Source organism: Halichoerus grypus, chromosome 4 (genome assembly GCF_964656455.1).
Source record: "Halichoerus grypus chromosome 4, mHalGry1.hap1.1, whole genome shotgun sequence".
Classification (NCBI taxonomy): Eukaryota; Metazoa; Chordata; class Mammalia; order Carnivora; family Phocidae; genus Halichoerus; species Halichoerus grypus.
Window position 1 is genome coordinate 168,843,870 of NC_135715.1, and position 72,089 is coordinate 168,915,958.

Consider the following 72,089-nt stretch of genomic DNA (forward strand, 5'->3'; position numbering starts at 1 on the left):
CTTCCTGGGTGGATCAAGAAAACATCACCAACAGGTGCCACTTAAATTTGATCTTAAAATGGAATATGAGTTGGTTGCTACTTGATACTTGGCCCACTATCTTTCCTTCATTTGGTTGAGCTTTCATTCTACCTAAAGACTTTACTGACAGCTATCAGGCTTTGTAACTGTTAAAACACATATATTTCACTTAACAGAAATATATATCAGTCAGGGGAGCAATAGAGAGATGTGCTTTTAGTAATGGACCCTGAAAAATTGACACTACATTCACTCATTTGTTCAAAACATTGAGGAATATGCTGGAGCTATTACTAGTTCCTTGTCCCTGGAACAAAAGGCAAAGGGAGTCTTAAAATCGGTCAGAAGGGGTCAGGAGAGTATTAGAAAAAAGAGCAGACAGACTGTCTGATGAAGTCTTCAGCAGGTCTAGATGAGTCATGGTGCTCTGCCAGGACGTAAAAGCAAAGGATGCTTTTCCTTCTAAGACAGTATGACTCTTTCTCGCTTTCTTTCTTTCTTTCTTTCTTTCTTCTTTCTTTCTTTCTTTCTTTCTTTCTTTCTTTCTTTCTTTCTTTCTTTCTTTCTTTCTTTCTTTCTTTCTTTCTTCTTTCAATATATTTTATTTATTTGAGAGAGAGAGAGTGAGGGGAGGGGCAGAAGGAGAAGGAGAGAGAATCTCAAGCAGACTCCCCGCTGTGTGTGGAGCTCGATGTGGGACTTGATCCCATGACCCTGAGATCATGACCTGAGCGGAAATCAAGAATTGGAGACTTAGCCAACTGAGCCACCCAGGTGCCTCAAGTGTGACTCTTTTTTATAGTCAATTTTCAAAAAGTTAAATGCTTGTCTACTACAAAATGAACAAAACAGAAGCAGACTCAGATATAGGAAACAAACGGTTGGGGGGGTGGGTGATAGAGGGTGGGCAAAACAGGGGAATGTGATTAAGAGGTACAAACTTCCAGTTACAAAATAAATAAGTCATGGGGATGTAATGTACCACATAGGGAATATAGTCAATAATATTGTAATAACTTTTTATGGTGACAGATGGTAAGTAAACTTATCATGGAGATCATTTCATAATATACAAAAATATCGAATCATTATGATGTACACCTGAAACTAATAGGGTATTTTATATCAATTATATCTCAATTAAGAAAAAAAAAGTACTTGTGCCATTTGCTTGTATCTGTTGATATCTCTCAATCAATCACCATCACTCTGCTGAAAATTACCCGCATGGAAGTTTCCTATTACAACAATCAGCAAACTTACATAGAATTTATAGATGGAAACTCATCCTTTATTTAATATTATGTTTATTTACATAATACTCTGAATTTAAACACATAAATGGTCTAGTCAATTTGTTAGAGAAATATTTTACCTAGAAAAAAGGAGATATATGTATTTATAATTGTAATTATTAGTTTAAAATGTTCATGGTTAACATAATTAAACAGTAGAGTAAGACAGTCTTTAATAATCCAAGAATTGAATAATATATGCAAAATGCAGAATAGTGATTGATTTAGGGTGGAAGTGGCAAGGAAGGGGATGTGATTAGGGAGGAGGGGTTTTAATTATTACAAAGTTTTATTTCTCACGCTGGATTGAGGATATGTACGTGGATTTTGTAATAATATTTTTTATACTATTTTGAATATCTGAAAGGTTTCCCAATAACTGAAAAAATTTCTTATACTCTCCCTCTTTCCTTATTTCATTTTCCAGATGTTTTAGGAGTTAAAAAGAATATGGCATGGAGATAGTAAGTCACTTAAAAAAAAAAAAATTATTTGTTTATTTGTGAGGGAGAAAGAGTAGGGGGGAGAGGCAGAGGGAGAGAATCTTTAAGCAGACTCCCCATTGAGCACAGAGCCTGAGGCGGTGCGGCTAAATCCCACAACCCACAAGATCATGACCTGAGCTGAAACCAAGTTGAAGGCTTAACCGACTGAGCCACGCAGGCCCCCTGATAATAAGTCACTTTTTAAAAATATTGTTCCAATCATTCAATTTATGCTTTAACTGGATTCATTTGTTTCTTCATGTTTCAGCTACTTCTGAACCCATTTGATCAATTCTGATGTAAATATATTATTATTTTGTTGTTGCTATTGTTAACCATCAAGACAAGTATTTTGATATATTTTATAAATTAAAAGACATGTTGTGGAATTTTACTGATAATGTAGACAAAAGTACATTTTTACTCTCTAAAGGTAATTTTGGATGAAAGTAGTGATTTGAGGTTTAAAGGCCTGAATTTTCTAAATAACTGCAATAACTTTATTTTATGTTGCCATTATAGATCAAAACAGTGATATCACTAGTTCAAAAAGAGCATATAGTTTCTATTTTCATTGCACTGTTTTCATCTGTTCATCTGCTCTCCTCAGCTGAGAAGCCATATAATAGGTTATGGTTTCCTACAACAAAGAGATTACTTCAGTTAAATTTGTCCTGTGGGCTAAGATAAATGGGTCATGTTTTGAATATTTATGAAAAAACTATGCAGATAGTGATATTTTAAGTGTATTTTCTTGTATTAAATTGTGATTTATAATATCTTGTTATTAATATAAAAAAAAAAGCCCTGTGATTTCTACCTGTGTTTATTTGTTAGGTGCAACCTCACCTGCTCTTTTTACATTTTTTTGTACCCTCAAAGTATGCACCTTTCTAAGTTAGGACTTTTTGGGAAAGAAGGGTCAGAACTTGTCACGGAGCCATAAGACAGGTCAGATTTCAGCCCTTTCTCTGAGCTTATCTTGGTGCAAGGCATGCCCATTTGCATAGTGACCTTTGCAAAACCAAACAAAGAAGGTGACATGAGGGTCATTTCCTAAGCCCGGCTAATGAACTGATTATCCCCCAAAGCCTGGTAGTCTGAATAACAATGAAGAGTGGAAAGTTCACTTCAAATCCTTGGGGGCAAAATAAATCCCTGAAGTAGATTTTTAATAAACCGGTTGTATATTACAATGAGTATTTTGATTGTTTGTTACTGAACCTCCCAGTGCCAGGAGATCAAATTGTTTGCCACAGAAAGATATTGTCAAGCCTTCGGATGTACTTTAATTTTTAATTCTCTGTCCCTGAACTATTGCTCTTTAAAGAGTGCTTTCTTATTGGAGGAGGAGAGGGTGTGATAAAGATTTTTGCAGAACACTTCTAGTAAAGAAAGTTTGCAGGTGTTTTTCACTTGTTTATTTGTTTTCTAAGGCAAATTGGCATATAAATGAATTAAGAATATTTTTATTATTATTCTCCATGTATATGTTATTTATACGTATAATTTCTGCACAAGCATATGGCATAGTATTTCTAGAGAGGTATCATTATAGCTGGTTACCATGGAAATTATTTTGACAAAATTCCAGTAGGTATATCTTCCTCATCAGAGGAAATTCAATGATTTATACTTGGGACTTTTAGATTTTACTGACACACTCAGGTTTTAAACTTACCTATGCCTCCATGTTTGTTAAGGGTAAGGTCTGAACCAGAGATGGTGCATGCTGAAGAGGACATGATTTTACATTCTTGGTGACTTGACATTGATGTTAACTGATTGGCTAATGTTGAATAATGTTAATATTTGATTATTTTCAATTTATATTCTTGACAACTTTTTTTACCTTAATTCTTGATTCGGCTAGTTCATTTAAATATCAATCTGACCTAGTTACAAAGTTATCCATGAGTGTTTCACATAGTCCATGCCTATGTTCCAAAATCTTTCTCTGTGAGCTAACTAACTAATTAACTAGCTAACTAAATAGATAAAACATGAAAGGATTCACGGTTCCCAAGTATTACATCTGTTTAGAATTAAAGATGAGAGTGTAAAGGAAAGGAAAATAATCTTGCTGCATTGACAAAGCAGATTAACCTTCCTTTTAAAATTTCTGTTGGTACATAATCCCATATTTCCCTGAATTCCTCTTCGACAGCTCTCTGTGGCTCTTGGTTTATGTCCTTAATCAGCCTGCACCTTACATTTCAATGTACAATGAAATTCTTTCTGTAGTCCTCATCTTTTTTTACAATTTGCATTTTCTGGGCATTCTTATTTACTCTTGTCACTTCAACCGATTATATATATATATATATATATATATATATATATATATATATATACACACCACAACCCTGTCTCCCAAGTTGGGAACCAATACTTTTTGTTAGCTACTTCCAATTGATTGTTTCACACTCTGTACCCATCTGCTAAAATTATGGTTATTATCTTCTTTCTCAAAGTTTCTTCTTATATTCTTTTTCATGCTAAAGGAATTAATACTCAGCCAGTAGATTAGATGGAAAATTGCTTCTCCTTTTCCTTACCCACTCCTCTCAGGATCAAATAAATTATCAAGTACTATCTATTCAACCTGAGAAATACTTCCTGACTCCATATTCCATTCTGCATTCCAATAATCACTAAATTAATTTTCTTTCTCATTATTTCTGAATTTTATTGAGTGCTTTTCCTGTATCTATTGAGATAATCATATAGCATTATACATTTATTTTTTATAATTTGATAAATTGCATTAATCTATTATGATGTTGACATGTTTTTATATTCCTGAGTTAAATTGAACAAATACATATATAGGGAGAGATGGATTTGGTTTAGAATATTTTATTTGTTAAATCTGATTTTGGGGGGCGCCTGGGTGGCTCAGTTGGTTAAGCGACTGCCTTCGGCTCAGGTCATGATCCTGGAGTCCCGGGATCGAGTCCCGCATCGGGCTCCCTGCTCAGCAGGGAGTCTGCTTCTCCCTCTCCCGCTCCCCGCTCTTGTGCTCTTTCTCTCTCTCTCTCTCTCAAATAAATAAATAAAAATCTTTAAAAAAAAAAAAAAAAGCTGATTTTGGGGGATAGATTTTATTATTTAAAAATTTTTTTTAAAGGTTTTATTTATTTATTTGACACAGAGAGTGAGAGAGAGAGAGAGGGATCACAAGCAGTGGGAGCAGCAGAGGGAGAGGGAGAAGCAGGCTTCCTGCTGAGCAGGACCCTGGGATCATGACCTGAGCTGAAGGTAGATGCTTAACCGACTGAGTCACCCAGGTGCTCCTGGGGGACAGATTTTAAACTGTGGATGTAATTTGTTTTCATGGGTAGAACTTAATTCAGCATTTCTAATTCCTTTTGAGTAATAAATTATATTTTTCTAAGAAATTATGCACTTTGTTTATTTTTCAAATTTATTGGCAAAATGGTCTTTGAAGTTTTTTACTTTTGCTTTTATCTCTCCTTCATTGAATAAAACTTTGTTAGAGTTAAGGTCTTTTCCTAATTATTTTTTTCTCAGTTGATTGATATATACCACTTCAGATGCTCTTGGCCTGAAACATCCCTGGCGTCTTGGGCCAATTTTTTCAGTTGCTACAACAACCAGCTCTACATGGGAGTTTGACCAACTTCAACCTTACAGTGCCTTGGTGTTTGCACTTCCTGCCTCTTGTTCTAAGGTTGTCCTTTGTGCTGAGCTGTGGGACTTGATAGGACCACATTTGGTACTTATGAATATACAGCTGAGAAAGGAAGATGAAAGGGCTAAGCCAAAACCCAAGGGCTGTAGGAATCAGTAGATGCAGTTTATAAGGCTTCTGAGAAATGGTTTATGGAATCAATGAATTACTCTGCTCTGTGGCCAATTAAATAGGATAATCTCACCCATGTCTCCTCTTTGGTTGCCTCAGTCCCCTTGCCCCTCACTCTTGTACTCTGGGATCATATTCCTTAATAAAATGTAGAATAATTACCCATTGTCTTAGGGCCTGCTTTCAGGGTAGGACCAAACAGTTTTTACAAAGAACCAACTTCTGGCTTTGTTAAGCCTCTCTGTTGTACTATTATTTTGTGTGTAATAGTTACTTCTGTTCTTATATTTATTATTTTCTTCTTTCAACTTTCTTGAGTTTTATTCTCTTCTTTATTCTAATTTTTAAAACAGGAGAATTTGTTAATTTCAGTCTTTCTTTCTAACATAGGTGTTGTTGTAAATTTCCCTCCTTGTTATACACCACTCATTTATATTTCAAGAATTTTGGTATTTCGTATTTCATTGTTAAATTTGAAGCATTTTCTGACTTTCATTTTGAATACTTCTTTGTGTTATTAAAAAGTGTGTTTTGTTATTTCCAAATACATGCTGTGTTTTATTTTTAATTGTTTATTGTTTTCCAATTTATCATATCACGTCTACTATGTTGTATTTAATTTATCTTTAAGATACCGAGCTTTGCAGTTTGTTGAAGTTGTTTTATGGCATAGCATGTGACAGTTTTCAAATATATTCCACATGTGCTTGTGAAGATATCAGTTTTCTAATTGTTGGCTGCAGGTTACCACATATGTCCTTCAGATTAATGTTGTGTTGCTCAAATTTTCCATATCCTTATTAAGTTTATGTCCACCTCATCTCTCCATTACTGGGAAAAATATATTAAAATCTTCCATTATGATGATCAATTTCTATTATTTATGTACACACGGACATACATATGAGACAATGCTATTAGCTCTATCCATATTTATAGTTATATATCATTCTAGTCTGGACTTTTATCCTATTCTCTATTCTTAATTTTTTTTTTTACATTAAAGTCTCCTTTGTTTGACATTAATATAACAACTTTTTTACTTTGAAACATTTGCTTAGCAGATCTTTTTCTATTCTTTTATTTTCAAATTTTCTGTGCCTCATGTTTTTTTTCTCTTATAAACATCATTTAGCTGAAATTTAAGGAAAAATGACTAGGTAATATTTTTCTTTTAACTTGTGGATTTAGAGCAAACTATGACCTTTAAGCCAAGTGAGGCAGGCTGTTTATTTTTGTAAATAGAGTTATATTGGAATAGAGCCACACCCACTCATTTGTATTTTGCCAATTGCTGTGACAATGACATAATTTTATCATCATGACAGAGACCATATGGCCATCACAGCCTGAAATATTTGCTCTCTGTCCCTTGACAGAAAAAGTTAGCTGACCTATGGACTAGTGAATTCATATTTATAGTAACTGCTAATATTTTTGGAATTTGTGCTTTTTATTTGATTTGCCCATAATACAATTTTTCCTGCTTTCTTTTGTAATTAAAAACATTTTTCTATTTTTTTCTATTCTAATAAATTGGAAGTTATTACTTCTATTTCCGGTTTTTATTTGTCATACTTACTATTGTTCACACAAAAGCATAGTATTAGTCAATAGTTCAGGTTTTCTTCAGATCAATAAAATAATTTCAAAGTACTGAACTCTAATTACTTCTTTTATATATACTTGTTTCAAAATTGTAGTCCAATTTATATTTTTCACAAAAAATAGACAATAACATGTTTGTTCTATTTACTTATATTTATCTATATTTTTACTAATGTTTTGTTACTCATCCTTCTTGTGTCTCATGCCTTCATTCTAGATTCATTTTCTTTTTGATGTATGCCTTTGATCATTTCTTTTACTATTGATGCAGTGTTTTTAATATTTTTCTTTTTAAATTTTTGAATACTTTGTTCATATATATTTAGAAGCAAATTCTACATTAGTTTGATAACCATTTTATCTTATGCTTTTAAAAATATTCCTCCACTATCTTATGGTTTTCATTAGTGTCCTTCAGAAAACTGATACTTGATAATGATCTTTCTTTTGATGGCATCTTTCTCTTTTCTTTGGCTGAATTTAAGATTATATCTTTGTTGTGTTCTGCAATTCCACTAAAATATGTCTATGGGCAATTTGTTTTTAATTTTATGTTTCTGTGCTTCATAAATATGGGAACTTATGGCTTTTACCTTTTTAGAAAAAATATTCCCAACATTAAATATTCAAATATTATATTTCTTCCACTACACTCTCTCTTTTGAAACTTCAATTATATGTATGTGAGACCTTTACATTCGGGTGCTATTGACCCTTAGATTGGTACAGAGAATAAAATGTAACAGGAGGGTACTAGTTTCAGGTAATGTATGACTCTTAGCAGGTGAAATCATTTGCGATTTGGGAAACAAAATGGCATATGGCAAATGAAAGAGAATAAGCGCTGTCTGGCTAAAATCTGAACAATTTAGGGCCCTGAACTCCCTCAATTCCACCAGCTGAGAATAGCAAATACAGGGAAGAAGTCACTCCTTTTCTTTTTAAGATGCTGCCAAACCTGTGTAACACTTTGAAGACTGAAAACATTGGTGTCTGCAGGAATACGTTCTTAAATAAAACCAAGGTCATTGGAAGTGCTGATGGTGGTTCTGAGTTAGGTCACTTGCAAATGGAAGCTTGTGTTAATTTGTGAATACAAATAAGATATCCCTTCCTATAATCTTGACGAACCTAGAGTGGACAGTGAAGGAGGGCTAAGAAGGAAGTCTGTTACGGATTTAGGGATGAAGAATGACGGTAATTTGGATATTAAGGTATAAGAGTCTTCATATTTATCCAAACTCTATTAAGGCCAAGATACATTTGGATTATGTGTATAACATGCCTGATTTCCATTTCATTCCTGATGAAAAACATCTATTACACACAAAGCTTGGTTATAAAATAATGCTTTGGGTTCAACCTCAAAATATCCCCACAGCTATATTAAAAAACTGATTCAAAATGCTGCACTCTGTGTAAGGATCTGGCAGTGATATACTCAACCTTGACATCTGCAAGAGAAGCCTGAGATTCACTGAGCTGCCTGTTAAAGAATATGGGCATTCTCACTATTTTCTTTTATCCAAGAAAGACCAACTGCTGTTAAAGGAATGGAATGCTAGACAAGATGTATGTCAAACACCAAATTCTTGCTATTAGGGCCATGTAGAATTAGGTTAAAACTAGATTTTAATGTTGATTGAGAATAAAAATGAAGCCAAACTTTATCTAAGATAAACCAATCTAATACACAAAGTAATAAACATATTAAAGATCAATTTTGCTCATAATTTTTTTGACAAGATATTTCTATAGAACTAACGTTTAATTTTTATTGATACCCTAAGTAAGTCTAAAATGACACAATTATTCCACATGTGCCACATAAAGTAGGACACTATCTTACAAATAAAGTTCTGTAAAACTGACAATTATGTGCAAGTCCCCCATTTAATTATTGTACCTGTAAGTATTATTAATATAATATTAGCTTAGAAAGAAAATACAGGAGTTGAAGACTAGAATATTATCATATTTTTAATTTTTAAAATATAAAAAGATAAAATTATATACAGGGGCATAAAGTAATTTACTCACTCTAGTGTAACATTGAGAACTTGGCATTATTGACATTTTGGACTGGATAATTCCTTTTTGTTGGTGTGCTGGTTACTCTCCATATTCTAGGATGATTTGTGGCATCTCTGACCTCTACTTCTTAGATATGAGAACCACTGCTTCTCCATTTATGATAAAGTTGTCTCCAGATATTGTGAAATATTCCCTGGGGGAAAACTGCCCCTGGTTGAGAATAACTGCATTAGTTTTATGAGGCTTCTTCTACCTACTAATTCCCAACACCCCAGGAAAATACCTTAATTAATTCTTTGAGTGAACTTCTAGAGTTTCTGCATGTAAGCAGCTTTTTTTTTTCCATGAAAGTACATTGTTCTTATTTTTTTAACATATTTTTATTTAAATTCAATTAATTAACATATAATGTATTATTGGTTGTTTTTGTCACTTAAAGATTTCAAGGACATTATAAAAATTAGGGGATTGTCATAACTTTTACTCTTTTAATGAACATTAAAATTACTTCCAACTTTTTGTTGTAAGTTTTAACATAAATAATTTTATATATACATTGTGTTTTATGTATACATATAATAGCAAGATAAATTTGCAAAAGTGATGTTTCATTTGAAAGGGTATTTATATTTAAAATTTTGGTAGATATTGCCAAATTCCCCTGTAAATGTATCAATTCACACTCGTATCAAAATGTAGTTTCACAGAAAATAGTGTTTTAAGGTTGGTAAAGGTGGTAGTGGTGTTTTTGTCCTTACTGTTTTTCCTCTGTTTTGCTTTGACTTCTGGGAGGAAAAAGGCAGAAGGTATTGAATTATACTGCTGTCATATTCATACTGTAGTTCCTTTTATAAACTTTCTTCTTGGAAACCAACTGTAGTAAAAGTTCCTGAAACTTTAGTGAGGTAATTTGGAAAACAAAATTATCTTTAGGGAGACTGAAGAAAGTGATAAAGTCCAAAATGATAAGGTCACCGGTCTCTGGAGATGCTGATAAAATAGTCATATACTCTATTTATCCAGTGAGAAAAGACGATAATCCAACTGGTCCTGACTATTATTCACTACAAGGGCAGTTCAAGCCAAGAATTTCAGAGTCATAAACCTATTAAACATTTCGTAGGCTTTCCTAGGACAGCAGAAACTTTTGTGAAGAAGGAAAAAACATGCTTAATCATGGTTTCATTATACATATAGACATTGATAGGTGAAATTTGTGATAACTTTCACCTTTGGAAAATATCTAATGAGTCATGGCAGTATTAACCTCCATGGTAATTAAGATTACTTTTCATTTTTTCCTTACTGTTTTGAGTGCTGTTATTTATAAATGGGCCCAAATGATCAGCATCTTCCTACCTTGTGTGAGAAATCACTAATTATAAAAATTGCTCATAGAAATGCTTTTCCCCATATTCATTGTAACATAGGAAGACTATCATATGGGGGCACCAGTTTGAAACACAGTCTCTCCTTCCTTCTCATCATGAATTTTGTCTATTTCCCTGTTTCTTCCCTATTTCTATAACTTGCCCAAACTTTCAACAAAGAAAGTTATTGGAAGAACTAACTAAAGACTTAATTTTGTTCAGAAATTGTGAGCTCATCAAGTCTACTTACATGATGCTTATTAACATCTAATGCTTTCCTTATTAGAATAAAAGCTATTCACTTTGTATTACAATTAAAATATGATTACTATGGATGACCTGGAAGGTGTATAATACTGTGCTTACTGAATTCACAGAACCAGTCTTCATTTTCATGTCTGTAAAATTTCAATGCAATTATTTATAAGGGATTATGCTCTTTCAGATATCTTTCCCCAGCCAAGACAATATTAAAATCATCATGTAGTCAACAATAATGGCATATGAGAAACTCTAAAACTATGAACATGACTGAGTATCTTTTATGTCTATAAATCTGAAACTACTTAGAAGGTCTAAAATTTATGAGTACTTTAGGTATTATAAATTTTTATGAACTGTGACTTTTAAAACTAAAGTTTTATTCATGTTATGTGCATTTTTACACAGCTTACCTGACTAAAATCAACTTTCCATATGAATGCTGATGGCCAGAGAACAACTCATTTGATAATTATACATCCCGGAAGCTATCACTTTGATCTTAGTTCAAGACCAACTTGGGTTGATTAATGATCATTAATTATTAGACTTCCATGGAAGAGGGAAAAGAAAAGATATAGCAACCTAGGAAGGTCTTCTTCTATATGTTCCTTGATGATTATTCCTTTTAGTAGTTCTTTGAATCCAATCCCCTTTGGGAAAATATTGTTGGAATGCTTTCCTCCTCCAGGAAAGAAGGAACAAAGTTGAGTTAACCTGGTGAATTTAAAAGTTGACTTTTATTAAATAAACAAAATGATTTTTGTGTATTTTGCTTTAGGCATTATGGTGTATTTTGGCTAGATTCTATAGATTCTTTGTGGTTCATTTCTTCCCTTAGAAGACATAGCACTTCCCTGACCAGATTATGTTTAGACTTAATGTTAGTTTTTGATTTGGTGTCCAGAAGAGGAAGAAGATCTTGAGGGGGCTCATTTTGCCTAGTAAAGTAGATTTCTCTACATGATCTTCAAGCAATGCAAAGGAAGCACAAGTTTTTAATTAGGAAGAGAACACTTCCATAGGACCAGGTGTTCAGGGAAAACTGAGAATTCAAAATTTTTGAGTGCATAAACCCAGATGCCCCCATCTCATGTCTCTGGGTCCCACTCATTCACAATCAGGGTGCTCCTTCAGGATATAATCCTAACATAGCCAACTTGCTGGTGTTAAGAATTTTACTGTCTCTGGAGCTCTGCTATTCTTTATGCCTGTCCTAGGCCTGATCCTGAGTTTTTTCTGTCTTCTAGATGCCATATATGATGATCTATTCATATCTATCACATTTAGCCTTCTCAGTTTTTTATTTATTTCAAAAAGGTTGATTAATCAACCTCAGCCTTCCATTGTCTTTATCTAGTACACCCATTGCTGAGTAAGGAACATTTAATTTCATAGTTCTCATAATTATTACTTCCCTTAGATCTCTCTAATGCCTGAGATATTACACCTTCCAGTTATATTTCCTTTCACTGCTGTATTATACCAGTTAACCACAAGGGAAAGGTATAAGAATTGAACTGCTACCTTGTGCAAGGGGCTAATCTGTGCTCCACCTACTGCCAGTAATAGGGTCCTCAACCAGCCAGCAGGTGATTCAACTTCAAAGTCTTTCTTAGATTTTTCATTTTAGGATTACTCTTAGCACCAACTATCATAAGTTAGGTTTCCTGGGAAACAGAGTCTGAGATGGAGATTTGCACACAAGTGGTTTATTGAAGAGTGCTTTTAGGAATAACACTTGTAAGGAAGTGAGGGAAACAGGATTATGCAGAAAAATAAATTGAACTGTTAGTGTCAAGAGAACCTACTGATCACACTGGGAACTCTGAAGTTGAGATCTAACTCTCTCATCTCTCTCTCTCTCTCTTTCTCTCTCTCACTCTACCTCTCCCTCTCTCCCTTTCACACACACACACACACACACACACACACACACTTTCAAATAGATTTATATTCTTAAACTCACTCTCTTGTATAGAGAAAAAACATGGATTTGAGAGTCAGATTAATCTGTATTAGATGTCTGCCTCTGTCCAGATCTACTTTTTTCATTTGAAAACTGAAGTGACAATGTATCTCTCATGAGGTAATTGTCAGAAATTGATGACATAATGTAAAACATTTGCCTAGACTGTGATCTAGTATATAATGATTGGTCTTAAAAATACTAGTTTTTTCCCCCACCTTTTCTTCATTTTGCTTCTATTTTTCATACCTACAGGTTATTTCATGTTTATAGTTATTTCCATGCTAGTTTTAGATAAAGAATATATATTTGACTATCAAATTATATAACTTTTATTTGCAATATCAGCAGCAATTTGAATTGAGTTTTCTGAAGAATACCAGTCAATAGCTAAATGCATAATTATAATAGCACTTACGTATGATTTGATGAAAAGGCAATGAGGTATGCACTTTAAGTGAATAACAGAGGAGCAAATGATCACATCTAAAATGTACTGAAATTACTATACAGAATGACTATTGTTTTGTGCCTAGCTAACATTCCTAACTGATACTGATTTCTGAACATTTTTTCCTATGGCAAATCTATGTTTACAATTTGAAGGGACTGTCTCACAATCTCCTTCTTCCTCTCTACTGGCTCCACAAGAGCGGACATGTAATCCAGACACAGCCAATTAGATACTTCTTTCCAAAGTGATTGGTTGAAGGATGGTTCACAGCAAGACTCCCTGAGATTTATGATGTTAAACAAGAAAATATCTTTCACTCTTTGACTCACAAAGCAATAGAAATATAGGCTTGGGGCTGTCAACTACCATTTTTCCTGCCATGTAGAAAAAGTCTTCTCTGGAAGGAAACTTACATAAAGAGGAAAGCATTCATTCTGGAGATGAAAAAAGACCCAAAAAACAACATTCGAAATCCTGGATCCAGCTGGGTCCTAATTCAAATCCATCTTTGGACTTTTCAATTGCATGAGCTAAATGCTCCTCCTTTTAAAAAATTATTATAAGTTAGGTTCTATTTCAACCAAAAGGGCCACAATAAAACACATATAAAATCATTATTTCAGTATTATTGAACATTAACTATATTGGAGAATTGTATTTCTAATCATAAATACTCTGTGCTATATCCTCATTATCTAGAATTATGCCTATCATAGCATAGGCATTCACTAAGCATTAGTGGAATGAATTATGTTATTCACAAGCATAAAATTAGACTTCATGATGTGTAATACAATTAGGTTAAGGGAGGAGGAAGATATGTGTGCACATACATATATGTACATATAAAAGGTTAAGGGAGGAGAAAGATATGTGTGTGCATACATGTATACATATATGGATATGTATATATACCTGTGTGTGTGGTGTGTATGTACATATATTCACTGAGGACAAAGGCACAATGAAGTATAACCATTGTTCTTTAAAATTTCTGACCACTATCTACTTCTGGAAGTAATTTAAATTTTAAACAATGAAAAATGTTTCAAATATAATTGCTTACTTTATTTCTGGCTCTACCAATGTTTTTGACATATAAAAGTATCTTGAATCCTCATTTTATGAGGAATAGTTTCCACACTTTAAAAAAAAATCTATTTATTTATTTTAGAGAGAGAGAGAGAGAGCACATGCACTTGCAGGGGAAGGACACAGGGAGAGGGAGAGAAGCAGACTCCACCCTGAGATCGTGACCTAAGCTGAAATCAAGAGTCTGAGGCCCAAATGACTGAGCCACCCAGGTGCCCCTAGTTTCCACACTTTATCAGAATAGTTGTTTCTGATATTTTTGCCTGAATTATGTAATTAAGGTTAAATTAAAATATTTTCTATACTTCCATTAAGTGTGAATTTTTAATTCAGAAAAGTTGAAATAACTCTTAAAGATTTAAAGCCATGTAATACTTTGGAAGATAGTGAAAATTGCCATGGGGAATAAATAAGAAGTATGTTAGTTAATATCCTAAAGACATTATCAAGGCACTTAAAGAATAAAGATGGAAGTTATCTATATAGTATCTTAATACAGAAAAAGTTTAATTTTCTTTTGACAGGTATTATGTTCTATATTTGTAAAATGGAGATTTTTATCCACTTAAAACTGTTTTGTTAGTCAATTAATATAATTACATGTTGCAAGCATAAATTATTTCAGAAGCATCTTAATGCTTTTAAAGGCTAAATAAATGTTTTAAGAAACATTCGTATATGAGTCCCACTTGAAAAACTATTTGGTGTACTCACTCCAAAACAACATATGCTTTTAAATAACTTGTATATTGGGAAAAGCAATTGATAACTCTCCATGTCATTCAAAAAACTTTTAGGAAAACTGACAGTATTTGACAAGAGAGAAATCTTGTTACTCACAAACCTTGATCATGGAAGACTGAAATGGGAGCTACAAACTTAGTCTGGGAACTCATCCAACCTTGACAGGGTTCATAACCCTCCTATTTCTCTCTTGGTCATTCCTCTTCTCCTTTATTATCTGGCCTCCCCCAAAGATTTTAACTTTCAAATAATAAAGAATGATTGATATAATAGCATCTCAAATTTTCAGATCCATCTTAGATCCTCTCATTAATTCTTTTATGGCTTTAAGCAGAAACATAAATATTTTCTGAGCTTCAGATTCTATTCTACTTAAGTAGGAATTATGAACACTTTGAATGTGTTAGGGTAACCTACCTTGAGGTAATACTATCCAAATGCTATAATAATGACTTAAAACTTAGTTTTAAGTTACTGTAAGAATTAATGCTTATATTTTATTGAAAACTAACAATATGATCATTTGATAATACTGAAAGTGGAGCTTAATTCTTATGCATATATTAAATGTATTAATATAGTTCATTTGTTTCATTGTACTCAACATAGGTGAGACCGGGAAAAGAACATCCATCAAAGAAATAAAGTATTGACGTGATTAGGTGATTTAAGAATTGGATACTGGTTATTTCAACATCAGCAAGAGAAGATAAGGAGTTAAGAATTAGTTTTTTTTTTTTTTTCGGCTACTCCTCTTTATGTAATTACTTCTACTAATTAACTCATACTGATAACCCAATACAATTTCCTAGAAAGAAAAAAAAAAGTGTTTCCCGAAGTGGGAAATTTATCTTATTTTCACCTATGTTAGAGTTCAATGTGTGATATTTTTTTTCAGAAAACTAGAAGAACAAAATAAACTAATGGTATTTTACCCAAGAATTTTATCTTTCTCTACCCAAATGAAACATTTGAATCAATATTTATTTCAATGTATGATTCCACATTTCACTCAATAATTTATTATTACCCTTCAACTTTTTAGTTGAGATCATCCACCAAAAAATAGTAATTATATTCTACTTTTTTTCCATAGAAGCAATTGTTTCTAGTTGTTAATTATATCAAAATATCATTTTTGAATGCCCATAGCACTAATTAATAACAGAATAAATTTAATAAGAACTCATCTGTTTTACTCAGGTCCTACGTTATTTTGAGGATAACTAAAGCCATTATGCCTTTGGAAATAATGTATTTAGCTAAACAAGCCTTCATTTGATTCCAGAGTTGGACCAGTGAGTTTTAATATAGAAAGTTGCAATGTAACTCCTTTGGGAAATTTCTAATCATTGTCTTTAGATGTGATTACTAGGAAATTAATAACAAATTTTGCATCCTGAATAATGTAGACTAACTTTAAATTTCTGTTTGGGGTTGAAATATGTTAGCTATGAATTATTTATAGTAGACATAGTGAAGCAGCTTGAAAATTATACTTTGATTACCTGTGTGGAACATTATTTTGTTTTTATATTTACAATAACCATATATCTGGAGGTATGCAAGGATGACTTAAACCTCAAATAAGCTCACTGTCCCATTCTGATTATTCTGAAAATATTTATATCTCTTAGTTTAGGTCTTTATATATCTTTCTCCAAATCTCTACATAGTGTATCTAACCCTATCTTCCATGCTCAACTAAAAGTTACAATGAACAGTAGGTATTTGTTCTAAAAAAAAATATTTTACTGATATGTACTTCACTCTTTATTTTTGTTTCATTATGGTTGAACCTTCTCATTCTTCGATTCCTCTGTTGTCTAATCCCACTAACCTAGTTTACTTACTGGTTACCTTGTAGGCTTTGGAGTCTAATTCTGTTTCTTGACTTCTGATCTTATTATTCAAGCCTTATACCATGAATTCTTTGGTAATGATGTTCTCATTTGAAGTGACTCCAGGATATTGGTTATCAATGCTACATTGAAATACTAAGAAGGAAAAATTGATACTTAACTCCAGAACCATAATCTAGTTGTGTATATATATATATTAAAATATACTGGTGCATTTATATTTTATGATATTTTAATAAATTATATATAATAATTATTATATTATGTAAGTTTAGTCTTTTCAACTAAATTTTAGTTTTGTTTAAAAAGTCACTGGTATAAAAGTCTTATTTTGGTTTTATAATGAATAGGTTCTAGAACAGGAATTTATAACCAATATTTGCCTTGGTTATTCCCTTTTCTTCATTGGGAAACAAGTTAAGTGTATTTTTTAAATAAAGATCATCTAATGTGATGGGATAGCCTGAGAGCATGTGCAAACTTCAAGGAAGAGTTAAATCTCTAAAATTCCCACTTGTGGAGAATAATAAATTGGTATAACCTTCCTTGGATAATGTGGTAATCTACAATAAAGTTGCAACACATTTCCAGGGCTAGTACTAAGGTCGTACACTCCCTATACCTGCTTGGCTAACAGCTATTCTGATTGAAAATACCTCTGTCATGCAGGCTATTAATACTTTTGGATATCACCCCTATGATTCAAAAAAAATCCACTTCTTAATGTATCTTCTAATTAAATCTTATATATATATCACATACATAATATATAGTAAAAATATTAAAAATTTATTTTAAATACATGTATATATTTAAGAAGACATGTAAAAGGATGTTCATTGTAGTAATTCCTTTTTTTTAGTTTTTATTTAAATTTCACTTAGTTAACATACAGTGTAATATTAGTTTGAAGTATACAATATAGTGATCCTTTATAATATCAGAAATTGCAATTTAGGACACTTTACAAACATCTCTAGGCTTAAGAAGAAGAAATTTTGATGGGAGCAATTATGTTGCATAAATTTTGATTGGAAACCGGAACATTCAGCTACCATCTGCTGCTTCCAGGAGCTACTATAAATGGAGGCTGGAGGGCTGGTCCACTGCTTCAGGTAAGGCGCTATAGTAGTATTTCCACAATCTATCGTTCAGCCTTTATGTATTCAGCTTAGAACTCTGCGGTATCAACCCTTCCACAAGTGATTATGCGCTGAGGAATTGATTCAGTGGCTAATCTCACAAAGAAGGAGACAGATAAACCAGAAGGGCAATTTATACATTCACAATGACTGAGATATCTGGCAGGATAAACAGCACCTGTCATTTCCTTGGATTCTCCCTCCTGATGGGTAAATCAACATAGGGTGACCAAATCATAGATCAGAAGACTAATCTGTGTGCCTTGGACTAAAACAAGGGTCATATAGTTTAGCGATATTTCAACATATGACTCATAATTTGATTTTTTTTTTTTTTTTTTTTTTTTTTGCTTGAAAGATATTTTTGCCCAAATAACTGACACTGGTCCTAAAAATTTGCCACATATTCCCTTTTCAGAACTGTAGAAACATGCATATTCTACTATTTGGTTCTCTTCAAAAATGAAAATAATTACAAAATCATATAGATAACTTCCCTTCTTTTTTCACTGCTCAAAGTTACCTTGAATATGTTTTGATATATTTAAAAATATTCTTGTGTGTGTGTGTGTGTGTGTGTGTGTGTGTGTGTGTTTACACCTGGTCTCAGGATAAATCTTTGTCAACCTGGCTGTGCTTGGGAACAATTTATATGCCCATTTAAGATTCATTCAACAAACTCATATTGTCTGCCATGTTAGGCGTTGGCAGAGACAAAAATAACTAGTCCTGGCTTTCAAAAAGTGAATGACTCAAGGAAGAGAAGAGTAAGCACACAAACATTTCTAATTTCCAATCGTAATTGCTATAGCGATTAAAACATATCAGTAGAATCACAAGGGAAAAAACAAAACCATCTGAGACTTAGAAAAGAATTTCTAGAGAATGAAGAATTTAAGCTGCCCTGAAGAGGAAGTAGGCATTTGCAGGTTGACTATCAAAACGAATGTGCTTCGAGTAGAAGGTAAGCTCATGTGCTTGGAGTAGAAGGTAAGCTCATGTGCTTGGAGTAGAAGGTAAGCTAATGTGCTTGGAGTAGAAGGTAAGCTCATGTGCAAATGAACAGCCTCCCAATTTACAAGGCTCTAGTTTTCCTGATAAAATTTGGAAATATCTCATTATCAGTAACACTCCAATTCTAAACCTCTTAAGTGAACCTGTTTGTTGAAATGAGGAATGCCATCTTTCAGACTTACTCATTTTAATATCTGGGGATGATTTTTTCAGCTTTGTAACATAATTTTGAAGGTTTACTTTATTTGGAGTTTTAGTCTGTAGTGGAATCACTGTAACCAGAGCAGCTCATACAGGACTCTTATTGGCTAATTGGAAAGCTTGATACAATTTGAATTCCTACATTATTGCTCTATCAAAGCAAATTCTGTATCGTTGGTAACATTTGCCTTCAGGCTATGAGAGCTATAATAACCCATCATTGATTTATTTGGTGTTGAGTATGCATATTTTAAATTTTAATAAAAATGCCACATCTCTACTGTTTCAAAATCCTTCATAACTTGGGTCAGGGTATTACTAATTTTATGTTCCTAACACTTTGTTTAGCCATACTCAGCTTCTCCCTTCCCTTCCCCATTTGCCAACTTTTACAGCAAAGCATATATTATATCATCAGCCTTTTTCTCAAAGTGAAAATGCAACTTTTAGAAAATGTATTAATCCTTATGATGAAAAGACATCATACACCTGAATCCGTGGCATTGCGCTATGTTCTAAACATTACTAATATCAGACATTGATGAAAATAAGAATTACACTACGTTAGCAGGAAGAGCCTTTTTTAAACCAAATGTGGTTTTGTTCAGGTCAGAAAGTGGGAAACAACGTTAAGGGCTCAGGTCAGCATTCTTTGAGAAGTGTTTGTGATGAATATTTTGTAAAAAATGTTTTAAGAAGCTTTATGTCACATCAAAGAGTTTGGTTTAAGAACTGTATTTGTACTATCATTTATTCTACTTTTTATCTTCTACCATCAAAAAAAACATTCTTACCTGAGATAACTTTAACAATTCCAAGAATCTGGGGTAGCTAAGTGGTCAATTAACTTTCTAGACCATGGTAATACTATAACACATATTCCCTTACTCTTTTTGAGCCCCACCAAATGTCATCCTAATTTAATAGCTTAATACTGATTGAATCACACTTTTTACCCAGCTCCTGTTCCATATACTTTCATTCCTTTTTGCCAATCTTCTCCTCTCTGTGTTCATTCTTCCTCTACCTCAAAGACCCAGAAGAAATTTCATGTCCTTGATGCAACCTTCTGCAATCACTGAAGTGAATTTTTCTCTCCTGTATTCTATTATACAATTTTGTTAATCCTTTACTAAAACGCATGTCAAAATCTGATTTTTAGTGCAGCTAGTTGATTTTTAAAAAATCTCCCAGTAAATATGAATTCTGGAAGAGTTACTCCTTCTCACATCTCCCTTTGTTTAAAGCCTTGCACATAGTAAGCAGTAAATAAATACTTGAGAGGCAGTAAAATGAGATGGATAAAAACTCTGGTTTGGAATCCAGCCAGACCTAAGTTTCATTCTTAATCCTACTATTTACCAACAATTAAATATTGGCCAGTTTCTTAACCTCCTAATTTAGGGAGAAAATCATATTATTAGTATCAAAAGGCTGAGGGGAAACTTATTTACATGCCACTTTAAGAAACCTTGGGCTATCAATGGGAATCATCAACAATCTTATCCACTAAAGACCTGGGACCTATTGTGGGTTATTCTGGGTGAAATACTGCTCAATTATCTAGCCCTGGACATGAGAATTAAACCTTCTGAAGGAAAAAGGGATAATAAGAATGCTCCAGTCCCTTGAATCACAGATCCGTACCTCTGAAACAAATAATACATTATATGTTAAAAAAAAAAAAAAAAAAGAAGATAGTAGGAAGGGAAAAACGAAGGGGAAGAAATCAGAGGGGGAGACAAACCATGAGAGACTGTGGACTCTGAGAAACAACCTGAGGGTTCTAGAGGGGCGTGGGGGGATGGGTTAGCCTGGTGATGGGTATTAAAGAGGGCACGTATTGAATGGAGCACTGGGTGTTATATGCAAACAATGAATCATGGAACACTACATCAAAAACTAATGATGTCATGTATGGTGATTAACATAACATAATAATAATAAAAAAATGGATATCACACACACAAAAAAAAGAATGTTCCAGTCCCTGATTGGTAACCAGTGTTGGGAGAGACCCTGCCTAAGGACAGTGGTTCAGGGACAGAATGTCATAGAGCTAAAGCATAGTAAGAAGAACACATTCCAAGTTCCTGCACAAGGAGGCTTCTTTTCAAGATCCAGCCTTCCTTTGAGAGCTTCCAAGGAACTGAAGTTGTTAATGTAGAAAGAACCCCATACAACCAACATGGTAAGTGATAAAGGACAGAAAAGCCATAAATAGAGAAGCACGTGTCAGGGCAAAGGCATTGGGAAATGCAGGGACAGTAGTGAGTTCAGGAGAAACAACAACCACTAAATAAGAACATTATGAAAACATCCTTTGATCCTTTGTCCCTTTCATTCCCCACCTCCACTTCCTTTACCACACTAATAAGAATACACATAATAGGGGCGCCTGGGTGGCTCAGTCGTTAAGCGTCTGCCTTCAGCTCAGGTCATGATCCCGGGATCCTGGGATGGGGCCCCGCATCGGGCTCCCTTCTCCGCGGGAAGCCTGCTTCTCCCTCTCCCACTCCCCCTGCTTGTGTTCCCTCTCTCGCTGTGTCTCTCTCTGTCAAATAAATAAATAAAATCTTTAAAAAAAAAGAAGCAAGTCATGAAGTTCAGCCTGTCTGCAATAGGACCAAGGTTTAAAAAAAAAAAAAAAAAGAATACACATAATAACACTTATTGAGTACTCATCACACTGCAAACATGATTCTAGACACTTGACGAGGCACTTAATTCATATAATACTTGCAGTAATCCAATGAAATAGACGCTGTAATTACCCCCATTTTAAAGACGTAAAAACTGAGGCATATGGATGACAAATAACTTGCTAAAGGTCACACAGCCATTTAGTGACAGAGTTGAGATTCTAACCAAGTATAATCTCACTCACAACTAACATATTTATTCCACTTCAAGAAAAGATTGGATTGAGCTAAGAGTGGAGGGAAAAGAAGGTAGTTGAAGAGAAGAAGAACCTGTAGCCATTGTGTCTTGGAAAAGAGAAAAAGGACAACTTAATGACAACTTGGGTGGACGGGAAACAAGAGATAGTGGATTTCATCATGGATGTCTCTAGGATTAAATTAAGCTTCCTTTGTACCAATACCTTGATGCTATATAAAAACACCTTGTCCACTGAGATTTAGATGCTAGTTTGTTGGGAACATTATTTTTCTGAAATGTTAAGGTACATGAAATGGAAAGATAGTTCAAATATAAAAGCTATTTATTGTCCATCTGAGTTTGTGGACCAAGATTTCTTCATTTTCATTCATCCCAGAGAGCAATATAAGGCTCATTTAATAAATTAGCAAACTAAGTCACACAAAGGTTAAATGGCTTACCTAAGGCCCCTTAGTCCTGTTCTGTGATTTTTATTATATTTGTACAACATGATATGGGAAGGATTTCCAAAATTAATGCTTAGAGAGGCTGGGGTGCCTTTTAATACTTAATTTTTTTATATACTTAAAATTTTTAATTTAATATTTTCACCAGGTGATCAAAATTAGCACACATATTTGTCATAGAGTATTTGGAAAATGCTGAAAGGTAAAAAGAAAGGTTAACTATAATTTTTCTACTTAAACCTAAGCATTTTGAAATTATGTTGAATTTTCTTCCACTTTTATCATGTTTTTTGTATATATAGGAAGATAAGTGATTTATAATTTGTATATAACATTTTGAAAATTTGTTTTTTCATCATCAATAAATTGTGAGTGTGTTCTCATGACCGTAAATAATCTTTAGATATATACTTGTAGTATTGCATTGTATGAAGAAATTATATTTAATAAATCTCCTGTTCCTATACATTTAAGCTATTTCTATTTAGACTATTACAATAATCAAAACCCTGGGGCACCTGCGTGGCTCAGTCCATTGGACATCCAACTCTTGATTTCGGCTCAGGTCATGATCACTGGGTCCTGGGATGGAGCCCCGTGTCCAAGCTCAACAGGGAGTCTGCTTGAGATTCTCTCTCTCCCTCTGTCCTTTCCCTGCTGTGCACACACTCTCTTTCTCTCTCTCTCAAATAAATAAAAATAAATCTTAAAAAAAGAACAAACCCTAAATGTGCAACTTTTTTTGGTTGTTTATTTTAAAAAAAACTTAGAAGTTGAGTTATTGTGTTAAGGGTGTAACTTATGTAAGATTCTTGATAGAAATTAAACTGATCTCCAAAAAGGCTATGCTAATTTCCACTGAGTAGTTTTGTATGAATTTAAAAATATCTAAACAAGCAAGAGAAATCCTCTTATGGCCTCATTGAGAAATAGGTATTAGATTCACTATTAAATTTTTTGTTTTTATAGTTCTTACAAGTCATAACACAGCTAACAAACTAATTTGCATAGAGGTATTATATGGTTTGGTATTTAAGCAAAAATCTTGCTTTACTCTTTAGGTTTTAAACTTGTTTCTGCTCCTTGGAGAGCAAAATTGAGTTTTGTTTTATTTTTTCTGGTTATTACACTGAAACTCTGTATTTTCATCTTGCTAGCTGAAATGTCCTGATTTTAAAAATAAATTAGTAGCCCTTTATGGTTTCTGTAAGAAAATGCGGCAAAACAATTTAAGTTCTCTGCATTATACCAAACAAAATATATATTAGTTGTTTATTTATGACCATTTTCTTTACAAATATTTTGAGACATAGGATCTGAATTGAAAGAAGTAGGGAATGGTCAGAGACCTGCAAGTTTAATCTAGCATTTATCTTAGCATTAGGGATAAGCATTTATTTTTCCAAACAGCCACTATAATGATAAAGTTATGAAGTTAGGTAGTTTCAGTCCAGTGTTTCTATCTTAGATGATTTCAAGCTGTCCTTCTGTGGAATTTGGGGACTCTATCAGGAAAAGACATGCAGTGATCTGCTAATTATTTCTGAGGCTGACAATAGTGGGTCTGTTTTCTTCAACACTATTAGAGATAATGTGTGACTAAAGGAAAGGTGGGATTTCCCTGTTACAAGTTGACTTTTTAAAAAAAAGAAAGTAGAAAAACTTGTTTAGCTCCTAAAATGAATGAAAACAGCACATATAAACTTCTAGTCATACTTTCAAAATCAAAATCTGGTTTTGTTCTCAAAATTTCAAGGGAACTTGTTTTAAATCTCAACACAGAATTTGCAAATGTCTTACATCTTAGTAGGTGGTATGTTCATTTGGAGTTCAGGTTTTTGTGGTTATTTGTTGATTGTTGGTTTGTATTGCCTTGTTTTCTTTTCTCTTCAATTCTTTGTGTTAAAACTATTGTTAGATTTTTTTTTTTTTAAGAGATGGAGGGAAAGGTGGGGAGGGGGAAGAGGGAGAGGGAAAGAGAGAATCCTAAGCAGGATCCATACCCAACTTGGAGCCTAATGTGTGGCTTGATCTCAAAACCCTGTGATCATGACCTGAACCAAAATCAAGACTTGGAGGTTTTACTGAGTCACCCAGTCACCCAAGTTAGTTTTCAATGATCTGAATTGAAACACAACCAAATAATAAATCCACAAACTATAATAATATTCTTCTCAATTTTAACTATTGCTTAAGTAAAATATGAACACTGTGAATACAAAAGCTCTAAGAAGAAATAATTATTCTTCTTTAGCCATAAGCAAAATGAGATTTACTGTTCAAAATTTGCTTCAAAATACAAATGTGGTAAATGATAGAGATGGGATTGATTTCTATCTATGTATTGCAAGGTCTGAAGTCTTGACTACAACGACAGATACTATAAAAAAGCATTATAAAAATTGTTTTGTGAGCCAACAACACATGAGTTGCTCTGCTGAGTTTCCAAATGACAACACATGGAAAAAAATGAAAACAAAACCAAGAAAAGGTCAAGCACATGAGCTCCACAGTCTTTCCCAACAGAACGATCCATTTGCAAAAATTATTAGTGGGGATCTGGATTTGAAACAGGGCTGTTTTGAGTTACGATCAAATGTTCTTCCCCTGAGCCATACCTGTAGTCATAGTTCTAGTTTTTCTTTCTTCTTTTTCTTTCTTTCTTTCTTTCTTTCTTTCTTTCTTTCTTTCTTTCTTTCTTTCTTTCTTTCTTTCTTTCTTTCTTTTCTTTCTTTCTTTCTTTCTTTCTTTCTTTCTTTCTTTCTTTCTTTCTTTTTTCTTTCTTTCTTTCTCTTCCTTCCTTCCTTCCTTCCTTCCTTAATTTTTAACCTTTTGAATATAATAATGCCCTCAACATGCTAGAAATAAATCCATGGACTAAAAATAAGTGTGGATTTATATTTACATTAGCAATGTCACTGCATATAATTTACCTTCATTTAAAAAAATAAGTGATAATTTTAAGATGTTTCATGAAATCATGAAGAATCTATTGATTTTTAAAATTCAGATTTGCCTAAATTAATCAATCGAAGGCAAATACACTTATAAAAGGAAAATAAAAATTTACAAACCCTCAATAATGATATAGTGTTGAATTTCATACAGCACCCAAAAGTTCAGAAAAACTGTTGATCATTCTATAGAGGTATTTTATGTAGAAATATATTAATTCTAGACCAATGGAAGGGGCCACAAGCCAGGGAATACAGGTAGCTACTAGAAGCTGAAAAGTCAAGGCAATGCATTTTTCCCTCAGAGCTTCCAGAAAGAATCAGCACTACCGACACCTTGGCTTTTTAGCCCAGAGAAAGTGATATTGTTACTACAACCTCCAGAATCCTCAGAGAACAAATTTGTATTGTTCAAGCCATTAAATCATGGTAATTTATTACAACTCCAATAGGAACCTAATATAGTCTGATAAAATCATGTGTTGATAAAGATCTACATTTTTATTCTAAGGGAAGCAAAGTGAATCGATATTACCATTGTATAACTATTTTGTAAATTCAACCTGAATTTACAGCATAAGATCCAGGGATTCCAATTCTAAGTACTTACCCAGAGAAATCCTTAAACAAGTGAAGAAATATATATGTATGAAAAGCTTCAAAATTTATTGTTTGAGTAGTAAATGACAATGGATAGGTGAAATAGCCATAAATAGGAGAATGGATAAATAAATAATTGGTGCATTCAAATAATCCAACAATGAATAGCATTAGAAAGGAATGATAGCAGTTACTCACACCAAATTGGGTATGGCTTAGAAATACGTTAAGTGGGAAAAGCATCCCTCAGATAAATACATAGTGTCACACCACTTTTTATAAATTTCAAAGGCAAGACAAAAGAAAGATAATATTTTTTTAATCTGATATGGTGGTTTAATATGATGGTTCTCTAAGGAAAAACAAGAGAATATGAGCAGGCAGAAGCTCAGAGACAGCTTCAAATCTGACAATGTGATTACTCTTAAGGAGGATAGGGAATTCACAGATGTGATGGCTTTATTGAGGTGACAGCTTAGCTGCAGTCCCCAGTTACTCCGTCAAAAAGTAATCTAGGTGTTTTTGTGGAGGCGTTTTGCAGATATCGTTAAATCCCATAATCAGGTGACTTTAAGTAAGGGAAATTATTTTGGATAATCCGGGTGGACCAAAATGAATCTATTGGGAAGCTTTAAAACCAGCGTTGAGGTTTCCTGAGAAAGTATATATTCTACCCGTTCCTGTAGAGTTCTATTCTGCTCATTATTTTCCTTTCCCAACTGCCTCTCCTCTCCACTCCCTCTTTATATATGCTGTATTATTTTCTTATTCTATGATTCATATATAAAGATCATAATCATTTTTGGAGCAGAGCAAGAGATCAATCTTTAAGTATGTTTCATTTTTATTTTATTTACTTTTATTATTTAGATAACCAGATCATGCAAAAATGCATAGCAGTTCAAAATGAAGGGCTTCGTATCATTTTTAACAATTATTGATAAAGAGTAAAAGGATTAGGTCCTCTAAATAAATTAGAATAATCTCACACTTCTGAAAGAATATTTAAACTCATTATGTTTTAGATCCATAAAGCATTACACAGTATGCCCTGCATATAAGCTCTCATCCACAAAAAGTGGCTTTGATTTTAAAGCATTTATAATTCACAGGTGCCTGGCCAGTCCAATCTTACTGTCCATTTAAATAAAACAAAAAGATGACACAAATACCTCAACTGCAAACACACACACATGCACAGAATAAAATTTTAAAAGTGGGCTTTGTCTCAAGTCATTACACTGCACTTACATTTGCTGGGAGCTACTCTGGAGCCTCAGCCCTTACCCTTCGCCTGATTTCTGCCACCTGCTTTCGGGAATGGCAAACTAATGCTGGAAAATACTAGTGTGAAAGCACCTAAGGAGCCAGAAAGGATCAAGCTACCGTAGTAGCTTCCAGAGGAGGAGGAGGAGGAAAATAAGCCTGAGTTGTAAAAATTGCACAAATGAGAGCAGTTTTTTTGTAGGATGAGCAAAGCTAGATGGATTAATGATTTGAACTTTTGGCGACATTTACCTTCTGCAGCAGGTGAGAAGAAAGGAGAATAGGAGCACAAGTGGAAGGAAGATTAGGTAGAGAAAGTGTCTATGTGGTGACACCAGCATCATCTCTGACTTTCTGGATGTACGACCTTGGACAAGTTAATCTCAGAATTGGCCTCCTGCTCTGCAAAATAGGTGTCCTAATAGCATCTCCGTTATAGGCAGTGGTGGCTTGAGACCTTCTACATAGAGGGGTTTGCATGACAATCTAATGGCAAGTGGAGAAGGGAACGGAAGGTTTCCTTAAAGCTCCAAAACAAGCACAGTTTTCACTTAGATTCTATTTTATATTGTTTAAGGGGAAAGGTTATATGACTCCTAATAGTACTGCAGTGATGAATAATGAGATAATGCACATAGCACAGTGTTGCCATATCATTAACACTTTGTAAATTGTAGCAGTAATTATTAATATTAATTATTAACAGGTCCATCAGTGGACTTTCCTCCATCTTTATGTCTATATTGAGAATTTTTAATTTTCATGGTATCTGTGAGTTGTTCATAACATAAAACAGATGACATTATTTAATTTTAATTTGACTTAAATTTATATTATGTGATATGTCTAAATAATGAGACACCTTAATATTTCTATTTGTAAAGATTTCACTAATACATTTATAAAAGGTTTAACTTTTAGTATTTTTCTGAGTAGAAAGCAAAAATCATATCGAGTTTCTTTTAAAGCAAAAAAAATGCTGAACTCACTTAAAAATAAAATTAATAGTGCTTTTATTTTTTTATTTTTTATTTTTTTTTTTAAAGATTTTATTTATTTATTTGAGAGAGAGAAAGCATGAGAGGGGGGAGGGTCAGAGGGAGAAGCAGACTCCCTGCCGAGCAGGGAGCCCGATGCCGGACTCGATCCTGGGACTCCAGGATCATGACCTGAGCCGAAGGCAGTCGCTTAACCAACTGAGCCACCCAGGCGCCCTAATAGTGCTTTTAAAAACAATTATAAATCACTTCCACAGTCTCCATTAGACACATTATATAAACACTAAATTAGTCAATATTGCATGCAAATAAAGATATATTTATTCTAGGCACGTGGCCATATTTTGCTGCTTTTCATCTTCAGTATTCCCACATGACTATAAATGGTCATTTTGTTAATTTAAAGTGTTGCTATTTCTAACATTTCCCATACATTCAATAAAACAACGAGACAAGCTAGGCCAGAAACACATTACCTCTGGAAAATCATTTCAATAGCGTGCAAGCTCATCAGTGATGTAGTAACTAAGGTGGTGATTGAAGTTATCACTTATAACACAACAAATAGGCAAAAACATTCCAAACTGGAAATGGACTCAATGTATAGAGAGGTAATTATCATCATAATAATGTTAATAATAATAATATAATAAATCATACTTCACATAGAAAGGGATATATGTTTTCCATGATTCATACAGGCTGACTGAATTTAGGTAAAGCCATTAACTTGGAAGATTAAAAGCATCATGGGTAGTGAACTATGAAATGTGGTTCTCATGAAGGCAATAGCATTGAAAAACTTTATCATAGTGAAACTGGCTCCCTTTAGAAATGTGCTATAAGATTTTTAAATGGGGCGCCTGGGTGGCTCAGATGGTTAAGCGTCTGCCTTCGGCTCAGGTCATGATTTCAGGGTCCTGGGATCGAGTCCCACATCGGGCTTCCTGCTCCTTGGGAGCCTGCTTCTCCCTCTGCCTCTCTCTCTCTCTCTCTCTGTCTCTCATGAATAAATAAATAAAATCTTAAAAAAAAAAAAAAAAGATTTTTAAATGAACAAACCATGTTAATTGTAAAGTAAGATTATCACCATGTTTTTCTAGAGGTGTTACAGTTTAGCACAAATGAAAATAAACAGGATAAAATTATTTATTTTTCCATTCTCTCTATTCTTATATACTGAATTCAAGCTCTAGAATTAGAAGTTCATTATATAGGAATTGATCAAATGCATTCACTGTTCCCTAAAAATATCATTATACTTGCTTAAAACTTAATTTCTTACCTTATTAACTTCCATCCCTATTTTAGATTTCTAGTATATTCAGTTTCCTTTTTAGCCTTCTTCCTCATGCAATTCATCGTCTTGCTATACAACTAATAAGGCTAATACAACTAATACTTATATAGCCTATTTCTGGGTCAAGCATAACTCTAAACATATCACATAGACTAGTTTATTTAATGCTCACAATAATCCTATGGGGTAGTTTATTATTGTCCTTATTTCATAAATAAAGAAAATTGAAATTAAAACAGAGATACTATATAATTTGTCAAAGATCACAAGCTGGTCTGTTGGTAAGTGGCAAATCCAGGATTTTTATTTACCTTTATTCTTAAAAATGTCAATATGAATTTAGTGTAGTTTAACTATCCAATGTTCATTCATCAACATCTCACATCCGCTCTTGGTTTTTATACAATCCCATATTACTTCCCTTTGCAAATGGATCATTTTGAAGCAAATCTAATGCATATTATTTATTATAAATATTTCTCTATATATCTCTGAAATATAAGGAATATTTCTTAAACATAGCAAGAATGCCATTGTCAAAGCTAGAAATTAGCAATTATTCCTCAAAATCCAGTCGCTATTTAAATTTCCATGGTTGTACTCTTCTACTGGATTATTTGAATCAGGATCTAAACAAGGTCCAAATATTCCATATGATTATTTTAATTTATAATTTAAATTTCTTTTAATTTATAGATTCTCTTCCTTTCTGATTTCTACTGGCTCTTTATTTAATATAAAAAGCAAATTTTGTTCTGTGGAGTTTTCTAAATTCTGAATTTTGCTGATTGCATCTTTGTGATGTCATTTAATATGTTCCTCTGTCTCCTGTATTCCCTATAAACTGCTAGTTACATCTAGAGATTTAACATGATGTGTGTGTGTGTTTGTATTGTTTGGATTGGTTTAAAAACATATGCTCTTGGCATTCGCAGCTTGATTGCCCACCACTGAGAAGGCTTCCATTATACCACAGGCTATCATAAAACCTTAGTCCTCCATTGCCCATAATATGATACTTATTTTGTATATAAATTTTTGTAACATTTATCATATCTGGAGAGTTTTAAATTATTTATTAGTGTATCTTAGTAATATTTTGATACAAAGTGATATATTTTCATCATCTGTGCATATCTGGTGTCTAGCCACTATCTGATGTATAAGGAGAGAGTATAATAAATATTTTGTGGGGGGAGATGTGTAAAGGAATGAATGAATTAGGATTGACAGAAATGGAGATGCTTAAAAACCACATAACATATAAGCAAGGAGGGATTAAGGATATAGGTTGAGCATTACCATTTTAAAATACCAACTACAGAAAAACTCAGGACCCCAATTCTGAATCCTCAGCAAATTATCATGTATTTTTGACATGTTAAAAGAAAAGAATGAAGTAAAAACTGTCAGGTTTCTTTTATTGTAAATAATAGAAAACAACTTTAGATAATTTAAGAAATAGGAATTACAAATACAGAGCCACAAAAAGTAATATCAGGGAGGGGATAGCACTCTTGGAAATGGGAAGATATGGAGCTGAGAGACAGGAGCACCAAGAGTATTTATAGTGGAACAAATTCTCATATTCTACATTCTTTGCCACACTGCTCAAGATTCAATTTCCAGGAGGGAATCATCAAATCATAAAAACTTGGTCTCATTTCCAATCTTGGAGTAGATGAGGGCAATGTCCCTGACTTATAGTCTCACTGGATTGCATCCCATGGAAAAGAGACAGTTACTCCAAAGCAAAAGTGCTGCTCTGAAGAAAGAAAAATGTATTTTCAAATTCCTCTGCCAAATTCCCAGAACTACCAGTATTTCCAAAATATTTTTGAAGTGCCCACACTGAGAATACAGTCAAGAGCTAGACAAATATGAAATTTGCCCTGATGGAGTTAATAAAAGATACAGGTTCCCAAAAGTCAAGTAGAGAATGCTATAAAACCATACAACAAAAGTAATTAACTCAAGTTTGGTATTCAGAGAAGGCCTTCCTGAAGAACATACATATAACCTAAATCCTGAAAGATGATTAAGGATTGCCTAAAGAATGGGGTGGGGGTAGGGGTAAGGTGCATATCAAGATGAAGTAACAAAATGTGCCCGAGGGTACTCTGGCAAGACAATGAGGCTCTGTTACTCAACAGAGACAAGCTCAATATAGATGTAGTGAAGAAAGAGATTAGCTGAAAGACGCAGCCAAAGACCTAGAGAGGAGCCAGGCCAGGGAGAATCTTATGAGGATTTTGGGTTTGATGTAAATGACAAGGGAGAACTATCATAGGGCTTTAAATAGTAATGTGGCTTTTGAATTTTACAACAATCACTCTGGTGGCAATATGAAGAATGGCTTGGATGGAGCACAAGCAGAAATAGGAAGACAAATTCTACCAGTGGTCATGGGAATTGAGAGAAAAGGATTGATATGAAAAATACAAAAAAGTGGAAGGGGCAGAAGATATTAAAAGGACGGTGATAGGTGAGGGAAAAACAAACAAACAAACAAGAAGTTTTCCCATTTCTGGCCTGAGCAGCCTGGTAGAAGGCAGGTCCATTCGTTGGGACAGGGTGCACTGAAGAAACAGCAGGGGTCTGTAGGAAGACAGAACATTCCTCAGGCTAGCCTGAGGTACTTGTGAACCAAGTAAGGTTACCAAGTAAGGATTTGAAATATAAATCAGAGCCCAGGAGAGATGTTCACACTATAAATATAGAGTTAGGGAATATCGGTGTACAGAGGTGATTGAAGATACAGTGTAGATGTACGGGGGGGGGAATGTACAAAGGGACAAGAAAAGAAGAACTTTGGACAGAGACCTGAAGAATAACCGTTTAAATTTTATGACAGGTTTAGGAGGTGACAAGAGACTGAGAAAGGCAAAGAAAGAAAAAATTTAGTAGCATGTGGTATGATGAATATTAAGGAGAGAGAAGGTTAAAGGTGGAAGAAGTGTCAGCAGTACTAAAGCCTGCTTGGAAATAAAATAAAGATTAAAAATTATCTGCTAGATGGGGCGCCTGGGTGGCTCAGTTGGTTGAGCGTCTGCCTTTGGCTGAGGTCATGATATCAGGGTCCTGCTCAGATGGGTCTGCTTCTCCCTCTCCCTCTGCCCCTCCCTGCCACCTGTGCTGTGCTCGCATGCTCTCTTTCTCTCAAATAAATAAATAAAATCTTAAAAAAAAATTATCTGCTAGATTTAATTACATAGAAGTAATTGATGATCTAAGTGAGGAAAGTTCAGTTGATTGCTGGGGATGGAGGCCAAATGGGAGAAAGTTAGGGGGTTAGATGTCAGGAAATATAGATAATACATATAAGAAACTTGTCTCAGATGGTTGGACTGTGAAAAGGATGCAAGAAAAGTAGTTGATGGCAAGGGAGAAAAATGGGTGATTGGGACTTCAGAAGGTATTACTGGTTGTTTATCATATGTAAATTAGTCCCTTTCAATTGGCAAGATACCGAAATTGAATTATTTTTTATATACAATGAGCCATCTTATTTATATCAGCGATCTTCAACTGTCGCAACCCAGAAGAGCTACCCAAAACTGGGTTTGCAGATACAATATTTTGCAACACAATTCTTCAGGCAGCTATTATAAATAGTAATGGATTTGGCCCTTGTGATGATACCTAAGGCTGAATCTGGACTCAGCAAGAAAGCGCACCATGATTGATTGGCCATGTCTGCCATTTGCTCAGAACTAGGGACAGAGCCTGCCAAATACTTGCTGACAGCAGCCTAGAAGCTTCATTTGGCAGCATAACCCTCTTAAAGGACTGATTAGTTGATAGTCAAGTCAAAATAATTTTGATATAAATTCTCTTTATGCCTCAAATCCCGTTTGTGCTCAATATGGTATGATATATATTTATAATACATGACCTATCTTTTATTATTTTTTTTATCTAATGGTATTGCCTCTTCATGTTTTGACAGTATATTTGAGCAGAGTTGTCTGGATTTATAATTATGTTTTTAAAAACTCTGTACATTTGCACTGTGGTTGAAATATTTACATGCAATAGTTTTGTTAACATTAACTTTTCAATATTAGCAATAAATGTATACTCTTTAAATAAATATGCTACTTCTCTGAAAAACAGCTGATTGCAACACATTGCAGTTTTGTTCCAATGTTGCCACTGAGAGAAATGCATCTTTGCAGTTCAGCTGAGATTCAGCTTGTGAACACAGATCTGGCCTGAACTACAGATTACATCCACCTCATTATCAGTACAGAAAAGGGGTCTAAATAATGTGAGCTTTATTTCCTCACAGATGAAGAATTATGGCAGCAAAAGAAAGGCAATGGAGGAATAAGCAAAGCATCAATTTTAAGACAAAGCATTCAACCTGAGTATTAAATCTGAAAGGATCAGGGCAGAAAAGCAAGAAAAGATGTAGGAAGAGACCCCAGACTATCAATTATTTGGGTTGGAATTTTCCTTTGCCTTGAAATGGCAGATGTACCCAGGAGTCATGTTCAATCACCCCGAGAACACTACAGCTGGACTTCATTGGCAAGATGACTAATAGACAATTAGAGCACAATGGAGGCCATTTATTTTCTGACCATGTCTTGAATTTGCCAGTCAGCTGAACCTTTAGAGGAATAAACTCACTGTTTAGTTAGTCTTTCTGGTAGTTATACCTTCTCAGTAACAGTCTTTTGTTACCTAAATATCTCTCACTCCAACATTAAAATGTTAGATTATGAAGAACAGACTATGAAGGAAAGTGAATTTTTTAAAAGACATATTTTTAAATGTATTAGAGCAGAAACTAGTTCTCTCAATTAATTAATTATTTCAAATACTATTAGGACATTATCATAAATGAATGTTACTCTTCAGATAGTTTCAGGTGATGTTACAGTTTTTAAGAACATCTCTTCATGGTTTGGTTTGGTTTGGTTTTTAATAAAAGATGGATATTGAAAAAGATGAGGCTATAATTTAAATAAGTGTATGGTACAACAAAGCTCTAGGAAAAATGACTTATCACATGGATGAAAACACCAACGAAACAAGGTTTTATTGAAATTTGAAGAAACCAATTATTTTAATGGGATAGTGTTATTGTATGAATATAGGCCTAAGTAAAACTGATTTTATTCATAATCTGCTGTTGGTATTTTTGTTCTTGGCTTCAAAGTCACAGTCATAATGATAAACCAGTACCTCAAGTCCTGTGAGCTGAGTGACTTAATAGAAACCTATAAATAAATAGGATTCATAAAAGCTTCTGTCTGCACATATGGGGTTATTGGATTTGAGATCAATGAACTTTCTTTCACCATATCCACAAGTCATTTCTAACCACTGGGAAACTTATTTTACTAAGGATGATCAATATTTCCTAGAAATGTAAGAGGCACCAATGTTGATGCAAAAGAAAGGAAGTAACATTGAGAAAATAGAGTTCTTAAGAGAATTCCAGGGGCCAACTATCTAGAGCACCAAAAATGTGTTACTCAGAATTTTCTAATAAAGTATGTAAGAGTTATCTGTTCTATAGTTGTCTAGTATAGAGTACTATCAAAAACATTTTACCCAAGAGGAAAGGTTGGAGTGTGTTCTTCTAAGTAAATGCCTGTATATAACAAACTACTTTTCCTGATAGCAGGAGAAATGACTAAAATTATCAGTGTAAAGATTCTATCATAGCAGATATAGTTTGCTTCATTTTTCAAATAAAAGGAATTTTACTTCAAAAGTAATTTAAAATTTCATATCTATTTATTTTAATAATATTTTATATTTTAACAATAAATATATTAATAATATTAATTAATAATAATAAGTAATAATAAAATGTTTTTTTAATAATTTATGGAGACAACTCAATTTATCAAATTTACCAGAAAAGTGGCTATTAATTCTTTTGCTTTTGTGTTCTTGATTCATTTATCCAAGTTTCATAGTCTTTATGTGCTTTGTGTTTCAGAGGCAAATCATATGATAAAAATGACATTGTTCCTTCTTAACAAATTATAGAACCATTATTGTGTGATATGGCATGGAGTCACTAATCAATTACAGTATATATCAGTCCATTGATTTTTATAATTAACAATTTCTGTTTATATTCCATCTTCATAAAATGTTTAGAAATGGAATGATTTTTCTATGCACTAAAACATTATTTTGAAAATACTAGCAGAAATGTCTTTGAATTAAAAAAATAATAGATCAAAATAAAAAACAATAAAATGATAGTGATTAAGTCACAAGTGTCTTTTGAATTTTGGAGTAACTCATGATTAATTATATCCATCAAAGGTAATTGACTATTCTTAAATACCCTGGCACTGCTTACAATGCTCCATCAAAAGAAACAGGTAACAGTATAACTTCTATTTATTGTGAATTCAAAATGAAACAAATATCGAAGTCTCAAAATAATGCTATTCTTGAGTTTATCACTCAGGATTACTTTTTGTGAAAGAAACAATAATGTTAAAAGTCAAAAAATAACCTGCCAAATGCATACCTCCAAATAAATTTGAATTCATATCCTAACCCAGGTGTTAAAAAAATCCATGCTTTCTTCTCTGTGTCATACTTGATATCTCCCTTGTTTTTCTCATTTTGAACACCACTGCCATATTGCCATCTACTCTCGATCCCCACCAGCAAAGATGCTGCCCTCTGTTCAAAATTCTAGCTCAAAGGCTCAGGCTCATAATTTCCATCAGAATCTTAATACGGGAGAAAAGGTCAAGGAAATTCAAGAAGCAAAACAGTGCCCGATTTTATAAAAATGGAGATGACCAATTCTATCACTGACTATTTTTAAAAAAAATTTTATAAGACCCTTTTCATTTAATTCTTAGTTCAGGCATTACTCCATCTTATTTCTTAGGCATTTCCGCTCTCATGGAGAAATTGCCTTTAGAGAAGTATAGAAGTCACACAGTGCTCAGACTAGAGATGATGACAACTTCTGGTTTTAAGACCTGCTACCTTTTAAGAAATTGCTTACTTCATCACATATCAGTATCCATTTAACTACAATTAAGTTGTACACTTGGACTTCTATGTGTACCTGAGAAGGCAATAGCAAAAAAATACACACACACACACACATATATATATAAAGCTTCAGGAGAAGGGAAAGTCAGCAAGAAAAAACAACAACAACAACAAAGGAATGGAGTTCAGATGAGCATATACCTTTATTCCTGGTTTCTTGAAGGTTTTTTTAGCCTTTTCTTAAAAAAGATTTTATTTATTTATTTGAGAGAAAGAGAGAGAGAGGGCAAGAAAGAGTATGAGGGGGTTTGGGTGGGGAGAGCAGAGAGAGAGGGAGCAGGATGCTCCCCACTGAGCAAGGAGTCTGAATGTGGGGTTCAATCCCAGAACGCCGAGATCATGACCTGAGCTGAAGACAGACAATCTACTGAGCCACCCAGGTGCCCCCTTTTTTAGCCTTGATACTTAGGAGAAATAATGGTATGGGAAAGGAAATAATAACAGTTTTCTTTTCAGGAAAGGAAGAAACCTAGTTATGTCCTCCATTCTCTTTTCTTACACTATTTTTCACATACTATTTTTAATCATAACTTTTTGTGTCTCTTATCTCCCACATATTAGTCTGTTATGGCTGCCATAACAAAATAACACAGACTGGGTGACTTAAACCACAAAAATTAACTTTCTCATAGTTCTGGAGGCTAGAAGTCCAAGATCAAGGTGCTGTCCGGGTTGGTTTCTGGTGAAAGCTCTCCTCTTCACTTGTAGACCTCCACCTTCTCACTGTCCTCACACTGTTTGTCCTCTGCACATATGGAGAAAGTGAGAGAACTCTGCTGGGTATCTTCCTCTTTCTAAAAGGACATCAGTCCTATTCGATTAAGGTCCCACCATATGATGTCATTTAACTTCTATGACCTCCTTATAGGACCTATCCCCAAATGTAGTCATGTTGGAGGTTAGAGTTTCAATGTATGAATTCAGGAGAAACATAATTCAGTCCATAACATTCTCTTACCTGGTTCTAAGAATTGGAATAAAATGTATTTTCTTTCTTTCTTTCTTTTTCTTTCTTTCTTTCTTTCTTTCTTTCTTTCTTTCTTTCTTTCTTTCTTTCTTTCTTTCTTTCTTTCTTTCTTTCTTTCTTTCCTCTTTCTTTTTTTCAATAGGGATAATTCCTAGGATAGGGTCTGATGCATTCTGAGTATTTGCCAAATTAAAGAACTTAACAATAAGCAAACAAACAGGGGCGCCTGGGTGGCTCAGTCGTTAAGCATCTGCCTTCAGCTCAGGTCATGATCCCAGGGTCCTGGGATAGAGCCCCACATCGGGCTCCCTGCTCTGCGGGAAGTTTGCTTCTCTCTCTCCCACTCCCCCTGCTTGTGTTCTCTCTCACTGTGTCTCTCTCTGTCAAATAAGTAAAATCTTCAAAAAAAAAAAAAATAAAACGAACAAACAAACGAACTTGATAGATGATCACAAGTTATGTTTGTGTTTCCCCCACATGATTGAAATAAATATTGAGCAATTCTGGCCTTAGTGGGCCCCAAGTTGGGAATAAGCATCTGAATTCAGAAATAGGTATTTCTGGAGGGAAGTAGAATAGACTTGAGATTGGATAAAAAAGGACATCCAGAGAGGATTAGACTTCCAAGCTAGATACCAAACTGTAAGGAAACCAAAAATAAATTACCACGGTTTTAAAGGGCAGATACATATTCAAGGCCAGAACATCAAAGTAGATCGAGCCTAGATGGGATGCGATGCCATTGCCCCTGTGTTAGAAAGCAGAAGTCAGAGCACCTGGGCAAATGAAAGCCCAAGAATGGCTGAGGTCACAAATGAGAACAAGGAAGTACAGGGGAATGCCTGGGAAGCATCAGACTGAACACTGCTGGATGCCTGGTATTACCCCATCTAGTTTCTCCTCCTGCTTTCCCAGGTAAACCATTCTTGAGCCTTTAAAAAATACATACTTTCTGTTGGTTGGAATGTAAATTGGTATAACCACTATGGAAAAATGATATGGAGGTTCCTCAAAAAGATTAAAAATAGAAATATCATACAATCCAGTAATTCCACTACTATTTATTCAAAGAAAACAAAAACACCAATTCAAAAAGACATATGTGTCCCTATGTTTATTGCAACACTGTTTACAGTAGCCAAGACATGGAAGCAATGTAAGTGTCCATCTATAGACAAATGGATAAAAAAAACGTGTGGTGTATATACAACGAACTATTACTCGGTCATAAAAAAAGAATGAGATCTTGCCATTTATAACATCAGAGATGGACCTAGAGGGTATTATGTTAAGTGAAATAAGTCAGACAGAGAAAGACAAATACCATATGATTTCACTAATATGTGGTATCTAAAAAACAAAAAAAACACAAAAAACAGAAAAACACCCATAAATACAAATAAACATTAGTGTTTGCCAGAGGGGAGGGGGGATGGAGGAATGGCAAAATAGGTAAAGGGATTAAGAAGTACAAACTTCCAGTTACAAAATAAATAAATCATGGAGATGGGGATGTAGCATAGGGAATACAGCCAATAATATTGTAATAACATTGTACGGTGACAGATGGTTGACTATACTTATTGTGACAAGCATTTTGTAATGTACAGAATTACTATGTTGTACACCTGAAACTAATATATAACTAATACTTTAAAAATATTTTAAAAGTACCTGGTTTCTAACAATTATAAATAACACATTGCTTAAATGACATGCTTTAAAACAAACACACATTAATTATGTAATTCTAATATTAGAAAATAATGAATTGGGTAAAATGGAGAAAAGAGAGAGTTTAATTAGATGATCAGAATTCTAATCTTCATCAGAATGGCGGCAAAGAGAAATCTTCATCTGGAGACCTTTAAGGAAGATATACTGGGTTTTGTTGGGTGCTCTCTCTCATCACTGCCCCTTTTCTTTTTAATTTTGAGAGAATGGATTCTAAAAAATCTACAAAGTATTTTAATTCTTTCTGAAAAATATATGTATATGAATAAAAGTAATATTTATGCAAAGCTATTGCTTGTCATTTTGAGGTTAAAGAATAAAGCTCATTTTTGCTCGTCTGTTAAAGAACAGGAAACAAATGCATCAAATGAGTTCTATCAAATTCAATAAAATTATTTTCTGTTTTATATAGAGATGTCTATGAAATTAATTACTCCATCTATCAAGAAAAAACATGTTAAGTAAATAAAAAAAGCAAAGATGGTATTGTAAAGTCATACCAGTTAACTTCAGGCTTATCCTCTCAGAAAAATTATAAAAGTTAAATTGTAGAAGCAGAAGTAATGATATTTTATGAAACAGAGATTAATTAATACTTAGGGAAATTAAAGAGTTCTAAAATAACAATGTAGACATCAGGATGTATTTCATATGGAAAAACAGCTAATTTATTAATGTATTATTTTGTGGAATACATTTCTTGGTTTATGTGGTATAAAAACAGAAGGAAAACCTTTATCTTTATTTTTTTTTTAAAGATTTTATTTATTTATTTGACAGAGAGAAACACAGTGAGAGAAGGAACACAAGCAAGGGGAGTCGGAGAGGGAGAAGCAGGCTTCCCGCAGAACAGGGAGCCTGACTGGGGGCTAGATCCCAGGACCCTGGTATCATGACCTGAGCCGAAGGCAGACGCTTAATGACTGAGCCACCCAGGTGCCCCAAAGAATTTATCTTTAAAAGGAAAAGAAAATCCACCCAAGTGACTATAATCTCACATAAAGTAGAAAAATGGCAAGGGAATTCAAGCTCTTCCAAATCTGTGGTTCTCTTAAGATAGGGGGAAAATACATAGAGTCACTTGAAATTCATGGAACTTTTCAGTGACTAAATAGTTTTTTTCAAAGTAGAAGCCAGAAATTAAAAGGAAAACTAGAAGCTAAAGGGAAACTAGAGCCATACACTAATAATAAGTGGGAGAAAACACCCATTTTATTTTAAGAGACAAGGATCTTTATTTAGCTTTTGAGATTAGAACTTTTGACTATAAACAACCACTTTAAAACTTTTCATTTCAGGGGCACCTGGATGGCTCAGTCAGTTAAGCATCTGCCTTCAGCTCAAGTCATGATCCCAGACTCCTGTGATCAAGCCCCATGACAGTTGGGCTCCTTGCTCAGTAGGGAGTCTGTTTCTCCCTCTCCTTCCACCCCTCCTCCCACTTATGCTCTCTCATGCATGCAATCTCTCTCTCTCTCTCACATAAATAAATAAAATCTTAAAAAAATAAAAACAAACTTTTCATTTGAAATAATCCCTAAAATTATTATTTTTTTAATGTTTCAAGTAAGTTTGGTGAGGAGTCCTGATGTAGATCCAAGTTTCTGTCTAGTGTCACATTCCCTCTGCCTGAAGAATTCTGTTTAATGGTTACTGTACCTCAAGTCTGCTGGGGATGGTCTCTCAGCTTTTTGTGTATCTTGTGTGTTCAAATACTTTGCTGTCATTTAAAAAAATATTTTCGATCAGACTTTCTGAGATGGTGGAGGAGTAGGAGACCTTAGTTTTGTCTAGCTTCAGCTAGACAGCTATCAAATCATTCTGAACACCTGTGAACTCAACCGGAGATCTAAGAACAGAATTGTTGCAATTTTACAAATAGAAAAGTGACCATTTTCTACAAGGTAGGAGGTATAGAGAAGTGAATCCAAGGTGATATATGAGACAATAAACCATGGCAGCAGGGAGGGAGCCTCCAACATCTGGCTACTGGAAAGTGATATAGCAGCACAGCACAGAATCAGAACTTTTAGAAGTCTGCTCCAGTGAGGGATGCTGCTCAGGTGGCTAAGCAGGACAGAATCCTAGGTGGGACAGTGTGGTCTCAGGATCCCCAGGGTCATAGAAAGAATGGGGGTGCCTGAGTGCAGCAGAGTTCCCAGGCATCGGAGCGGGGTAGCTGGCTGCAACCAATGAGGGGTGCCATAAACCACAAACCATGATGTGGTCAGATGACTACTTTCCAAGCAGGGGACTAGCAAGTGGCAGAACCACAGTGAGACCCTCCTCCCTCTCCCACGAGGAGTGGGACAGGTGTGTGCCTCAAGAGTCTGCAGGATTTGGAGACTTGAAGTGGCATTGCATGCCTGAGATAGAAATGCTTGGTTATAGGCTGGGTGAGCAAGGAGGGTGGAGGGAGACCAGGGAGACAGGAGTGATTGTCGGCTTTTCCCTGAGGGTGCACTGAGGAGTGGGGCCCTGAGCTTTCAGCTCCAGGGCTGGAGATTGGGAGGCCATCATTTTCATTCTCATCTTCTAAAGTGGCTCAGAAAGCCTTCAGGGAACAGAAACCACATAGAGCAATCCAGAGCCTTACTTAGCCTGGGCCCCTGGCAAGAGTGATGCAGTTCCAACCGGGACAATGACACCTAGAATCATCACAACAGGCCCCTCCCCCAGAAGATCAGTAAGAACATCCGGCTAAGACCAAGTTTACCCATCACACAGAATTGCAAAACTCAAGTGCTAGCGGAAGAGTATAGAGAATTTATGGTTTTTCTTTCATGATTCTTTAGTCTTTAATTTAAATTTTTTTCTCTTCCCTTTTTAACCAATTTCTTATTTTATCAACTCCTTTTTAAGTCTTTTTTAATTTTCATTTTTACAGTTACAGTCTATCCTTGTATTGTATTTAATATTTACAATTTTGGATGCAGTTTCTTCTAACAAACAGACCAAAATAAACCCAGGATATAGTGTACTGCTCTGTTCTGTTCACTTGTCTGATTATATTCTTTTTTTGGTACCTCTTGTTCTAGCTGCTTTCAGGATTTTCTCTTTATCTCTGAGATTTGCAAGCTTCACTATTATATGTCGAGGTGTTGACCTATTTTTATTGGTTTTGAGGGGAGTTCTCTGTGCCTCCTGGACTTGAATGCCTGTTTCCTTCCCCAGATTAGAGATGTTCTCAGCTACAATTTGCTCAAATATACCTTCTGCCAATTATATAAGCCAATTAATAACAAAATTAAAGAAACACATTAATAATAATACAATAATAGTGGGGGACTTTAACACCCCACTCACTGCAAGGGACAGATCATCTAAGCAGAAATCAACAAGGAAACATGGGCTTTGAATGACACACTGGACCAGATGGACTTCACAGGTATATACAGATCAGTCCATCCTAAAGCAACAGAATACATCTTCTTCTCGAGTGCACATGGCACATTCTCGAGAATAGATAACATACTGGGTCACAAATCAGGTCTCAACTGGTACCAAAAGATTGAGATCATTCCTTGCATATTTTCAGACCACAGTGTTTTGAAACTTGAACTCAATCACAGTAGGAAATTTGGAAAGAACTCAAATACAGAGAGGTTAAAGAGCATCCTACTAAAGAATGAATGGGTAAACTAGGAAATTAAAGAAGAGTTTTAAAAATTCATGGAAACAAATGAAAATGAAAGCACAACTGTTCAAAATCTTTGGGACGCAGCAAAGGCAGTCCTAAGAGGGAAATATATAGCAATACAAACCTTTCTCAAGAAACAAGAAAGGTCTCAAATACACAACCTAAACTTACACCTAAGAAGCTGGAGAAAGAACAACAAATAAAGCCTAAACCCAGCAGGATAAGAGAATTAATAAAGATTAGAGCAGAAATCAATGAAATAGATGCCAAAAAAACAGTAGAACAAATCAACAAAACTAGGAACTGATTCTTTGAAAGAATTAATAAGATTGACAAACCCCTGGCCAGACTTATAAAAAAGAAAAGAGAAAGGACCTAAATAAATAAAATCATGAATAAAAGATGAGAGATCACAACCAACACCAAGTAAATACAAATAATTATAAGAACATATTATGAGCAACTATATACCAACAAATTATGCAACCCAGAAGAAATGGATGCATTCCTAGGAATGTATAAACTACCAAAACTGAAACAGGAAGAAATAGAAAACCTGAACAGACCCATAACCAGCAAGGAAATTGAAGCAGTAATCAAAAATCTTCCAAGAAACAAGAGTCCAGGGCCGGATGGCTTCCTAGAAGAATTCTACCAAACATTTAAAGAAGAAATAGGACCTATTCTTCTGAAGCTGTTTCAAAAAATAGAAATGGAAGGAAAACTTCCAAACTCTTTCTATAAGGCCTCCATTACCTTGATCCCAAAACCAGACAAAGACCCCACCAAAAAGGAGAATTACAAACCAATGGCCCTAATGAACATGGATGCAAAATTTTTCACCAAGATAGCCAATAGGACCCAACAGTACATTAAAGGATTATACACCCTGACCAAGTGGGATTCATTCCTGGGCTGCAAGGGTGGTTCAACATCCGCAAATTAATCAATGTGATACGCTACATTAATAAAGAAAGGACAAGAACCATATGATCCTCTTAATACCTGCAGATAAAGGTATTTGACAAAGTACAGAATCCTTTCTTGATTAAAACTCTTCACAGTGTACGGATAGAGGGAACATACCTCAATATCATAAAAGCCATATACAAAAGCCCACAGCGAATATCATTCTCAATGGGGAAAAACTGAGAGCTTTTCCCCTAAGGTCAGGAACATGGCAGGGATGTCCCCTATCACCACTGTTGTTCAACATAGTATTAGAAGTGCTAGCCTCAGCAATCAGACAACAAAAAGAAATAAAAGGCATCTGAGTCAGCAAAGAAGATGTCAGACTCTCACTCTTTGCAGATGACATGATACTCTGTGGAAAACCCGAAAGACTCCACTCCAAAATTGCTAGAACTCATACAGGAATTCAGCAATGTGGCAGGATATAAAATCAATGCACAGAAATCAGTTGCATTTCTCTATACTAACAATGAGACAGAAGAAAGAGAAATTAAGGAGTCAATCCCATTTACAATTGTACCAAAAACCAGAAGGTACCTAGGAATAAACCTAACCAATGAGGCAAAGGATCTGTACTGAATAAACTATAGAACACCCATGAAAGAAATTGAGGAAGACACAAAGAAATGGAAAAACGTTCCATGCTCATGGATTAGAAGAACAAATATTGTTAAAATGTCTATGCTACCTAGAGCAATCTACATATTCAATACAATCCCTATCAAAATACTTTTTTCATAGAGCTAGAACAAACAATCCTAAAATTTGTATGGAACCAGAAGAGACCCTGAATAGCCAAAGGAATGTTGATAAAGAAAATCAAAGCTGGTGGCATCACAATTCTGGACTTCAAGCTGTACGACAAAGCTGTAATCATCACGACAGTATGGTACTGGCGCAAAAACAGACACATAGATCAATGGAACAGAATAAAGAACCCAGAAATGGACCCTCAATTCTGTGGTCAACTAATCTTTGACAAAGCAGGAAAGAATATCCAATGGAAAAGACAATCTCTTCAATAAATGGTGTTGGGAAAATTGGACAGCCACTTGCAGAAGAATGAAACTGGACCATTTTCTTACACCATACACAAAAATAGACTCAAAATGAATGGAAGACCTACATATGAGACAGGAATCCATCAAAATCCTAGAGAAGAACACAGGCGGCCATCTCTGTGACCTTGGCTGCAGTAACTTTTTGTTAGACACATCTCCAAAGACAAGGGCAACAAAGGCAAAAATGAACTATTGGGACTTCATCAAAATAAAAAGCTTTTGCCCAGCAGAGGAAACAGTCAACAACACCAAAAGACAACTGGCAGAGTGGGAGAACATATTTGCAAATATCTTAGCAGATAAAGAACAATTATACAAAAATCTATAAAGAACTTATCAAACTCAAACCCAAAGAACAAATAATCCAATCAAGAAATGGGCAGAAGACATAAACGGACATTTTTTCAAAGAAGACACAAATGGTCAACAGACACATGAAAAAGTGCTCAACATCACTTGGCATCAGGGAAATCCAAATCAAAACCTCAATGAGATACCACCTCACACCAGTCAGAATGGCTAAAATTAACAAGGCAGCAACCGACAGATATTAGCAAGGATGCTGGTGGTGGGAATGCAAGCTGGTGCAGCCACACTGGACAAAAGTATGGAGGTTCCTCAAAAAGTTGAAAATAGAGCTACCCTACACCCAGCAATTATACTACTAAGTACCTACCCCAAAGATACAAATGTAGTGATCCGAAGAGGCACCTGCACCCCAATGTTTATAGCAGCAATGTCCACAATAGCCAAACTATGGAAAAAGCCCAGATGTCCATCAACAGATGAATGGATAAAGAAGTGGTGGTATATATACAATGGAATACTACTCAGCCATCAAAAAAATGAAATCTTGCCATTGGAAGTGACACAGATGGAACTAGAGGGTATTATGTTGAGTGAACGAAGTCAATCAGAGAAAGACAATTATCATATGATCACATTCATATATGGAATTTAAGAAAAAAACAGAATAGGGGAAGGGAGGGAAAAATAAAACGAGATGAAACCAGAGAGGGAGACAAACCATAAGAGACTCTTAATTATAGATAACAAACTGATGGTTGCTGGAGGGGAGGGGGGTTGGGGGGATGGGGTAACTAGGTGATGGATATTAAGGAGGGCATGTGATTTAATGAGCGCTGGGTGTTATATAAGACTGATGAATCACTGACCTCTTAAAAAAAATTTAAAAAATGAAAAAAATACTTTCAATGAAGAAAACAATAAAAAAAAGTAAGTTTGCTGAAATCAGACCTTAGTGTCTTAGAAATTCATCTGAATAATCCAGGGACACCTTTTAAAAACTAATTTATTCTTTTATGGTTGTTTCTAAATTACTTATTCCACCATACTTTAGTTCAAGGCTTAACTTTTTGGAATCACTGACACATTTGCAAAACCCTTTTCCCCTAGAAAAATGCAAATGTACATATGCAAAAGACATTTTATTTCCAAGGGCACTTAGAGCCTTAGGTTCAGAATCTCTGGCTTATACCCTTATTTAACCATGTCACCCCTTAGAGTGGGAAAATTTATCAAGTAGTATTATTTGTTTGCTTGTTTGTTTTTGTCTTCCATAAGATAATTTAACAACAGAAAGGAAAACCATGAATTTTGCTCCCTAGGAGAGTAAACCAGTAAGACTATTAAGGTTGTGCCTCATGCAAAAGCACCTGGCAGTGGAAATGGAGATAGGGTGAGGGTTGACATCACCAACTCAGGAACCCTTTAGCTGGGCTGTTGTTAGCCTGGAGAATGAAGACATTTTTTTTCTAATTCATCTGCCAAGAAGGGTATGTTTTCCATTAAGTGTTACTGGTTGTTGCCGTGCTTTTCAGGACTTCTAATTTGACCACTTTTGTATAGTAGGTGCAGAGAAAACTTACATGAATAAAAATGAGTATACACACACACACACACACACACACACCCTGACACTCCCACCATGGCCAGGCCACCACACCAAATTAAGAAATTCTGATAATTAAAAATCACAATCTTACTATTCTGGGACTAGTTTTCATTCTCCTTTCAATCCCATTTCCACTCAGAAAGATGTTTCTTCTTTTGTTCATGTTTTCAACTTACCAGCAGTGGTCAAGATACAATGAAAAAGTATTTAGCAAAGCAGATTCTCTTTCTTCCTAGAGACTATAGTGTAACAGTGAAAGGTCATTCTTAGTTAGTAGGAACAATTTGTATTTCACATAGTTCTGGACACAGAATTATATAAAAGAGACTTGGGATCCCTCAGGAGAGAGGAGGATTTTTATTTAATTCTTGCCTATGTGTGTATGTGATGGCTTCATTTCCATCACCCACAGGGAACTGAGATATTTAACGTGTATCTCACTCTTGAACTTGATTACTTCTCTTGGATTAACGTTTGTTGAAACACTATCCGATGCCCCCTGAAGCCAAACCTTGCCCCTGTAGGAAGTCACATCTGTTCCCTCTGATTCTCTGTCCTGCCTCGGTAACCATTTTCCGGTGGTTTCTATAAAACTAAAACTTTATGAGTCCAAATAATACCACTTTGCCACCTTAGTTAGGGTGTCTACTCAAGCAGAGAGCTCTAGCTAACTGAGATAATACTGCTGGATTTATACAGGGCCAAAATCTTCATGTAAAGAGGAAATCTTTCTGTGGCTTCCATAGGTTTTCCTTCAATCACAGAAGACCGTGGGTGCTACTGGGCTCAGGCCTTTTATTATATAAGCAGCTATTTATCATTTCTTTAGGAAAGAATTCTGTCATATGTCTTTATGTGTATTGGCTAAACTGGTAGACTTTTTAATACTCAAATTTAGTGCAAATTCAGTCTCTCTACCACGTGTTCACTAAGCATGCAATAAATATTTATTGCTGCTGATGAGTTCAGGAACTGGAATTTGCCAGTACCTACAGTGATCGACAGCTGCAGAAGAATTGGATGTAGTCATAGTCTAGCACAAGTCCCCACGTGCTGCAAAAATCTGGAGAGGCTATCACAATGGCTAGAGTATGGCTCGCTGCCCCTCCATCCCAGGTGTTATGGGTTAAACCTCTCTTGTCACGGCCCAACCCTGACAGCATGAAACAGAGTTAAAGTTGTTGCAGATGCTTGATTCAAATTCATGCTGAGCTTTCCCTGATCAGCATGTTCCTTTGGGCAATATCACAATTTCATCTTGTTCAAGCTGTCTACATTCCTGTTTACTTAGGTTTGCAAATGGAACTTTAGCACTCAAATTAATACTGACAGTACAACCTGCAAGGGTTCTAAATCCTCATTTGCCTTCATTCTGAGGGAGAGCACTCTATTTTCGGAGCAATATTGATTTATATCAAAATTGCTCTCATGGTATGAAAACATAACGACATGAAAATGCATGGCATGAAAACCCTGCATTCTCGATTTTAAATGCAGCGATCTGGGTGTTAAAATCAACACCAAGGGCATCTAACTTCTTGACCACCAGCATTGTTTCTTTCATTTGTACTGTTTATTTTTCTCATGAAGCCCAGAGACAAGTGTAAACAAGAGAAAAAAGATATTCAGGATTGTAATTCAATAGTGCATGAAAATGACTTTTCTTCTTAATATATAAATAATTTCCTACTTACAAAATTTTCTTTGGCTGGGGTTCTTTGGCTGGGGTTGCACTATCTGGAGACTCGGTGCCATGATAAGCTGAGGGTAGGTGACATCACCTCTAGCAGGCAGGCCTGGAGGCAGGACAGCCAATGAAAAGAAAACCTAGAGGGAATGAACCATTTCTCACTCCAGATCAGTCCTACTGGATGGGAAATCTTGGATAGAGTCACCACATCGTAGTGTTTCCTTTTCGGAACAATGGTCAGTTTGTATGGGAGCTGTGGTTCTCACTCCTGGCTCACCCCTATCTCTCATTATCACCTCAAGAACTTTAAAAAAATACATACCAGGATCCATCCAGATGAACTTAAATCAGAATTTCTGGGCATGGGAGTTGAGTATCGGTACAGTGAAATGCTCCCCAGGCTCTGGCAGTCACCTGGATGAGGAAGATCTAAAGCTCTCTTTATACAAGCAACCTCCCATTTTCAACCCCACACCTCACATGGGATGTCAGCATTAAATGGTGTCTCTAATTCTTGAGAATTTCTGGAATTCTGCAACACGAATAGGCTTGCCTCCCATTGCAGGCCTCCTGGCAGCCACTTATTCACCTTCCTCAGCAAACTTCTGTCCACTTTATTGGATAAAAATAAATAAAATTAGTTTCTATCTCTTGTCTGTCCTTATCTCCTCATTTTGAAGGATTTCTACCTCTTTCCTTCCACTTACTAGCGTAATGGTGTCTTGAGAAAGAGTAGAGATCTATGTATTTAATCCATTGTGTATGACGAGACACATTTCCTTCTTGAGCCTCCACTAGAGAGCTCAATTGCCATGCATCTGAGAAAGTTATACGATGCACCTTCAACCTTCATTTTCCTCAGAGAAGCAAATGCACCTGTTGCATATCTTCAGTCATTCCTGGTGTTGTGAGGGGAAGAAACATGCCACATTATCCCAGACACGTTCTTTTCTTCTTGTACCTTCTTTCCATCTCCCTAAATCTGTCGATGCCCTCCCTTTTCTGGGCTGTCCTTCACAAATCTTACTTCTATTTTCCCTAGTGAGAGGTCTTTCAAATTCCATACATATAAACTGTGTTACAACTGGTTTAATGGAGAAATAACAACTTGAAAAGATTTAGAAAAGAAATTAGAATATTTTTGAAAAGGAGAAATTCTTTTTGAACAATACTAGAAACCATTCCTCTTTATCTTAAAAGAAATGTAAAGATGAAAACCAAAAAGAGCCCAGAGTCCTTGTTGACTTTTTAAAATAAAAACAATGGAATATATGATCAAAAATATTCAGAGTACTAAAAGGGAGAACATGAAATTAGAAAGCTTTTTATCACCTCCCACAAGCATCCATTCCAGGATTAACTACTATTACCTAAGTGTTAATATTTTATTCCTCACACATCCGTGTATACAGAATTATAGGTCTATATATCTATATTACTAGTAATAACACTTTTTGATACATAAAAGGAATTGTACAACTAATGCTGTTCAGGTTCTTTTGTCATTTAATATAATGTGGAAGACTAGAAATAATTCAAACTTGCATGTTCAATGTGATGCCTGTAGAAGTGTCTACAGGAAGTAAACAGGGAATATTCAATCATCGTGAAGAATGCACAATATCCAACCAATATTATTGTATCTTTGAAAATCTGAAAGCCTTTCTAAAAAGAAAACTTTTGTGTAAACTTATAAACTTCTTCTGTCTCAAGTTATTTCTCAGCGTTGGTTTAATTATAATTTTAATTACCTTTTTCTTACGTTTTTTTTTCAGTGTTAGCAGTCCTGGAAAATTCAGATGGATTACTGATGCCACCTCTAGAGATATACCTGAATTCAGCTAAAAACAAAATCCCCTTGATCTATAAACACTTTAATAAACTCACTGAAGCTTAATGACTTGAACTGTTTTCATCATCACATATGTCCCTAAAAGCACTCTAATTTCATATGTTTCACAGTTGTAACAAAAATAATTATTTTCAGCTTCAATATTTTGAATCTGTGCAAGTATATAAAAAGCTTTTGCAAAGCAAAGGAAACAGTCAACAAAACCAAAAGACAACTGAGAGAATGGGAGAAGATATTTGCAAATGACATATCAGATAAAGGGCTAGTATCCAAAATCTATAAAGAACTTATCAAACTCAACACCCAAAGAACAAAGAATCCAATCAAGAAATGGGCAGAAGACATGAACAGACATTTTTCCAAAGAAGACATCCAAATGGCCAACAGACACATGAAAAAGTGCTCAATATCTCGGCATCAGGGAAATCCAAATCAAAACCTCAATGAGATAGCACCTCACACCAGTCAGAATGGCTAAAATTAACAAGTCAGGAAACGACAGATGTTGGCGGGGATGCGGAGAAAGGGGAACCCTCCTACACTGTTGGTGGGAATGCAAGCTGGTGCAGCCACTCTGGAAAACAGTATGGAGGTTCCTCAAACAGTTGAAAATAAAGCTACCATATGATCCAGCAATTGCACTACTGGGTGTTTACCCCAAAGATACACAAGTAGGGATCCGAAAGGGTACGTGCACCCCGATGTTTATAGCAGCAATGTCCACAATAGCCAAACTGTGGAAAGAGCCAAGATGTCCATCAACAGATGAATGGATAAAGAAGAAGTGGTATATATATACAATGGAATATTATGCAGCCATCAAAAGGAATGAGATCTTGCCATTTGCAACGACGTGGATGGAACTGGAGGGTATTATGCTGAGCGAAATAAGTCAAACAGAGAAAGACATGTATCATATGACCTCATTGATATGAGGAATTCTTAATCTCAGGAAACAAACAGGGTTGCTGGAGTGGTGGGGGGTGGGAGGGATGGGTTGGCTGGGTGATAAACACTGGGGAGGTTATGTGCTCTGGTAAGCACTGTGAATTGTGCAAGACTGTTGAATCTCAGATCTGTACCTCTGAAACAAATAATGCAATATATGTTAAGGAAAAAAAAAAAAGAAGATAGCAGGAGGGGAAGAATGAAGGGGGGGAAATCGGAGGGGGAGACGAACCATGAGAGACAATGGACTCTGAAAAACAAACTGAGGGTTCTAGAGGGGAGGGGGGTGGGAGGATGGGTTAGCCTGGTGATGGGTATTGAGGAGGGCACGTTCTGCATGGAGCACTGGGTGTTATGCACAACAATGAATCATGGAACACTACATCTAAAACTAATGATGTAATGTATGGGGATTAACATAACAATAAAAAAATTAAAAAAATAAAGATAAAATTATCTATACAGATAACAACCACTTTTTTAAAAAAATAAATAAATAAAAATAAAAATAAAAACAACCTAAACACAATACATCCTTAAGCATATTTTTTAAAAATTTGAAATTGTGGTTTGTATCTAGATGTTTATCACAATTTTATGATGTGTGTGTGTGTGTGTGTGTGTGTGTGTGTATAGCTGACCCTTGAACAACACGGGTCTGAACTACATGGGTCCACTTATACATGGGTATTTTTTTTTTATAAATTCGGTACAGTACTGTAAATGTATTTTCTCTTCCTTATGATTTTCTTAATAACATTTTCTTTCCTATAGCTTACTTTATTGTAAGAATGCAGTATATAATACATATAACATAGAAAATATGTGTTAATTCACTGTCTATGTTGTCAGTAAGGCTTCCTGTCAATAGTGGATTATTAGTAGTTGTTTTTGAGGAGTCAAAAGTAATATGCAAATTTTTAACTGTGCAAGGGGTCAGCGCCCACAACCCCTGCATTGTTCAAGGGTCAACTGTATATTTATATGCATATGTATAAATGTATATATAATGCATTCATTTACATGCTATATAACATTCCCATACACACAAACACACACACATATACACACATTTTTGGTTTTTAGAAAAATGAAAATGGAGATCACTGGTGAGCTGAGTTATCTTTCTAATTTTTTTATTTTCAAGTAAGCTCCATGACCAGTGTGGAGCCTAACATGTGGCTTCAACTCATGACCCTGAGATCAAGACCTGAGCTGAGATCAAGAGTTGGACACTTAGTTGACTAAACCACCTAGGCACCCCCTGAGTTATCTTTTCTAAGTATTCTCTTTTTGGATGCTAGCCATACATTCTTCTAGTTTTTCAAAATTAACACATTCTAGAAGTTCTAAAAATTAAATATGATTCTGTTAAATTGGTGCTTTTAAGAGATCTGTGTAAGCCCTGAAGAGTGGATGCCACGCAGAATTCTGAATATGGTGGGTGTGGGGACACACTTTTGTCCAGTTCTTGAATGTCTTACAACATATAGTTATTTCATATAGAAGAATTTGTTGGGTCTGTTGGCTGGTATATCCAGTCAGGTATATAATGATGCAGTTTGGATTTTAATAAAATGGTCCCAGGCCAACCCCCTTTAATTTAGAGTTGTGAAGAAAAATGTCAAAGCTATTAGACATAGGGGAATGCAGAAGAGACTTTCTCCTCAAGAGTCGGCACTAGATTTTGATCATCCAGAAACAAAAGAAGATGTGAACAGTGACCACATTATGGAAGCTAAACATACCAGAGGTTAACTATAAAACTGTGAAAAATTCAGTTCCACCAAATAGTTCTTAAACACCTATACTGTGTTCAGAACAGGGCTAACTCTGTGGGGCAAACTAAAGAAAGGGGTGCTGTCTAGTCTGAGCTAGTTGCAGAAATTAGATTTAAAACATGAATCAATTTGACAACAAAGTCTATTTAAGTTTGAACATTAAAATTGCAAATTATTGATTTATGCCAAGAGCCCAGCACTGTGCTGGTGATAAAACACCCACCCTCAGGGAACTGATTGTCTTACTCTCCCTTATCTCCTTTCTTTTCCCACTCCAGGAGTTGGCCATCTAACATCTTGTGGTTTTCTTTCTAGATTCCCCCCACCCACCCATAATCTGTTTCCCCAATCACACTCTCAAGTCATGGGGGAGGTCATCAGGGAGGTCATCATTCAGCTTTGTGGGTGAAGAAGTGGCCTGCAATAAATAGGGATTTTTCCCACTCTCTCTTTGTCCTTTCTAAACTCCATATTCGTGCTTTTGTGTATAAATGAACACAATACAAAGTACTTCTGAAAGTGGATCCCTGCTTTTGGACCACTGTTTGACAGTTATATGATCTAGATAGGGATTATAAAATGTGGACCCATTTTTGTAAGGAATAAGTCCATAATAATAGAAAAATGTGATAATTTAAAAATTCCCAAAGAAAGATAGTATAGAAATCGAGCAGTTGTGGTTATAAGAAGTTGATAGTTATAACTGAGTTTCTAAGTATATTGGAATACAACATATTAATAAGGTAAGAATGAAAGTTTAGAAAAAAATCCCTTCCTCATCACTAAATACGTAGGAGTGATATGCCTTGATTTCCACTTGCACTGTGGTTACATTGTTTCTGCTTGGTGCTGTGCTTGCAATGAAATCAGCTGTGATTAATTAACTCCATTAGGAAACTCAAGTATGAAATATTTCAAATCAACTCAAAGTGCACATTTGAACATTATAAATGGTTCTAAACTTTAAAGCCAATCCATCATCTTCTTCAGAACTATGTTTTCCCCAGTATTAATGTTGCCTCCAATTATGCACATTTTTGCACATGACTATTAACTACAGATTTCAGAGGGAAGAGTCTCAGGCTCAAATTTACAGTTTTAAGATGATTTATCCATCATTTCTCTTTACAGCAAAGTTATGAGCATAATACCTACAACTTTCTCTTTGTGGCCTTGGTACCACCATTCTTTCTAGTTTCCTATTTCTACGATCTGCCTTTCAGATCATAGAAATAGGATCTATTTCTTCTATTTCTTCAAGGTTGCTTCAAGAAACTTAGATGACTGACAGCCCTAGCCACTGCACCTTTGGATCTGCATCAGTCCACACCGCCTTGGGTTGTTCCCAGTTCATGACTAAACATGGCAGGCATATGAGTGCCCACCCAACCCTGCCTTAACAGTACTCATCCGAAGGATAACCTTACTCAGGGAGTTCCCTTTGGTCCGGTCAAACTTATTTGAGAAATGCATTGCAGTATGAGACTCTTCCTACCCAATCCTTCCTTCTCTCGCTCTGCTTTCCCAGGTGTCAGATCCTCATCTTGGTGTAAAATATCCCCTCTCCTACTCCTTCTCAATCTTCTTTTTATCCTTTACAGATGTTTTCCCCAGTAAATCTTTTGTACATCTAATTCAGTCTGCTTCTTGGAAAACTCAAACTAACATGTTCTTTATTTTATAGGATTTTCATCAAGTCCCCTTAAATGTTAATGTTTCCTGTGATTCCATCCTCCACTCTTTTTACTTTATACTATAACTCATTTTATTTGCTTCCATATATAAAAATATAGTTTCCATTTATTAGTATATCCACAATCTTTATCTCCATCCCAAATCACTTTATGGGCAACCACTATTAGACATCTTCACTAAATAGCTCACTATTAGACATCTTCACTTGAAAGACCTACAGGCGCCACAAAATCAATATATTATAAACTGAGTGTACCATTACTCTGAACACACCAAACCCACTTTCTTATTGTCCAGCTCAGTAAATTCCAACATCATCTACTGAGAAACACTCACTCAAGTCAGAACACTGATATTTCTCTCTGATTTCTTTATCCTCCATCCCCTCATCTAATCATCATGGTTTGTCAGTCCTCTCTTCTTAATATCTCATGCATCTATTTTTTTATGCCTCACATTACTTAGCTATTGAATTAATTAACTCCATTAGGAAACTCAAGTATGAAATATTTCAAATCAACTTAAAGTGCACATTTGAGTTGGGGAATCTGGATGCAGTAGAGTGTTGGGAGAGGTGCAGTAGTGATAAGTGGAAGTGTATGCCTTGAAAGGCCCCCTTTCCCTGCTTCTGCTTGGCTCCAATGAGTAGTTGGTAATCAGGCATGAAACCACCATCCTTCTCTCTCCCTTTGTATAAGAAATTGAAAGAATCTTATGAGGGCCAACTGAATAGCCCACAAGAAAAAACAAATAGACAGTGATTTTGGAGGGTTCCCTAACAATAAACTGAGTTTCTGCTGGATCAGCTCTTCTTGTAGCAACACCCATCAATGGACAAGTTCTTCCATAAACACAAAGCTTTCATGCCATTTTTTAATGGTTTGCTTTTAAAAGAATGGACAGCAAAAGAATTGCCAACTCTCAAGTGTAAGAACAGAATAAAAGCACATTCCCATAAAAAAAGTTTCAAAATGTTTAACTTGCATTCATCTTTTATCTTGCATTCATCTTTTATCAAGGAAGAGAGAGAAGACAGGAGTTAATCAAGATGAAAAACAGTAGATGTGAGAGAAAGAAGATCTACAGGAGAGAACAAAGAAAAATCAAGACTGAGCTCTGTCTAAGGCTCAGATAACAATAATCCCAGTAGGAGCACAGAGGGCTCCTGGAGGAAACCCTCATTGGGAAGGTGGGAACAGAGGTGGATGTACATGACCAAGTGCAAAATAACGTTTAGAGTCATTTTCTTAGATGCTTAGTAATTCTTTTAGTTAGCTTGGGAAGAATTACTGATGGAACACAGGAAATTAAGCAAATGAAATGGCAATAATTACCTTCAGGAAATTAAAAAAAAAAAAAGGAAGGAAATATAATCGTAGAACACAGCCTAGAAGAGAACAATGTGAATATAATCAAAATAAGATGAAAGCTGAATATTGATTTAACCAAAAATTGTCATATTAAAATTAAAAGACTCGTGAAAGTAAATTAACCTTATTAAAAATATTTATACAGGTATCTTAAGGGAAAGGAAAGATGGCTCTTCAATACAGCAGATGTTCTTAAACATTAGTGGGCATCAGAATCATCTTGAGGGTTTGTTAAAACAGAAATTATGAGTTCTGATCCTCAGTAGGCCTGGGGTGGGACCAAAGAATGTGCATTGTTAATAGATTCCCAGTGAGCTGCTGCTGTGATCTGGGACCCACATTTTGACAACAACTGCTATCGGGTATTTCACTTGCTATTCTAAATGGACTGTACCCTCTCTTGCAGCATGGCTTGTTTTTAATAGATATTCAATAAAGATGCTTAGGATATGCAAATGTTATAAAAATATAGTAATCACAGCATTACCCATCCTTCCCTTCCCCACCGTATTTGCCCACTTATTTTAGTCCCTTTCTGTCTCCTAAGGGAAAACAAACCTTACCTAATGAAAAAGGGGCTCAGTTAATCTACAAACTAAGAAGTGGCCTTGGGAAAGATCATAAAGAATAGTGGTTGGTTATACCTGTATATAATTTGATACATGGAAGAAGGGAAATAATTCCAATTTTTGCATTAATTTTGGTCCCTTGTATACTCCTTTGGGCATATAACAGTTTTGAGGCTTATAGATATAGATTCCTCAATCTAATAACATATTCACTTAGGAAATCACAAGTGAATACATGGAGAAATCCTGTTTTCCTGAATCATCCAACAGATGCCAAAATTGAAGAAGAAAGAAATCTGAAGCTGGAACAGTAGCCCTCCCTCCCCTTTTTTTTCCTCAGAGAATTGAGTTTTAACTATTATCTGGGGGTAAGAAGTCAGAAATGAATATTGAGCCAACAAAGAAGGGCTTTGTGTAAATTCATCTTTGCTTGATTCTTGAACCCACAGGAACAGGCTTGTAACACTCAGCCAGATGCAAATAGAATTAACCTATGTAATCTCTGTTCTCCAGAGGGAAAAATATCATTCTTAAGTACCCAAAACAAAAATCACTTAAAAAATAAATTTAGGTAATCCTACCAAAGTATGCTAATTCTTTTTTTAATTGCAATACTCATCATTCTTTAATCACCCCCTACTTATGTGCTCTTATTCAATTATGCATTTTGTTACTACCAGTTTTTTGCACGCAAAACTGTAATGTAGCATTTTGGGGAGGGGGCAGGGGGATCATAAACCTTCACATTTTTCTAGTGTTTTAACTACTTTTCCAAAGCACTTTCACATCTGTTACACTTATAATTTTACATTTAGAGCCGAGAAGAGATGCTTTGTTTTGGTTTCTTGGGGAATCCCCGACTTACTTATATTTCCTAAAGTAGTCCAAGTTTATTGAAGGATAAGTCTCCAGTCCCTTTTCCCATCTAATTACTTAAGTACAGACTTTAAGGCTAATCTCCTCTAGCACTTAGCTCTCTCTGGAGGCAACTATAGAAGCTAGGATACAAGCCGGTCTGCAGTAGTGGACAAATTGGCAACTTTCTTCTCCGTCTTGTTGTGGGTATTAAAAGGAGTAGAGGTTAAATGTGAATCTTTTGTGATTTCACATGGAGATGATTCAAAAGAACTGTAGAAGTGAGTAGACCCTTGTCGTTACCTCTCAAACAAAGCAGCCCTTTTCTTACAGATAAACTCCTATAGGATGCTTCCTGGAAAGCATAAATGTAAATCATCCTAAACTAGTGGCAAATGGTAAAATGCATTACTCTATTCATGACTTAGTTTTAAAATCTCTTGGCTTCTCAAACATGAAAGAGAAAGATGTGAGCTGCAGAATGGTACAGGATTCATATTTGTTTACTTTCTTTCAGTAGATGTGGTATGCATGCAGTAGTCCTTAACTTTTATTACGATTATTATTTTATTTTTTGGTCAAAGGTTTTTTAAGACTCTAATTAAATATACAGACTACTTCCTCAAAGAAATCACATTCAAATATATAAACATTTTGCATATTATTTCAAGTGACTCATAAACTCCTTAAAGCTCCGTGCTGAGCCTTAGTTTAAATGATCCCTGACAGTGACACTCATACTATTTTTGGAGTTAAAATAGGTTCAAGTCTTACCCATGTCATTTACTACTCTCTTTAGCCTTGTGTTATTTGAACTTTCAAGTTTTCAGAGTCTCCACTTGTAAAGTTGATGCCATAAGGCATGTCCTTCTTCACAGAAGAATAAAGGTAGAAATATGCCTAGTACTTTAATTGCCACTTGAAGTGGCACCCTGATTTTCTTGTGGGAAGATATCCCACAAGATATCTTCTGACCAAGTGGTGGGCACATGACAAAATGTCACACCAATCAGAGACTCCCTTAAACTTTGAACATAGTAATATAAAGTTTCAAGATGTTTGTACCTGGTTCGTTCTAACAGCAGTGTTAAGATTATTTCCTTGAATTCCCTTGTTCAAAAGACTGCAGATAAAAACTGGCAATCAGTTGGGCATAAAGTAAGTAATTTTTTTCTTCAATAACTTTTTATAGGTATAAATGCATAGACAAGCAAACATTCATTGATTTGACAGATCTAACTGTCCCTACTAGAAAGTTTACTCCATGAGAGATGGTACATAATGGTGCCTGTCTTGTCACTTAGGGCCCAGCACCTAGACAAGTAACTGGCATGCAGCTAGTAATCAACAAATATTTGTAGAATGAAAGGAAGATCAGAATGAGGTGAGATCAAGGAGATAGGCAGGAGCCAGATTTCATAGGATGTTTCAGACCATCGTAAAAGGAATGGGTTTAATTCTCTTTAATGACTAGACAGTTTTAATCAAGGGGAATTTGATCATTGCTTAAAAGTACGTTCAATGGGTGTTTCTCATACTTTCCAGATCCCACACTTTTATAGAAGGCACAAAACATTTAAGTAACTGAAATGCTAGTCTAGAAATTAGAGCATGGGGAATCATGGAGCTAGAGAAAGGACACAGCAATGACTATGACTTTTAAGAGATTACAAATTCCATCCATTTATTTCTATCAAATATTTTATGATTTGTGATAATGTTATTATTAATAAAGAGAATTTTATTAAATCTCCACAGGAGAGTCAGGACATCTCATCTCACCAAGTATCAATTCCATAAAGATGCTTTACCTTTTCTGACACATTAATTATAGTTTATGATTAATACTTTCTGGAGTTATCTGACTCCATGGACTCCTTTCTTGATGAAAGGAAAATGTTATTTTCCATAGTGAATTGAGTTGCATATATATCCTCTGCTAGACTTCTGTGCATGCAGCATTGAAGCCACAATGTCCAGGAGGTCATGGGGATTGTCCCTTCCACCTGGTAACTACAAGGATGGGAGGGCAATGTTATAAGGTTTTCAAGTTCACCCTTCAGATAATCTGTCAGTGTAATATGATACCAATAAAATCTGTTTTCATTTCTAGGACTTCACAAAATAATTCTAATGTTCATTTCAAAGAATACATACATTGTCTAATAGAGTTTTGAAAATAATAGCAATAATGATGGGGTACTCACCCTTTAATAAATTAAAATAAAACTACAGCATTTTATAGCATTTATTTTGAAATCATTATAGATCCACAGGAATTTGAAGAGAGTAGAGAGGTTCCATGTACTTTTTTCTCTGTTTACCCTAATGGTCACATCCTATTTAACTATAATCACTATCAAAACAAAGAAATTAACATTGTTACACTATGTACATTGGGTTTTATGTCATTTTATCACATGGTTAGATTTATATTAATACTACAGCAGTCAAGAAACAGAGCTACTGTGTCACCACAAAGCATTACCCACGTTAGAATTATGGTTTTCTCCACCTCAGCCTCCTTAGTCTGGTCAACTCTGAGACCCTGACCTGAAGAATCTAAAGCCTTGGTCAATGTTTAGGGCTCCAACCGGCCAAACCAGCTTTCCTGGAGTGCACCCTTAGTATCAAATTTTGAAACTAGCTTCAAAATTGTGGGTAGAATTTTGCATACCTAAAAAATAATTTGTAAACAAAGATGTTGAATCATAAATAAAATCAACTCAAGAGGACATGGTTTTCTAGATCCTATGAATCTATTTTAAAGCAAGTGATCAGTCATATGGTTTTCTTTTGATGGTTTTTTATTTTAATTAAAAATACAATTTGCTGAGCTTGTTTCTTTTTTTTTTTGGATTTCTTTTTTTTTTAAATTTTATTTTATTATGTTAATCACCATACATTACATCATTAGCTTTTGATGTAGTGTTCCATGATTCATTGTTTGCGTATAACACCCAGTGCTCCATTCCATATGTGCCCTCTTTAATACCCATCACCAGGCTAACCCATCCCCTCACCACCCTCCCCTCTAGAACCCTCAGTTTGTTTCTCAGAGTCCATAGTCTCTCATGGTTCATCTCCCCCTCTGATTTCCCCCCCTTCATTTTTCCCTTCCTACTATCATCCTCTTTTTTTTTTTAACATATAGTGTATTATTTGTTTCAGAGGTTGTTTCTTTTATAAGTTCTCTTTTTGCAGCCTAGCACAGTAGGTGATTCTAATATCTTATAATATGTGGCCAAATTTGATTATCTTTGAGTACCACTATGATAAATATATATAATATACATGTATAAATATATAAAATATATATAATACTTATTTCCAGTTACTCAATGCCATAGCATTTTCCACTGTATTGAAATTTTGTCTATTTTCTTATTTATAGATTATATTCAGCTAAAAATACACTAAAGTTGTATGATTCTTCTTATACCTCAAAAAGTATTTAAATTGTTACATTACAGACTTCTGGACTGGACAAAATGGTATAGATTTATTTTTTTTCTGTCCCACTAAGTACAATTATAAATCCTGGAAGTAGCACAAAAAAAAAAAAACAAAAAAAAAAGGAGACTTCTGAAAGCCCTAACATATCAATAATTCCCTTAAATGTAAATACTGTAAATACACCAATTGAAAGGCAGAATTGATTTTGAAAAAACATAAAATAACCACAGTCAATTCTCATTATCCACAGCAGTTATGCTCTATAAAATCACTGTAAATACTAAAGCATTGCTTCTAGGGGAAACACAGTGTTAGGTTCCTGTGAACCTAGGGTCACAAATTTTTATTATTAACTGATTAAACATAACCTTGTTTTATCTGTATTTCTGTTTAAAAACACTTATTTAATATATATTGTTGATTCACTAGCATTGAATTCATGGCCATCAGCATTACAATTCATGCCTGAATGAAGCTTGTTTAATATATAATTTCTCTTTTTAAAAAACGATTTATTTATTTATTTTAGAGACAGTGAGCAAGTTGAGGAGGGGCAGAGGGAGAGAGAGAATCCTGAAGAAGACTCCCCACTGGAGGAGCCTGAGATCATGACCTGAGCCAAAATCGAAAGTTGGATATTTAACGGACTGAGCCACCCAGGCACCCCTAACATGTAGTTTCTCTATAAGGCATGTCACAGCCTTCTTATACTTAGGAACACTAGCATTTCTGCACTGTGCTTGGCCATTATAAACAGTGAAATCACCAACAGGAAGCACAAAATTACAAAAAAAAAAAATGTAGCACTAAATAAAGCATAAAAAAGATATTTGTTTACAGAAGGAGAGCCAAACAAGAAGATAGAGCATCACCTTATTCTACTCCAGCAGGGAAGGTGTATGTTGAGTGACAAGTTTTTTGTTTTTGTTTTTTAATTTTTTATTATTATATTATGAAGCATAGTTGACATACAATGTAATATTAGTTTCAGATGTACAACATAAGGATTCAACAATTCTATACATTACTCAGTGCTCCCACTATAAGTGTAGTCACCATACAACGTTATTATATTACTTATTATATTCCCTATGCTGTACTTTCCATTTTTGTGGCTTATTTATTTTATGACTGGAAGCTTGTACCACTTAATCCCCTTCACCTATTTCAATGTTGAGTGACAAGTTTTTTGCACTCTGCACATGTCCACAAATGGCTGTGAAAATATTACAGATATTGATTTTGGGGTTACAAATAAAATTTAGCAAGTAGGTGAATTTGGAAACACAGAATTGTGAATAATGAAGATTGACCATACTTGCTATTTAAGAGAAACTCAAACGAATTTCACTGACACAGGGACATTAAAAGCAAAATGGTGGAAATGACATACGACGCAAAAATTATTAAAAAAAGAAACCAAATAGGTGTGGCTTTATTAAAACAGATAAAATAGACTTCAGAGCAAAGAAAATTACTAGAGACAAAGTTACATAATGGTAAAAGGACCAGTAAGATATAATGATCTTAAATGTGTATACACCAAGTAACAGATTCTCAAAATACAAGAAGCAAAAATTGGTTGAGCTGAAAGGAGAAATAAAGAAGTCCACAATTTTAGTTGTAAACTTTAACACCCCCTCTTAGCAAATCATAGAACTTCTAGATAAAAATTCAGCAATAAAAGGATCTGAACAGAAGAATCAACCAATGGAATCTGATTGACATATATAGAATACTCCAGCCAATAACAGAATACACATTTTTTTCCAAGTGTCTATGGAATATTCACCAAAATAGACCATATCATGGCAATAACACAAGCCCTCAAAAATTTTAAAGAAATGAAATCATGAAGTATGTTCTCTGACTATAACAAAATCAAACTAGAACTCACTAACAGAAATATAAAAGGAAAATCTCTAAATGCTAAGAGATGTAGAAAGCACACTTCTAAATAGTCTATTTAGGAGTGAAACAAGAGTTATCCCATAGATCCTTCAGCCAATAAAAGAATAATTAGGGAAGACATTAAACAAATCTACACTCATAAATTAAAAAATGTAGATAAAATAGACTAATTCCTTGAAAACTATAGACTACTAAAATTCAACCAAAATGAAAAAATAACCTGAATAACTCAAATGGTTAAATGTTTAAAGAAATTGAAATGGTAACTAAAAAGCTCCCAAGAGGGGCACACCTGGGTAGCTCAGTTGGTTAAAGGTCCAAGTCTTGATTTTGGCTCAGGTTATGATTTCATGGTCATGAGATCAACCCCTGTATTGGGCTCTGCACTCAGTGGGAAGTCTGTTGGAGATTCTCTCTCTCTCTCTCTCTGCCCCTCCTCCACTGCTTGCACCCTTGTACTTTCTCTCTCTCAAAGCAAAAATAAATAAATAAATAATTTAAAAGGTAAAAAATTTTTAAAAATTTAAAAATTAAAAAAAATTATGGGGTTCCTGGGTGGCCTAGTTGGTTAAGCGTTGGACTCTTGGTTCAGCTCAGGTCATGATCTCATGGTCCTGGGATCCAGGTTCAGTGTGTAGTCGGCTTTGGATACTTTCTCCCACCCCCTCTGCTCCTCCTCACTCGTGTGCTCTTTCACTTTCTCTTTCTCTCAAATAAATAAATAAATAAAATCTTAAAAGAATGTTCAAAAAATTTTAAATTTTTTAAATTTTTTTTAAAAATTAAAAAAATGAGAAGTTCTCAAGAAAGAAATCCCCACGCCCAGATGGATTAACTGGGGAACTTTACAAATATATATATAACAAATAACTAACAGCAATATTACACAAAGTCACACAAAAAATAGAAGAGGAGAAAGCAGTTCCTAACACATCTTATGAAACCAGAATTCTTCTGATACCAAAACCAAACAGATAGTACAAAAAAGGAAAACTACAGAGGTATATCTCTCATGAACATAGGTATAAAAATCTATAACAAAGTATTAGCAAGTTGAATCCAACAATATATAAAAATAGTGATGCATCATGACCATGTGGGATTTATTCTACTTATGCTGGCTCAACACTCAAAAATCCGGAATTATAATCAACCCTATCAACAGACTATCACAGAAAAATATGAGATTATATCAATTGGCACAGAAAAAGCATTTGATAAAATCCAAAATTCATAATAAAAGCTCTCAGCACATTATGAATAGAGGAGAATTATCTCAACCTGATAAAGAACACCTACTAAAACTCTACTGCTAACATTATATTTTGTGTGTGTGAAAGACTGAACACTTGCCTTCTAAGACTGATATGAAGACAAGGTGGTCATCTCACCACTCCTGTTCAATACGGTGTTGAAAATTCTAGCCACTAAAATAAGGAAAGAAAGAGAACAAAGTCATAAAAATTGGAAAGGAAGAAATAAGTTATTCCTATTGGCAGATGACATTGTCTACATTTAAAAAATCCTGAGAAACCTATACACATAAAAATGTTTTTAGAACTAATAAGTGAGTGCAGCAAAGCTGCAGAATATAAATTCAATACATGAAAATTGATCACATTTCTATATACTAATAATAAATACAATAAAGCAAAAATTAAAAACCCAATATCATTCATAATTGAAAAAGGCGCTCTCCTTGACCCAACTTTATTTTGGCTACTCTGAGCGCTCTTCCTGACTAGGACTCAATGTTGGCTTGCCTGCAGCAGAGAATCCTGGTAAGGCAGTTTAGCAAGAATCCTTCTGACCTTGATGTCTGATCACGATTGATATCTTATCAAGTTAGTTCAACATCCCTCACTCTTGATGTATATGTCCTTGTCCTAACATTAGTAAAATTCCTGTTAGGTCAGGTTAGCAAGAATTCCCCCTTCCCTTGGTGTCTCCTCTTAATAATTTTCTATCCACCGACCCCCTCATTCTCCTCACTGGTTATAAATTCCCACTTGTTTTGGTATTTAGAGTTGAGATCAGTCTTTCTCCCTTATTGTAATAGAGTTGACCTTTATTGCAATAGTTTTGAATAGAATCTTCCTTATCACTTTAACAAGTGTCAGAATAATTTTTCTTTTACACAATCACTCCAAAAGAAAAGAAAATACTTAGGTATATACCTAAAAACAAACAAAAAACATGTACAAGATTTATATGCTGAAAAATTTTATCTTTAATATTATTTTGAAAACTGCTTTTATTACCTGACTAGGGCATTTCGCTAGATATTCATGTATTCTTGAAGGAGGAGGAATGACAGTTTCACAGATGGAAGAGCTACTGAGTTAATTGGAACACAATTCTGCACATAAATTATTGTTTGCAGAAAATGATGAGGGATTCACAACCACTCTTTTCCCTTAGCTGCCCCTCCCACCCTGGTTTAATAATTGGATTTGAAGGAAGCTGGGTGAAAGCTGGCTGCAGCTTTGGTATTCCACGTAATGCACTTGGGAAACACTTGTCACTCTCATTGGAACCTGAAAGATATTCACACAGTGAACAGAAAGAAGTTATTGTTATTATATAATGCAGCTAAAGCAAAAGGTTCTGATTAGTGGTATTCTACACACCAAGTCATAACAAACTTGCAATTATACTAAACCTGAAAGATTAGAGAGTTCCGAATAATGGAATTTTATCCATGTAACAGACACACTGTTTATGGTTTTTTTGGGGGGGTGGTGAATGATTTCGGTTCTTGGACTTTGAGAATAACATCTTTGTCTTCGGGGATTCTGAGAAATATAGAAAGGAAATATAGAAGCATAAATTCTCAGTTATTTTCTAACACTGCCAAAATCTCTCTATGGCCCTAAAATAAATCTGAGTTCTTTAAGGTTTCCTGTATAACATGGGATTAATAATATGCATTATCTATAGGCTGAGCTCACTAGAAGAAACATGCATTATAGAAATAAATTATTCTTGCTTTATGTGTGCCATCATTTGACAGAACTATGTATCTTCTTCCCATAGAATTTTCTGGGTAATAGAGGCTTTTACAAGATTGTATATTAACATTCACAAATGATACTAAGAGTGTCTGATAAGTTTGGCATTAAAGGAGACAGAGAGTGGGTTATTCTGAGAAAAGTCATTCAAGACCATGATTTCCCACAGCCGTACAAATGAAGCCATTTCAGGATTATCTCCTAAGAAATGGCTTATTTTAAAAAGAATTCATGGATGATGATATTTAAGGTTGTCCCAGTTAACTTTAAAGTTAGGTAATGTGACCATAGCGAATACATTTTCAATGCTATCCCTAATTTTCTCGTTGTCTTCTCTTTCCTCCCAATCCCCATCTCCTGAGATTTCTCTCTGTCTTTGTCTCTTTCTCTCTTTCTGTTTCTCACTGTTTCTTCTCTGCCTGTCTGCCTGTCTCTTTCTCTCTCTCTGTGTGTGAGAGAGAAATGAAAATTTGCCAGTTATATTTTTATATATATTTTATTTTTATATTTTTCTGGCTCAATTCATTAAAATGTAGAGACTTAAACATGAAGAAGAGATTTTATGCATTGCCTCAAAATCTTATAAAAATTTTCTTAGGATTCAGTCAGTATACAGAAAAAGGTTGTAATGTATAGTGAGTTTATTTTCACTTTCTTGGGCCTTAATAGTAAAAGTTAAAAAAGAAAAGTAGTTTGATCTTCTTAAAGATATTCAAAGACTCCAAATAATCAGGGACCCCAGAAATAACACAAAGAAAAATAAAGACCAGGCAATATGAACTATTGGAGGTACATTTTTCTAGGAAATAGAATAAGGATTCTACCAGGAAGATCAGCCCTGGCTCATTTTATCCTAAATTCTTTGAGAAGTTATTTTCTTTCTGCTAGTCTAAGATTAACTCTTTTTATAGTTAATCTTGTTGTAATGAGTGGTGCAGCAATACTGTCAGTTTCATGGGTTTCTGTTTTCCCTTTTTTTCATCCCATTATTTGTTCTGTATGGGAACAAGTGAACATGTTTGTTTTCTCAAAACCTATCAGTGTTGCTTATTGTGACTCTAGTCATCAACAAGAAGCACATACTCCACAGCAGTGATTTGTAACTGGCTATGGAGGAGAAGAATAGCTGAATCACATGGCAATATTTCCTAAGTACATAGAACATGTCCCTTACAGATTCTCATGGCTGTTTGGTTATAAGAAACAAGTGAACAGGGACTGCCTGCCTTGATCACTTTTTGCCTAGAAATATAACTGGCAGATGGAGAGTGGGGGAGAAGAAGCAAATACCATCTCCCTTTTCAGACCAAGAAATACCACTGTTATGATCTAATGTTACTAGACTGAATACCCTATTCTCAGATGTATCGGGGCACATGAAAGACTAAGAACTGTCCCTGTGCGTTCAACATGACCCGATTACCATTTTGTTTTTAAGTAGGCTCCACGCCCAGCATGGAGCCCAATGTGGGGCTTGAACTCAGACCCTGAGATCAAGACCTGAGCTTAGATCAAGAGTTGGACCCCCAACGGACTGAGCCACCCAGGCAGCCCCTCATTACCATTTTAAATGCTTCTTTTAAGATGGAGAAAAGTAAGTCATCATAAATAATATTTCTCTAAACATAATATGAACGCACTGTTATGAAAGTTGCCTTAGAACTTAGGCCATGCCATTCCAATTTCCATATTATTTAGAGTTCCCATCTCAGTCGTTCTTAAAAGAAAACAATAAGTATACATTGAAGTGAAACAAAGATTAGAATGTTTATTCTTTCTGAAGAAAGATGGCTATTGTATATGTATTTGTGCTTTTGTTTCTCAATCAAATTAGAGTTCTTCAATGTTTCTAGCACAATTCAAGAAAAACACAAAAGCTGGACTTTCAGACATGAGTTCAAATTCTCAATCCTCAACCAGGTAGTGTGTGACTCTGGAAAATCAAGTTAAGCTCTCTAATAGAAAATCCATTTCCTCATCAGTAAAATTAGAATAATTATTTTGAAGTGCTTATCACAGCAACTGTACTCAATAAATGGTAGCTATCATATTTATATGAGATTAACTCTGTAGGATATTAACCATTAAGTCAATATATAATTAAATATGTGTTTGATTAAAATGGAAAGTTGTTGATTTAATTTAAAAGTTAATTTATGATAAAACAAAAACAAATGCTTACAATTGAGATCTTTGGTAATTATTTATAAACTATTCTAGGTTTGTGGTTAAAGAAAGCTGAAACTAAATGATGAAGGAATCAATTCTGGTAAATCATGGATTTTCTTTTATATTTCAGCACATTATCATGAGATAAAAATAATAAAATATTCAAATCTACCCTCTAAAAACTTAAAATTTAATTCAATAATTGTATTCAAATTATTGAATTTGTATTTTGTTTTCTTGGGGGAAAATTTGTCAGTATATGACATGAGTCAAATAACAAACAACTGCCACTTGCCCTAGCCTGCTGATGCTTATGAAATGCTAATATATTTCAGAGAAGGAAAGGAAGGCAAGTGTAAAAAGCTAAAAGAAGGGATGCCTGAGTGGCTCAGTTGGTTAAGCGTCCAACTCTTACTAGCTCAGGTCTTGATTCTCGACCTTGGGGTCATTAGTTCAAGCCCCATGTTAGGCTCCATTTTAAAAAAAAAGCTAAAAGAATACAAATATGAAAGAAGCAACATTACTAGGGAAACTAAAAATCTTTTTTTTTTTTAAAGAATAAGGAAAACACAGGATTGATCATATCTTGGAAGAGTGTTGTTACCATCCTCTGTCCATCAGTGTTTCTTTAAAATACAATGGTACCAAAAAAAAAAAAAAAAGTAAAATGTAGCTGCTCATTGACTACCAAGGAATTTGTAGACTCAAAAGTTGAATCCTAGGTAAAATGGAGAATTTCTATTACCCTCAACTCTAAGAACTCAATTGGCTTCCAGTGATTTAGCTGAATCTAAGTTGAAAAGGAAAAAAAAAATATATTTTATAAGAAAATTTCCTTTTTTGTACTTGAAAAAAATCCTCAAAATAATAATTTTGAAGAACTGAAAACCTATAGGGATTTTTTTTTTTTATTTTGAGTGTCTTTACTTTTGAACCAGTTTTAGAAATAGTAATAGGGAAAAAAATCATATTTTACTGTGTTTCTACTCAGAAATGACTGAAATAAACACATGGGTACTGCATGGGTATTGCATGAGTATATATTATTACATATAATAGTATCAAACAGAATCAGACTTTAATGTCTGCAATTCAGCTTTCTAATAGAGGTAAAAATTAAGGAAAGAAATAGAGTCCTGAATAGATGAAAGGGGGAAGGTAAGTTATTTAACTGTTTTTAGATCTGTTACCACAAAAACATTTTTATGAAGGACTGGAGGAAATGATGTAGCCAAGAATTAGGCAAGCTTTAAGGATCTTGGGTTGATTTAGTTTTGTTTTTTTTTTTTAAGATTTTATTTATTTATTTGACAGATAGAGACATAGCAGGAGAGGGAACACAAGCAGGGGCAGAGGGAGAGGGAGAAGCAGGCTTCCTGCCGAGCAGGGAGCCCAACATGGGGCTCGATCCCAGGACCCTGGGACCATGACCCGAGCCGAAGGCAGATGCTTAACGACTGAGCCACCCAGGTGCCCCTGATTTAGTTTTATTTAAGGTAAATCTTAGAATCTGTGGGTTAAATTCATGAGTGCTTAGTTTTATTACTATTACTATTAATATTATTTGTTCTCTTATTCTTATGAAGAAATGAAAATTATTGCTTCCTCTAATTTTCTTCACAGCTTAGATACAAGGCAGACAACTCTGCTATTGTCTCGTAGCAAAGGGAAGCTGATCAAGTTTTGTAAAAAATATGAACTTAGGCAAGTAAATAATAGAATAGTGAGGGATGAAAATAGTCTCTCAAAACGCAAACATTTCCACACTTTTGTCTCTCTCAATTTGGGAATGAAATTTTACCTGTCCATGTTTTCTCAGTAATACATTGTCAACAATTCAGAGTAGAAATGAGCTTAGATTAGAAGTCAGGAGACCTGGGAGTCCTTTTTTCAGCTATTAATATGGCATAAGATTTGGGATGAGGCACTACTTTATAAAACATCATAAAATTTTAATGTCAAAATGTCTGGTCTGTAGCCAAAATTACAAAGTAGACATATGAAAATAGTTGGTGGTCTCAGGTGGGTTTCATACCAAAAACTGCACAAAATTTGTTTTGCTCTGGGCACCATGTTTTCAGTTTCCATTTCCCTTCCACATAAACACATAGACAAGCTCTTCAGAGAGCACCTCCAACACTGCTCTAGTTTAGAAATAACCAGAGCAGATGATTTCCTATCTTATTTTAGCCACTTAAACCGCACAGCTGCATTCCCTGTCTTTTTCTTTCTTTCTTTCATTTTTATTTCTGGAAGAAAAAAAAATTATCTTAAATAGCAGTGATGTCATAGCTATGTTCTTTAGACACACAACTCCATCAGCGGCTCTCAGTTTCTATATGTTTGGGGCGGAGGGGGGGTGGTTTGTAAAGTATCTATAGTTCTGGAAAGTAGAGTACCTTCTTTTTATGACTTGACTTTCTTGCCAGCTCTTTGTTTCTGAGTATCAGGTAATTGTTAACCCTCTCCTTACATGTCTTTCTCAGAGCTTGTTCCTGTAATAGTTTTCTTTGAACTTCATCTGAGCTTATAACTGTATCTTCCCTGATGCTCTTCTCCCAGACTCAGGTGCCCCTTTACAACTTCCTTACAAGTAGGTCTAGTCTAGTCAGTCCTGTTCATATCAGAAACTAATTTCCACCTTTGACCCTTTTTCCTAGACAGCAAGAGAGTATGGGAGCCGCTTCATAAGGATTAAAGGGATCAACTGTCTATGGAGGACTAGGTCCTTCCTAACATCACAGATATCTCTTATGATGGGGACCCCACAGTCACACAAGAACTCTCATCCCAGTTTTGAGCAGCCTCTGCTGATAGGAAGATTTTTCTTTCAGTTTGCCAAAACTTGCTTCTGTGAAGCTCTTATTCATTGGTTCTCATTTTGCTTTCTGTGTCCAATCAGAAATACATCTAATCTTGTTTCTACATGGTAGCCCAGGAGAGCCAGCAAGGCCTGGTGTCCCATTCAGGCCCTAACAGGAAAACAGTACCATGTAAGGGCCATAAAATAACACTGCATACACAGCCTATGTTACTTTACCTTGTCATTTAACATAGACATGTTAAGAAAGTGTCTGATTCCTTTTTTATGTTATTGTTTATAGTTGGGAGTGACTCTGACTGAAATCCAAGCAGAGTAGGGTGTCTGTGTTCCTTGGCTCAGGCTGCCATAACTAAATACCACAAATGCACTGGCTTAATAAACAGAAACGTATTGTCTTACAGTTTTGCAAACTAGAAGATTGGGATCAAGGGTTTAGCAGGTTTGGTTCCATCTCTTGGCTATGAGGAAAAATCTGTTCCAAGCTTTTCTCCTAGCTTCTGGTGGTTTGCTGGCCATCTTTGGTGTTCTCGGTCTTATAAACACATCACCCTACTCTCCATCTTCTGGTTCACATGATATTCTCCCAGTTGTGTCTGCCCTATGTTCAAAGTTCGCCTTTTCATAAAGACATCAGTCATATTAGAGTAGGGCCCAGCATAATGACCTCACCTTAATGTGAACATCTACAAAAACCTTATTTCTAAATCAAGTTGCATTCTGAGGTACTGGGAGTTAGGAGTATAACACATGAATTTAGGGAAACTCAATTCAACCTGTAT